This window comes from Nicotiana attenuata, chromosome 2 (assembly GCF_001879085.1).
Source record: "Nicotiana attenuata strain UT chromosome 2, NIATTr2, whole genome shotgun sequence".
Classification (NCBI taxonomy): Eukaryota; Viridiplantae; Streptophyta; class Magnoliopsida; order Solanales; family Solanaceae; genus Nicotiana; species Nicotiana attenuata.
Window position 1 is genome coordinate 24,161,719 of NC_031990.1, and position 64,183 is coordinate 24,225,901.

A 64,183-nucleotide genomic window follows, 5' to 3' on the forward strand; every position below is an offset into this window, starting at 1 on the left:
CTCATTTTCTTCACTCCTCAACATCTTCTAACATGATTTCAACTTCAAATCAAAGATTTTCATAGGGAAATTGGGTGTTTTGGGTAGAACCTAGGTTTTTCAAAAACTGGGGATTTGGACCTCAATTTCAGGTCCGATTTCAAAACAAATTACATATTTGGGTTCGTGGGGGAATGGGTAATCGGGTTTTGGTTTGAACCTCAGGTTTTAACCACGTGGGCCCGGGGGCATTTTTGACCTTTTTGGGTAAAACTTGGGAAACTCATTTTTATGCATTAGGCTTGATTCATTTAGCATGTATTAATATAATTAAGTAACTTGTGACTAGATTCGAGCGGATTGGTGGTGGAATCGAGGGGTAATGCCATAATTGAGACTTGAGTTGAATTCAAAGCATCGAGGTAAGTGTTTGGTTTAACCCTAGCTTGAGGGACTATGAGTTGAGTCTTAATTGCTAATTGCTTCTTGTCGAGTACGACGTATAGGCATGGTGACGAGTATCTATACGTTGGTGTCTAGCATGACCGTGAGTCTTTAATTTGCGAATATCTTGATTTCGTGGTATTTCTCTTGCCTTGGTAATGAATTCCTATTTGTTGTGAAAAGCTTGTGAAGGGAAATTGTGACCTATGAGTAATGAGGAGCATTGGCTCAAGTTATAATTCAATTGTGAACGTATATGAAATGGTCGAACCCTTTGGAGCATTGGCTCAAGTGGTAAAGTGAGATATGAAACAAAAGTGAAAGGAAGAGGAAGATTATTTAAATTGTTCCCTTGCCGGGACATTGTTGTTTATTGATTATTTTCCCTTGCCGGGACGTTGAGATTATTGATGTTGTACCCTTGCCGGGATGTAACTGTTTAATTGTGTTCCCTTGCCGGGATCTATTTTATTATTTCTTTATTCCCTTACCCCTTGTTTGTGATTGTTGTTTGGGGAGGAAGAGTGTTAAAGCACGAAGGGTGATGTCGTGCATTCTTTGTTTATTGTGAGGAAAGAGAGTAAAGCACGAAGGGTGATGTCGTGCATTGTTTGCTTATTGTGAGGAAAGAGAGTAAAGCACGAAGGGTGATGCCGTGCCGCACGATGTACCATTCCGTGCCGATTCTATTGATTATATGTGAGGAAAGAGAGTAAAAGCACGAAGGGTGATGCCGTGCACACTTTATTATGTCATTGCTTGGTGAGGATGAGAGTAAAAGCATGAAGGGTGATGCCGTGCACTTGTTGCTTTCTGTTTCTTTATTAATGTCTGAGTTGTGTTATTTCCTTCGTTACTGGACGACTTTTACTTGAAATTGTTATTTCCCCATAGCATGATCCCCCTCCCATATTGATTACTTGTCCCTGTATTTCGATCCCGCCGTATATGTATATATAACTGCACAGGTTTGTGTGGTAGTCCGGTCTAGCCTCGTCACTACTTCGCCGGGGTTAGGCTAGGCAATTACCAGCACATGGGGTCGGTTGTGCTGATGCTACACTCGGTGCTATTTTGCACAGATCCAGGTTTCAGAAAACAGCAGCAGTAGTGTGGGAGCAGGCCTTCAGTCCAGCGAGACATCGAGGTAGCCCTGCAGGCGTCCGCAGGCCCGACCTCTCCTCTATCTTTTATTTTAGTCTGTTATCTCATTGTATTCGAGACAAACAGTTTATGCCACACAATCCCATTTCATGATATATAAGTGGTCGGCGTGCCACACGATCCCATTTCATAATATATAAGTGGTCGGCGTGCCACACGATCCCATTTCATAATATATAAGTGGTCGGCGTGCCACACGATCCCATTTCATAATATATAAGTGGTCGGCGTGCCACACGATCCCATTTCATATTATATATAATGATTTCTCGGCAAGGGAACAAGTATCAATTCAACCATCCCGGCAAGGGAGAATACAAATAAACAGTTAATTCCCGGCAAGGGAGCAACAACAATAACTTACACGTCCCGGCAAGGGAGTAATTACATCTCTTCCTCTTTCGTTCATTTCTTACGTCCTAATCATGTCATAATTCGAGCCAACGCTCCAAGGAGTTCACAAATCATATTTTCTCTTCATATTGTTCACATTATATCGAATCCATCAATTAAACAAGGAAGAGTCACTACAGAATCCCAAATAAGCACAAGTAAGGACTCACGGTCATGCTAGACACCGGTGTATAGATACTCGTCACCATGCCTATACACCGTACTCAACATTTAGCAATTAGCAAATATTACTCTAATCCTATTCCCTCAAGCCAAAGTTAGATCAAACACTTACCTCAAATGCTCCAAAAATCAACTCAAGCCTCTAGTGTAGCTTTACCCCTCGAAATCGGCTCCAACTCAGTCAAATCTATGAAATAATGACTTTACAATATTAATAATAGCTAAACAAACTAAACCTAATGCCTAAATATGAATTTCCAGCTTTCTTCCCAAAAATTCCAAAATCGACCCCGGGCCTGCTTGGTCAAAACACGAGGTTCGAACCAATTCCATGTCACCCATTCCCCCACGAGCCCGGATATACAATTTGTTTTCAAATTCGACCCCAAAACGAGGTCTAAATCAAAGAAAATTGAAAAGCCCTAATTCTACCCTTTTCCCCAATTCTTACCATGAACTACATGATTTAGGTTTAGGAATTTGATAAATGATGATAGAAAATGAAGAAAACGAGTTAGATAATACTTACCCAAGAAGCTTTGGTGAAGGATAGCTCTAAAAATCGCCTATGTGCTGTGGAGAAGATGAACTCGTGTGTTTTGGGTGAAAAATCCCGTTACTGGTCTGTTTTTAGGCTTTAAAAATAACTGGGCGAATTTTGCCCTACGCGATCGCGGAAATAGGGATGCGATCGCGAAAGGTCCCACTGACTGGTCATCGCGATCGCGTGGATGGTAACGCGAACGCGTAGAAGAAATACTGGGGGTCCAAAAGTTTGGTCTATGCGAACGCGAGTCTACTGGTGCGAACGCATTGAAGGAAATGCCGAAGCTATGCGATCGCGTGACCGAGTACGCGAACGCGGAAGAGGAAAAAGCCAAAGGAACGCGAACGCGGGCTGAAGATTGCGATCGCGAAGGAGGGAACAACTGTGCAAAAATTGCAGATTTTCTGCAACTTTCTCTAAGGCCAAAAACATCCCGAACCACCTCCGAATCACTCCCGAGCCCTCGGGGCTCCTAACCAAACACACACACTAACTCAACAACCTCATACGAACTTAACCGAGCGATCAAATCGCCAAAACAACATCAAAATCAATGAATCAACCCTCAAAATCATCATTTTTCATTCTAACTTCATAAACTTCAAATTTTAGATATTTAGGTCCGAAACACGTCAAATGACGTCCGATTTCGACCAAATTTCACAGAAAGCGCTTAAACCATATATAAGACTTGTACCGGGCGTCGGAACCAAAATACGAGCCCGATACCACAGTCTTTTAATCAATTTTCATTTCCATTTTCCTTAATAATTTCAGAAAAACAATTTCACAGAAAAATTCTTTTCTCGGGCTCTAGACCTCGGAATTCGACTCCGGGCATATGCCCGAGTCCCATATTTTTCTACGGACCCTCCGGGACCGTCAAATCACGGGTCCGGGTCCGTTTACCAAAAATGTTGACCAAAGTCAACTTTAATCATTTTAAAGCCACATTTTGAAATTTTTCACAGAATTTAACATATAATCTTTCCGGCTACGCGCCCGGACTGCGCACGCAAATCGAGGCAAGTAAAAATGAGGTTTTCAAGGCCTCGGAAGCACGGAATGAAAGAGAAAACAGGTGATGACCCTTTGGGTCGTCACATCCTCCACCTCTAAAACAACCGTTCGTCCTCGAACGGACAAAAGAAAGAAGTACCTGAGTCGGGAAATAGATGAGGATAACGGCTCCGCATATCAGACTCGGACTCCCAGGTCGATGCCTCAGGAGGCTGACCTCTCCACTGGACACGCACTGAAGGAAAACTCTTCGACCTCAACTGTCGAACCTGCCGGTCTAGAATAGCTACCGGCTCCTCCTCGTAAGACAGATCCTTGTCCAACTGGACAGTGCTGAAATCTAACACGTGGGCTGGATCGCCGTGATACCTCCGAAGCATGGACACATGAAACACTGGATGCACGGCTGACAAGCTGGGCGGCAAGGCAAGTCTGTAAGCCACCTCTCCCACACGATCGAGAATCTCAAATGGGCCAATGAACCTAGGGCTAAGCTTGCCCTTCTTCCCAAATCTCATCACGCCCTTCATAGGCGACACTCGGAGCAAGACCCGCTCACCAACCATGAAAGCTACATCTCGAACCTTACGATCCGCATAACTCTTTTGCCGCGACTGAGCCGAACGAAGCCTGTCCTGAATGATCTTGACCTTATCCAAGGCCTCCTGAACTAAATCTGTACCCAATAACCGAGCCTCTCCCGGCTCAAACCATCCGACTGGAGACCGACATCGCCTACCATACAACGCCTCATATGGAGCCATCCGAATGCTGGACTGGTAGCTGTTGTTGTAGGCGAACTCTGCTAAAGGCAAAAACTCGTCCCACGAGCCTCCAAAATCAATGTCACAGGCTCGGAGCATATCCTCCAATATCTGAATAGTCCTCTTGGACTGGCCGTTCGTCTGAGGATGGAACGCTGTGCTCAACTCAACCCGTGTGCCCAACTCTCGCTGAACTGCACCCCAGAAACGCGAGGTAAACTGCGTACCCCGATCCGAAATGATAGATGCCGGCACACCATGAAGGCGAACAATCTCCCGGATATAAATCTCAGCTAACCTCTCGGATGAATAGGAGACTGCTATAGGAATGAAATACGCTGACTTGGTCAGCGTATCAACAATAACCCATATCGAGTCGAACTTCTTCTGAGTCAACGGAAGTCCAGTATCCACTCGGGAAGCTCAATCCTCTGAAACAAACCATCAGGCCTCTGATGCTCATACTTAACCTGCTGACAGTTCAAACATCGAGCCACATATGCAACAATATATTTCTTCATCCTACGCCACCAATAATGCTGCCGCAAGTCCTGATACATCTTCGTGGCGCCCGGGTGAATAGAATACCGAGAACTATGGGCCTCCGCTAAGATCAACTCTCGAATACCATCGACATTGGGCACACAAACTCACCCCTGCAATCTCAAAACACCATCATCATCTAAGGTCACCTTCGTGGCACCTCCACGTTACACCGTGTCTCTCAGGACACACAAATGGGGATCATCAAACTGCCGATCACGGATACGCTCCAATAATGAAGAACGAGCGACCGTGCAAGCTAACACCCTGCTAGGCTCAGAAATGTCCAACCTCACAAACCGATTGGCCAAGGCCTGAATATCCAAAGCAAAGCGGTCTCTGGCTGACCGGAACATAAGCAAGACTACCCATGCTGGCGGACTTCTTACTCAATGCATCGGCCACCATATTGGCTCTCCCCGGGTGGTACAAAATGGTAACATCATAATCCTTCAATAGCTCCAACCACCTCCTCTGCCTCAAGTTCAACTCCTTTTGCTTGAACAAGTACTGCAGACTCTTATGATCAGTGTACACCTCACACGTCACACCATATAGGTAATGCCTCCAAATCTTCAAAGCATTAACAATGGCTGCCAACTCTAGATCATGAACCGGATAATTCTTCTCGTGGATCTTTAACTGCCTCGAAGCATAAGCAGTGACTCTGTCATCCTGCATCAATACTGTACCAAGCCCAATACGGGAAGCATCACAATAGACTATATAAGGCCCTAAGCCTGTGGGCAAAACCAATATCGGTGCCGTAGTCAGAGCTGTCTTGAGCTTCTGAAAGCTCGCCTCACACTCATCTGACCATCTGAACCGGGCACCCTTCTGGGTCAATCTGGTCATCGGGGCTGCAATAGATGAAAATCCCGCCACGAATCGACGGTAATAACCTGCTAACCCCAAGAAACTCCGTATCTCAGTAGTTGATGCTGGTCGAGGCCAGTTCTTGACTGCCTCAATCTTCTTCGGGTCCACCTGGATACCCTCTGATGATACGACGTGACCCAGAAATGCAACCAAACTCAACCAGAACTCACACTTCGAGAACTTAGCATATAACTGACTATCCTTCAGAGTCTGAAGAACCACTCTGAGGTGCTGCTCGTGCTCCTCCTGGCTGCGGGAGTACACCAGAATATCATCAATAAAGACTATCACGAATAGGTCCAAGTATGGCCTGAACACTCGGTTCATCAACTCCATGAATGCTGCTGGGGCATTGGTCAACCCAAACGACATGACCAGGAACTCATAATGCCCGTACCGAGTGCGGAATGCTGTCTTAGGGACATCGGATGCCCTAATCCTCAACTGATGGTAGCCAGATCTCAAGTCTATCTTTGAAAACACCTTCGCACCCTGAAGCTGGTTGAACAAATCGTCAATCCTCGGCAGTGGATACTTGTTCTTTATCGTCACTTTGTTCAATTGCCGGTAATCAATGCACATCCCCATCGAACCATCTTTTTTCTTCACAAATAACACCGGTGTGCCCCAAGGAGAAACACTAGGTCTAATGAAACCCTTCTCAAGCAAATCCTGCAACTGATCCTTTAACTCTTTCAACTCTGGCGGGGCCATGCGATACGGCGAAATGGAAATGGGATGAGTGCCCGGAGCCAGACCAATACAGAAATCAATATCCCTGTCGGGCGGCATGCCCGGCAGGTCTGAAGGGAAAACCTCGGGGAACTCCCGAACAATAGGAACAGAATCAATAGAAGGAACCTCTGTGCTAGAATCGCGAACATACGCTAGATAAGCTAAACACCCCTTCTCGACCATGTCGAGCCTTCACATATGAGATAACACTGCGAGTGGCATGACCTGGGGTCCCTTGCCACTCCAAACGGGGCAAATCTGGTAAAGCCAAGGTCACAGTCTTGGCATGACAATCCAAGATAGCATGATACGGGGACAACCAATCCATCCCTAATATAACATCGAAATCCACCATGTCTAAGAGCAATAAATCAACACGGGTCTCAAGACCCTCAAACACTACCTCACAGGAACGATGAACTCGGTCGACCACAATAGAATCACCCACTGGTGTAGATATATATACAGGAACACCCAAGGCATCACTAGGCATAACCAAGTAGGGTGCAAAATAGGACGACACATATGAATACGTAGACCCAGGGTCAAATAGCACTGAAGCATCCCTATCACAGACCAAAATAGTACCTATAATGACTGCATCTGAAGACTCAGCCTCTGGCCTGGCTGGAAGAGCATAACACCGGGGCTGGGCCCCACCTCCCTGAACCATATCTCTGGGACGATCGGCTGCTGGCTGGCCTCTACCTCTGGCGGTCCGAGCTCCACCTCTATGGTCCCTACCTCCACCTCTATGGCCTCTACCCCTGCCTCTAGCTGGCTGGGCAGCCTGCGGATCACCTGATGTCTGAATCATAGGGCGAGGACCCTGCTGTTGAGAGCTGTCCGAAGCTCGAGGGCAAAACCTAGCAATGTGCCTCGTGCTGCCACATGTGTAACAAGCCCTCGGCTGCTGAGAATAGCAGAGTGGTGGTACGCTAATGGGTGCTGATGGCGAACTGAAAAGGTGCTGATCAGAAGACTGCGGCTGAGAGCCACGACCACCTGAAGTACCATGTGAGACCTGTAGGGCTGACTGAAAGGGCCTCGGAGGATGGCCTCTACCATAAGAATCCCCACCTCCCGACGAGGTACCACTGAATCTACCTGCATGACGGGGTCTCTTGTCTGACCCATGACCACCTCCCCGTGCAAGTGCCATCTCAACTCTGCGGGCCGCATTGGCCGCCTCTTGAAAAGAAATCTCACTACCGGCTCCCATAGCCATCTGGAGACGGATCGGCTGGATCAACCCATCAATAAACCTCCGCACCCTCTCTCGCTCTGTAGGGAGTATAACAATAGCATGGCATGCCAGATCAATGAACCGAGTCTCATACTGCGTGACTGTCAAAGAGCCCTGCTGGAGGCGCTCGAACTGCCTGCGAAGTGCCTCTCGCTGAGTAACTGGGAGAAACTTCTCCAAAAACAACTCTGCAAACTGGTCCCAAGTCAATGATGGCGACCCTGCTGGCCTGGATAAAAATTAGTCCCTCCACCAAGTCTTGGCAGATCCTGCTAGTCGAAAGGTGGCGAAGTCGACCCCATTGGTCTCCACAATACCCATAGTCCGAAGGATCTCATGACATCTAAATAAGAAATCCTGTGGATCCTCTGAAGAAGTACCGGTGAAGGTGGTGGTGAAAAGCTTGGAGAACCTATCAAGCCTCCACAAAGCCTCTGAGGACATAGCCGCTCCATCGCCGGCCTGAGTCACAATACCTGGCTGAACCGCCACAGCTGGCTGAACCACTGGAACCTGAGCCTGGGGAGCTACCTGCTCCGGAGTACGTGTAGCAGGAGTCTGAACTCCTCCTCCAGCCTGAGAAATGGCTGGTTCTACTGGAAGCAAACCCGCTCTAGTGACGCTCTCCACAAAGCCTACCTATCTGACCAGAGCGTCCTGAAGAACTGGGGTGGCTATGAACCCCTCTAGGACCTGAGCTGGGCCCACCGGAGCTGCTGGGGCTGGAACCTCATCATCATAATCAACATGAGGCTCCACCTCTGGGACTGGTGCCCGGGGTTGAGCTCTGCCCCGGCCTCGGCCTCTGGCACGGCCTCGGCCTCGCCTCTGCCCCTCGTAGGAGCTGCTGCTGGGGGCTCCGGCTGCTGCGCGGTAGAAGAGGAAGCACGTGTTCTCGCCATCTGCGAAAGAACAGAGTAGAACGACAATCAGTATTTGAGAAACAGAATCGCACGACAAGAAAGAACAAAAGTGAAGTTTTCCTAACTCCGTAGCCTCTAGGAGATAAATACAGACATCTCCATACCGTTCCCTCAGACTCTACTAAGTTTGTCCGTGAGTAGCGAGACCTATGTAACCTAGAGCTTTGATACCAACTTGTCACGACCCGGATTTTCCAGCCTCGGGAGTCGTGATGGCGCCTACTAATAGGAGCTAGGCAAGCCAATTAATTTAATACTTCTCTCAACATCATTAACAGTATAAAGAAGAAAGAGGCAATTAATATAAAAGCGGAAGTCTCGAAACATAAATAACTGAAACCAAGTGCGAAAATTCAAATACACCTCTACCCAGATCTGGTGTCACTAACTCATGAACTTCTACTGAATGCTAAATACAAAGTCTGAATAAGAATACAGTACTGTCTGATCCGATACTGTGACGACCCGACCCGTCGTCACATGTGTTACCGCCCCGTTTTCCCCATTTTCTATTTCTTTATGTTTCAGTATCAGTATTAGATGTGTTGGAGTTGATTTGGATTGGGTTTGATAAGAAAGGAGACATTTAGTCTCTTTAAGGAAGGCTTGTAATGGAAAAGTCAACTGGATGTTGACTATTGAGTTAGAAGGCTCGGATGTGAATTCCAGTGATTCGGTTAGCTTCGGGGGATGATTTGTGATTTAGGAGTGTAATCAAAAGTGATTTTGGAGGTCCGGAGTAGAATTAGGCTTGATTTGGCAAAGTTAGGATTTTGGCGAATTCCGGTCGATAGGTGAGATTTTGATCCGGGGTTTGGAATGGAATTCCGAGAGTTGCAGTAGCTTTGTTAGGTGATTTGGGATGTGTGTGCAAAATTTCAGGCCATTCGGAGGTGTTTTGGTTGGGTTTTGATCGAATGCGTGTTTCGGAAGTTTTTGAAGAACTTAGGCTTGAATTCGATGAGAAACGATGGTTTTAGTATTGTTTGAGGTATTTTGATGATTGGAGCAAGTTTGAATAAGGTATTGGATCATGTTTGTATTTTTGGTTGAGGTCCCGGGGGCCTCGGGGTGATTTCGGATGGCTAACGGGATGAAAATTGAAGTTGGAGATTGCAGGTTCATATCTGGTATTTGGTATTTTCGCTTCTGCGGAAATGGACTGCAGAAGCGGTCACGCGGAGGCGAAGGGAGGATCGCAGAAGTGACTTTTGGGCCTGGTGTTGTTTTCGTGGAAGCGGTTAGGGGAGCCGCATCTGCGAAGCCGCAGATGCGGAGAGACCGCAAAAGCGTTTTTTTGAATTTTTAGAAGATTCCGCAGAAGCGGAAAAATGACCGCAGATGCGGTGGTCGCAGAAGCGACAAAGGACCGCAGAAGCGGAAATAACTGATCAGAAGTGGGTTTTAATCCCTTCGCGAAATTTTTCAGAAACATATTTTTTAACTTCGGACTTGGGGTGTTCTGGAGCGATTTTGAAGAGAAAATTCAAGGACTTCGATCAGGTAAGCATTCTTGGACTTAGAACACAATTTTATCATGCAAATACATGAAATTACACTGAAAACTCAAGGAATTAAGGTCAAAAATGGTGGTTTAGGGCTTGAAACCTAAGAGAACAAAAATGGGAACTTGAGGGGTCATTTGGACTCCGATTTTTGTATTCTTTATATGTATAGACTCGTGGAGAGATAAGGAATCTGGTGATGTGAATTTTATAATTTTTCGAGAAGTGGGACCGGGGCTCGGGTTTTGCCAACTTCGTGATTTTCGATGTTTTTCGAGTCTTTTCGATTGGGTTATATTCCCTTAGTATATTGTGACGTATTCGTTGTGGTTTTGGTCAGATTCGATGCACGAAGAGGTGAATTCGAAAGGCAAGGGCATAGCAAGCTAGGACTTTGGCCGGCTTGAGGTTAGTAATAAATGTAAATGCTGTGTTGAGGGTTTGAAACCCCAAATTTGCACAACGTAGTGCTATGTGAGGTGACTTGCACGCCGGATAACAGGCGTGGGGTAGAGCACCGTCGGGGATTGTGACTTGGTCTGTCCCGTTAATAAAATTACTACCTAGCTGATTGTAGTTTTTGAGTGATATCCTTATAAAAATGGATTAAATTGTTATCATTGGGCCTTGTGCCAACTACTTGAATCCTTCAGGGATTTTTTAAATGGTTTCTTACCATATTTATAAATATTAAACTCAGTCCTGGTATTTAATACTGCGTTGGAAACTCAGCCATTTTTCTTAAGTTAGAAATTAAGCTAATATTTTTAAATGAAGTTTGGACTGAATATTTTTATACTGTTGTGTGATTTTTGGACTGAGTATGGGATCGGGCTGCGCGCCGCAGTGGTTTAATAATGATATTGATATGAGGCCAAGGGCCTGTTTGATGCCACGAGATGGCTTATTATTGCGCTTGGGCCGTAAGGGGCCCCTCCCGGAGTCTGCACACCCCCAGTGAGCGCCGTTGACGTTAAATAAATGGAGCGGGCCGCACGGCCGCAGCGGGGTACTGGAGAATACCGGTTTATGTGTTGCATTGCATATTTTAATTGTCATTTATTATTTATCTGTGTTGGTATTATTATAATTGTCCTCGCTGTTTTACTGTATTTATAGCTTTACCTTACATTTATTTGGGATTTATTATCCTCAGACATTATTTATATTTATTACTTTCTGGGTTAGAAGTACTCACAATACTCCCTGCACCTTGTGTGCAGATTCAGGTACACCACAGGGTGAGTGAGGACTTGTTGGCTGAGCAGCGTTTATCCGGGAGTATCGAGGTAGCTGCATGGCGTTCGCAGCCTTGATCTCTCCCATCTATCTTTATCCTTTTAATCGTATTTTCTTTCCTAGACAGACTTGTGATTAGGTGAATATTTTATATTAGAGGCTCATATTCGTGACACCAGATTCTGTGGGCTGATTAGTATTTTGTTTTTAATTTTGGGGTTTTCGAATGTTAGAGATTATTTCAGAAGTTCCGTATTAAATTGGTATTTTAGTAGTGAATATTTATTTATCTATCTAGATTAATTGGCTAAGGTTGTGGAAATGATCGGGCTTGCCTAGCAATGTGTTGGGCGCCATCACGACCGGGGTTTGGGTCGTGACAGATACAAGGGAAATCAAACGAAAAATAGAGATAAGAGAGACTCCGGGCCATGCGGACGCCAGCAAGGCTACCTCGGGAATCTCCGGACTGAAGTAAGCTCCCAACGCTCCTACTGCTGTCCGAAAGCTCCTGCTCCGGTACTATGATCTGTGCAAAAAGATGCACAGAGTGTAGCATCAGCACAACCGACCCCATGTGTTGGTAAGTGCCTGGCCTAACCCCGGCGAAGTACTGACGAGGCTAGACAGGACTACCAATCAACCTGTGCAGATATTTATATACAAGTACTACAAAAAAAAAATAACAGCGAAAAGTAATAATTAAGACTGGGAGGGGAACATACTTTTGGGGATAACAGATAAAATAGAACGGTAGGAACAAATAAGGAAAACTAGAACCAATCTCTTCTAACACAGAACACGTGGTCGGCGTGCCACATGATCCCATTTCATGATATATAAGTGGTCGGCGTGCCACACGATCCAATTTCATAATATATAAGTGGTCGGCGTGCCACACGATCCAATTTCATAATATATAAGTGGTCAGCGTGCCACACGATCCCATTTCATAATATATAAGTGGTCGGCGTGCCACACGATCCCATTTCATAATATATAAGTGGTCGGCGTGCCACACGATCCCATTTCATAATATACATAATGATTTCCCGGCAAGGGAACAAGTATCAATTCAACCATCCCGGTAAGGGAGAATACAAATAAACAGTTAATTCCCGGCAAGGGAGCAACAACAATAACTTACACGTCCCGGCAAGGGAGTAATTACATCTCTTCCTCTTTCGCTCATTTCTTACGTCCTAATCATGTCATAATTCGAGCCAACGCTCCAAGGAGTTCACAAATCATATTTTCTCTTCATATTGTTCACATTATATCGAATCCATCAATTAAACAAGGAAGAGTCACTACAGAATCCCAAATAAGCACAAGTAAGGACTCACGGTCATGCTAGACACCGGTGTATAGATACTCGTCACCATGCCTATACACCGTACTCAACATTTAGCGATTAGCAAATATTACTCTAATCCTATTCCCTCAAGCCAAATTTAGATCAAACACTTACCTCAAATGCTCCAAAAATGAACTCAAGCCTTTAGTGTAGCTTTACCCCTCGAAATCGGCTCCAACTCAGTCAAATCTATGAAATAATGACTTTACAATATTAATAATAGCTAAATAAACTAAACCCAATGCCTAAATATGAATTTTCAAGCTTTCTTCCAAAAATTCCAAAATCGACCCCGGGCCCGCTTGGTCAAAACACGAGGTTCGAACCAATTCCATGTCACTCATTCCCCCACGAGCCCGGATATACAATTTGTTTTCAAATTCGACCCCAAAACGAGGTCTAAATCAAAGAAAATTGAAAATCCCTAATTCTACCCTTTTCCCCAATTCTTACCATGAACTACATGATTTAGGTCTAGGAATTTGATAAACGATGATAGAAAATGAAGAAAACGAGTTAGATAATACTTACCCAAGAAGTTTTGGTGAAGGATAGCTCTAAAAATCGCCTATGTGCTGTAGAGAAGATGAACTCGTGTGTTTTGGGTGAAAAATCCCGTTACTGGTCTGTTTTTAGGCTTTAAAAAATAACTGGGCGAATTTGCCCTACGCGATCGCGGAAACAGGGATGCGATCGCGAAAGGTCCCACTGACTGGTCACCGCGATCGCGTGGATGGTAACGCGAACGCGTAGAAGAAATACTGGGGGTGGTCCAAAAGTTTGGTCTATGCGAACGCGAGTCTACTGGTGCGAACGCATTGAAGGAAATGCTGAAGCTATGCGATCGCGTGACCGAGTACGCGAACGCGGAAGAGGAAAAAGCCAAAGGAACGCGAACGCGGGCTGAAGATTGCGATCGCGAAGGAGGGAACAACTGAGCAAAAATTGCAGATTTTCTGCAACTTTCTCTAAGGCCAAAAATATCCCGAACCACCTCCGAATCACTCTCGAGCCCTCGGGGCTCCTAACCAAACACACACACTAACTCCACAACCTCATACGAACTTAACCGAGCGATCAAATCGCCAATACAACATCAAAATTAATGAATCAACCCTCAAAATCATCATTTTTCATTCTAACTTCATAAACTTCAAATTTTAGATATTTAGGTCCGAAACACGTCAAATGACGTTCGATTTCGACCAAATTTCACAGGAAGCGCTTAAACATATATAAGACTTGTACCGAGCGTCGGAACCAAAATACGAGCCCGATACCACAGCCTTTTAATCAATTTTTATTTCCATTTTCCTTAACAATTTCAGAAAAACAATTTCACAGAAAAATTCATTTCTCGGGAGTCCCATATTTTTGTACGGACCCTCCGGGACCGTCAAATCACGGGTCCGGGTCCGTTTACCAAAAATATTGACCAAAGTCAACTTTAATCATTTTAAAGCCACATTTTGCAATTTTTCATAGAATTTAACATATAATCTTTTCGGCTACGCGCCCGGACTGTGCACGCAAATCGAGACAAGAAAAAATGAGGTTTTGAAGGCCTCGAAAGCACGGAATGAAAGAGAAAACAGGTGATGACCCTTTGGGTCGTCACAGTGTTATTAGAATAAACTGGGTACATCTTAAGGAGCTTGACTCTCAGTTTTTGGGATGATTTGGTGGAGTTTTGAGGTGGTTTGAATTGAAAATTTGAAGTAGAATATGAACATGAGAAAAATAATATGTGTATCACGCTGTGTATCATTTGTGTATCACATATGTATCATATTTGTATCAAATATATATCACATGTATATCCATGTATACCTGTGCGTGAGATACATGCATGATACATATTTGATACATGTATCGCAGAAGAATTTTTTGAAAACTCAATTCTAACTATGAATTTTGATACAAAATCAGTTCAAATCACCTCCAATCTTCCTCAAATTTTGTATTGACTCATCTATATGTTTTCAATGAACTTCAATCCATACCCATTGAAAAAAGTCCCTTTGCTTAGATTTTTGGAATAATACACACACACACACACACAAATGAAATTTTGGTTGCATTTCATCATATTATTTGCTACCTCATCCATGAAATTTCTGTCCCGTCATACATTTAATATTGCTAATCACGCTTAAAAATATGCAAGGAGATCTTTGCGTGTGATGCTTGGAGAGCAAGAACCTTATTTATTTGGATATTTAATTTGTATATGTGCTTGGCTAGTTTTAGTAAGTCTATGATTAATGGTCGGAAGTTGATAAGTTGGGACTTATTTAGGACATTTCTGTAAGATTCCCTATTTAAATTTTGACTATGTTACCATATAAAAAAATCTGATCGCCCAATCCAAATTTTTAGTCAATCGATAGAGCAACCCGAAAAAGATCCTTACACAACCAATGAGGGCCAAAGTGTACATAACAAGAACTTACTAATCTATTATTATTATTTATTATTATAAAAACATGAATACAATGTTGGTTTACCAAAATAACCTTATAATATTAAACATAATAACTCATAATAAAAGGACATAACCGAAATTCTAAATATTAGCATTATAATCATATTAATTTTAGGACATAATACTATATGTTAGGAATCCTACATGATTACTTTTAGGAATCCTATTAGTATTTTCGGGTTGTCTAATTCATATAAAATTGAATAAGTAAATATCTTTAGTCATGTAATGCTATTACTTTTAGGATATACTTAAAATTTCTATTACTAATTTAATTTGAAAACGTATTATAATGTCCTATTTTTAATTTAATTTGAGAATGTATTATATTGTCCAAATTCATTTAGAAAAAGGAGGGCTTATATCATTATAAAAGCATAAATACAATATTAATATACCAAAATAATCCTAGAATATTAAACGGTAGAGCTTATAGGGAAAGACATAACTGTAATAACCTATTTTTTGGACTACAATATTTCTATGGTAATTTTTAATATTTAAAATTAATAGATTTTTATCTATTAAATTCTTATTAAAAATATGTAGGAAGGATTAATAAAATTAGTTTCATAAGAGTCTTGTATTGGCAAAATATTACCACTCCATAATGTCCAATACCAGGAAAAGATAAAAGTAATATTAAATAGACTGCATAAAAAGTTGAAATTGAGAAAAAAAAATACCCCCCACATTAATTTTTATATTATATTCGAACTATTTTCCTACTCAAATAATAATTTTTTAATCAATTTTTCGTGTAGTATCGAAAACTACCCAATTATTAAACAACAACTAAGAAAATATTTAAGAATATAATTGTGTGAGAAAAAGAAAAAAATGGTTGGTAAGAGTCAATACCACTAATGATTCTACAAACATAACGATCTAAAAGTCAGATGTCATATCAATCTTTTACTCTTTGAAAATAAAATTTATGGCAGATAAAATTGTAATTAAGATTAAATATTCAAAATAAGAGATAAACTAATAATAGGATCTGAATCAACATAAAATAAATTATTTTTTATGCTAAAATCAAATAATTAAATCTTTTAATTAATTATTTAGCAAGAGAATCCAATTCAATTATTTTTTAAATTCATCATATGAGTAAAATTCTTATTCAAGTTAACAAAAATCTTAGAGCCTGTTTGGCCAAGCTTCTGGGAGGCCAAAAGTACTTTTTCCTCCCAAAAAAGTACTTTAAAAAAAATTTAAGCTGTTTGGCCAAGGCAGAGAAGTATTTTTGGCAAGTAGCATAAGCAGTTTTTCTGCTTTTGGGAAGAAGCAGAAAATTTTAGCTTCTCCCAAGAAGCAGAAGCAAAAGCAGAAAATTAATTTATTCAAGAAAAAACTATCCTCACTATAAATTTATATTTTCCAATTATCCCTTATTGATTTAAGGATTTTTTTCATTTTTATTTTTAGTTTTTACCATTCTTTTAAAATTTAAATATATCATATACATAATCATATTGTAACTTTTCAAATTCTTTATTGACTTTTCTTGTTTTTTACTTTTTCTTTGTATAATGTCTTGTAACTTTCTAAATCTTCTTCTTCTTCTTTTTCCACACTTAAGTAAATTTATCTACATCCTTCTTTGGATTATCAATTATCTTCTTACAGGTAATCATTTATAATTTCTTCTCTTATAGGCTATTCNGGGACTAAGTGTCCCAAAACTCTACGAAACTCCAATTAAATCCTCCCGGCAACTCACAATAGCAGAAACAAACACGGGGAATGCAATTAATAAGGGATAGAGGCGTTAATTCTTAAAACGACCAGCCGGATCGTTACACTTTTCTTGTTTTTTATATTTTCTTTGTATAATGTCTCATAACTTTCCAAATCTTCTTCTTCTTCTTTTTCCACACTAAAGTAAATTTTATCTACATACTTCTTTGGATTATCAATTATCTTCTTATAGGTTATCATTTATAATTTCTTCTCTTATAGGCTATTAATTCCCGAATTTTTCAAACAGTTATCAAATCTAATTTGTGAAAATTACCTACAAATAGGTAATAAATTTATAATTGCATCGCATAATATATATATTATTAAAAGAAGAAGAAAAAGCCTCCACATTAAGCCAAGTGGAAACCTCAGAATAAGCCATTTGGCAATTTAGGAAAAAGTTAGTTTCGTTAAGTAATAATTATTATTTTTTGAATTTAAATTATGCATTATTTGTTGTTAATAATTAGTTACTCTTTTTGAATTTGAATTTAAACATACTTAATTAATTTTTTATGAAAAAAATAATTTTGTATATATTTAAAATTATTTCTATTTTATTCTCAATGCCATCTTTCAAGTTTGACACTTAGAATCATCTTGTTACAAAATTTCACCCGACGATATTCTTCTACCGATAAGGAATTCAACTATTATGCTATTAAAGACACTACTGCAGAGATTGAGGAAGGAGATGGATCTTCTGGTATTCCTTTAGAAATGCAAGGCAAGTCTTCTGCCAATATGGAGGCGTTGTGTGATAGAATAAGAGAAGAATTATTGAGAAATGCTATCATGTGTTAGCGACTTTGCTTATTATTTCATGGTGGATTACCAATATATAGTAATTGGTGGAATATACTTCTAATTCATACTGAATGATGTATTTTGATTATTCAAATCATCATGTAAACAATAAGTAATTATACTAGATAATATTATATGATTTGGTATAACTATATATGTTATATTGATTTAAATTTTTAATATGTATGTTTACTTTATATTTTATTTTTTAATTAAATAACACAAAAAATAATAAAAGTCTCTTACGGTAAATATTAAGTTTATTTTTCTCTATAAAATAATTATAAGACTTTGGTACTATCCTTTTTGGTAATTTGACACTTAAAAGTACTTTTAGAAAGACTGGCCAAACACAATTTATTTACCAAATATTGCAAAAAGTACTTCTTAAATGAATTGACCAAACACAAACTGTTTTTTACCAAAAGTACTTTTGGATAAAGTACTTCTAGAAAAAAGTACTTTTCAAAATAAGCAGTTTTTGGCAGTTTGGCCAAACGGGCTCTTACAGTACATAAATTAATTCCATAAAAAGAGCGTTAGAACACAAAGTAAAAAGATAGTATATTATTAAGAATCAAAATGCTATACAAGTGTATGAGGAAGCACAATTAAAGCTATATCCTAATCAAGAACAAGCTTTTAATACAATATTATAAAGAGTCGACTCTGGTATAACGGGATTATTCTTTGTAGATGCCTTCGGCAGAATCGAAATAATATTTCTATGTCATACGTTACTTGCAAATATCATATTAAGATGCATGACACTGTTAGCAATAATAGCAAGTGGTGTACCAACAAAAATTTTATTGTGAGGTCGCCCACTTTAGATTTGATATACCTTATCAAACAACTTAAATAACCATCATAAATATATCAAAGCAGAGTGATGGTGCTAATTATAAGGAAAGCAAAATTGATAATATGGGATGAAGAACTTATGGCTAAGTGTCAAACAACCGAAATAATTGCCCCGAGTTCTAGAGATATATTGGATATTAATAAACCGTTTGGTGGAAAATTAATAGTTTGGAAGGTGATTTCTATCAAGTACTACCAGTAGTTCCAAAATCGACAAAAGCAGAGACTGTAAAAGCTAGCTTGCCAAATTTATACTTCTGGCCTAAAATGAAAAAGATTCAACTGACAAGAAATATAAAGTAAGAACATATCCAATATTCAGTGTCTTCTTGCTTCGTGTTGAAAATGAAGAAGAGCACCCAATAAAAGATGATGTAGTTCTTCCTGAACACTTGGTTATCAATCCGAATGGTAATAGTAGTGTAGTTAATAAGAGAAATATTTCTATCATTAGATTAAAACGTAATTTGTGCAAATCACATGATAGAATTAAAAAGATATCTTAGCTAGCAGAAATAAATATATTGATCAACTAAATAAAAGGTTGATTGCAAAATTTTATACTAAAAAAAATTGCTTTTCAGCTTTTGACTCAGTAGAAAATGATACCAATAAACTACCAAGAAGAATACTTAAATACTTTAATGCTAAATGGCCTTCTACCATACTTGTTTGTTGTCAAGTTTATTATTTCTTATGTATGTTAGTGTCACCATATATATAGTAGACTAAGTTAAAATCGATCTTCCATTATATATATAGGTTTTTCGATAAAAAATGTGTCCATCATACTACTGAAAAGCTTAGATACGCCGAATATCTTATGTAATAGCACTCAGATGGTATATAGAAGTTTTGACAATAACGTCATACATGCAAAAATTATGATACTAGTCAATGTGCTTCTAAGTATATTCTTACCCCTGAATTCAACTTTCGTCTTCTGAAACTAAGGAATATCCTTTTAAATTTGTGTGAAAATAATTTTTAGTATGTTTGTGTTTTGCAAATATAATAAATAAAGCACAAGGATAAACATCCTAAATATTTGACTATATTTACCGCAATATATTTTTTTGCAAGAATAATTGTATGTTGCACTTTCAAGAGGGATATAAAGATCGACAACAAGAGTTCTGGTTAAGGCAGAACAACCAAAGCATTAGGAGGAAGTATACATAAAAAATTATCCACAAGAAGTGCTCGTTAAGATATCTCATTAAATACTTTTGAACTATAATACATAATTATCTAACTAACATGACTAAATTGATCATTTGTGTAAGTTTTGATGATGTTCTTTTATTTTAAATTCTTGTATTATGCTAATGTAATAATATTTTTCGGCATTTAGATAATTATTGTATTATCAAATAAAAAATTTCTCTCATTAATTAAATTTTATTGTTCCTTCATATAAATAAATATTTAATTCATCACGTGCCATTATTAACGTGTAAAACATGTTCATAGATACTAGTATAAGAAAACATATATGAGCTACACTCAATGATAATAATTTACCAACAAGGGGTTGTGGTGGAGTGGTAAGTACTCCTTCATCCTTAATCAGAGGTCTCGGGTTTGAGTCCCTGGTATGGTATTGCCTTTGTTAGGGAGCGCTTTACCCCCCAATGTGGGACTTCCCGACGCGAATCTGGATTTAGTCGGGCCCCAATGTGGGTACCGGACATCGGGTGGAAAACTGGAAAAAAAATGACAACAGTTTCAGTTTTAAGATATTTGTATCTTTCTATGTTTGTTCATACAATAGACAAATTCAATATGATATGATATTTTCTAAACAAATCATGTCAATTGGATTTTATTTAAGTAAATTTAGAAGAGGAGATAAAGCTAATTTTCTACAATTTTTGGAATTCAATCTTTTTACAATTTAAATCTTTTAATATTTTAATTCGCTTTAATTAGCTTGTATCTTATTCTAGTTTCCCTCATTTATCTTTCCTTAGTTTCCAAGCAAAGAGATTTGGCTGTGAAACAGAAGCTTTGGTCCATTCCCTACCAGCCTTTCCAAGAACAATTATGAAATACCCTCCACTTTATTCATTATCACAATCATTTGAGTTCTGATTACTTGTAGGTTTGGTGGCTTTTAATTTTTCGAATATATAATCAAAAGCAAAAGATGTAAAAAAAAAAAAAAGAACTTATATATAAAAGAAGTTTTGTCGGTGTGAGCTAAGAGGCAGTTGACAAAGAATTATATTTTAAGAAAAATGAAACATGCATGACGAACTTTATGGTGTAACGAAGATGTAAGAAATATTGCTGGTCAACTAGCAAGGGTGTTTGTGTTGGGAGTGATAAGATTAGGGGTGTTCATAAAAACCCGGAAAATCGAACCAAACCGAAACCTAAACCAAACCGACCAAAAATCGATACTTTTTGTTTGGTTTGGTTTTGGTTTTGAATTTTAAAAACTGATCAAATTTGGTTTGGTTTTGGTTTTAATCAGAAAAAAACCAAAAAAAAAAAAACCGAGTCGAACCGACTATAGGAGTAGCTATTTAAAATTTATTATTACACCTATGTATATGTATATTTTTATACCAAGTTTCAAAAATTTTATGGTAAATGTTAACAGTTTGCACTTTTAGTATAGTTCATTACCTTTACATTCTAGTTTGATTGGTAGTTTTCTTTTGTTAAGTGTAAGAACCCATTTCGTGTTAAAAATAATATATTTTTAATTGAGTCCTTAAATTATTCATCACTATTTGATTCAATTATCATCAATATATCTTGGTAAATAATAGATTTCTCAAAGGGCAATTGATTTGATAGTGTTACGTTGAAAATGTGATCGCCGGAATATGTGTTTGGTAGTGTATATCTTATATTTAAGAAAGAACCGACAAATAACCGAAAAAACCGAAAAACCGACAAAACCCGACATAAACCGAATCGAGAAAAAACCGACTTAATTGGTTTGGTTTGGTTCTAATATTTGAAAAATCGACTTACTTGGTTTGGTTTCTTTTCTGGGAAAAACCGATCCAAACCGAACCATGAACACCCCTAGATAAGATCATTTCATTTTTAATTAAAGGTTTTGGGTTCGAGATCGAAAATAATAAATATCCTGATACGAAGCTTTCCCCTTTAAGTCTTACACGTATTTTGGAATCTGACTTAGTTGAAGTCCCGATGCGAGTCGCCCCTCTCACAGTAGTGTTCCTGCTGAGTTCCATCTACAAATGAATAAGATCTCAGTCTGGTCTATAAGAAGTTAGGAAACATTCAGGCCATCTCCAATCTTACCCCCATTTCCTATTATGGAGCAATTTTGGGGGTAATTTAGCTCCAACCTTCCCTTATTTTTGTCCCCAAAATGGGGTTGAATAGTGTTCCTCAAATATGGGGTACACTATTAATCTCCCCCATTACTATTTATTACTTTTTTATTATTATTTTATTATTTAATTTTTTAATTTATCTCTTTATATATACCTAATTATGTTTATGTAATGTCTTTATAATATTAACTTTACATCTTAACTTTGGTGTATAATTTTGATAAACTAATTTTTGTGCATTTGTTATTTTTATGTAAAATTGTAAGTTAATTTTATTATAAGTTATAATTGTACAAAAAATATATAATTATCTTAAAAAATGAATGGTGCAAATATAAAATATTAGATGTTGCTAAAATTGAAAGGTTGAATATAAAATATTAGATGGTGCTAAAATTGAAAAGTGAAGATTGAAAATACATTAAATGAATTTGATCGTTCTGTAATATGTATTTAAATAATCTTGTATCGCAATAATTTCACTTTTATTTGAATTATTAGTTAATCTATAATAATTGCTTACAAATTATATTATTTAAAATTTTATGGAATTGTTTTAATGGAAATTACAAATTAATAAAAATAAAAGATGGAATTGTTTAATGAAAATTAAAAAATAAAATTGAAATGAAAGATAACAATATAATATAGAAGAGAGAAGAATATAAAAAAGTTTGGAGGAAGAAATGGGGGAATAGTTGGAGTAAGTTGTCCCCAAAATGGGAAAATCCCCAATTTGGGGACCAAAAATGGGGTAAAGGTTGGAGATGCTCTGAAGCTTCTCTGATTTGGTCACTAAGGCCACCACCCCAGGGTCCAGTGGACGCTAAAATCTGCAGTTTATTTTTCTGACAGGACAATCTTTAATAAAAATCCCATAACTTTCTATAGGAANATGAATTGTTAATGAGATTAAAAATGAAATTGAAATGAAAGATAATAATATAATATAGAAGAGAGAGAAGAATATAAAAAAGTTTGGGGAATGGTTGGAGTATGTTGTCCCCAAAATGGGAAAATCCCCATTTTGGGGACCAAAAATGGGGTAAAGGTTGGAGATGCCTGCAGAGAGTCAAGATTAGCCTAGTCGGATCTGTGCCAGATAATTGCCTTTCATGCCCGATTTCGTGGGCTCGAGGATCACTTCGAGAACAAGATCGAAATAGACCAGGCGCGAGTCCGATGACAAAGTACGAGATTCGAAGATCGAGATAATACCGATATGGTTTCATAACAGAAAGAGCGAGATTCCCGCAGTGGCCCTAAGACCACGGCGTAAATTCCGGAACGGATTTGTACTAGGCGGTTAGACAGCTGTATAATAAGATTCTTTACTACAATTGAAAGTGTACCTTATTTAGGATTCCCCCTACTATACCTCGAGGTCGCCTCAGCCCGAGGTCGAGACTAGCTCACACACTGGTACGGATGTACATGGACCGGGTTGGTTCGGGTTTTTCAATTACCAAACCAAACCAATTGTCTCGGATTTCTAAATCTATAAACCAAACCAAAACAACAAAAGTCGTGTTTTTCAATCTCGGGTTTTTCGGGTTTTTTTCAACAAAATCTTCATAGCATAAAATTTTAATTTGTGCTCTAATATTTCTTAGGTCCTAGTAGGATAAAACTATATAAGATGTTACCCAATAAAATAATGCAAAATAATGTGAGATGAGTCATGATTATACTAAAATGGCCAACAAATCGCATAAAATAAATATTGCTTATTAATAAGCTATAATAAAAATAAATATAATCTAAAAGTACTAAATCATGTTAAAATAAGTACGACTAATAAGTACTAAGTATTAAATACATGACTAAATAATATTAAAAGTAAGTTATGTATTTTCACTATCTAAAGTAATGAAAACTAAGAAAATAAATATCCAATATTATTGTCATTCCTAGTATTGAATTGAATTTTTTTGTTAACATTTTTATTGATTTGATTTTGCTTTGGAATTTATTTGAGTCACTAACTTTTATGGGCTACAAAACATATTTGACCATTCAAAAGTTCTAAATCAAAGCTGATAATACATTAAAAGAGAACTATGGAAAAGGTTAAAAAATATTTATAAATTACATTACAATAATTATTTTTATGTATAAAATATTTTAAAACTTGTATACATATAATGTCGGGTTGGTTTGGTTTCGGTTTGGCTTCTTTTAGTTAAAACCAAACCAAACCAATTATGGCCGGATTTTTTTTTTCTAACACCAAACCAAATCAAACCAAACCTTAGTCGGATTTTTTTTCTCGGTTTGACTCGAATTATCGGTTCGGTGCGGTTTTTCGATTTCCTTTGTACACCCCTACACACTGGTTTGATATACCTTATTCTTTAATTTATACACTTGATTCCTTGTTTATCAGTTAGTATTGGATTGAATCCATATCTTTAAAATCACAAAACAAATTTAATTGTTACTCGGATTTTAGGGTAAACATATATATATATATATGTATGTATGTATGTATGTGTCAATTGTGTATTTTGCCTATTAAGTGCTGTAAAATTTTAGATGCAGATGCACCGACAAGAAAGGGAAATGAGTGATATGGTGACAATCTGAAAAAACTGTATAAGCTACTATATTCAATGATGCCAACTCTCTCTATTATTTCTTTTATTCATAATTTGTATTTTTCAAGGGTTACACAGGGAAGTTAGACTGGAAGAAAAGAACCCTATAAAAATCTTCAGTTTTATATTGACAATTTTTTATTTAAAATCTATAATTAAAATAGCTTTTGTAATGATTAATGAATCAGAAAACTAAATTTCCGACAAAAGAGACGAATTTGACACCAAATTTGAAGTCCCACCAAAAAGGGTGGAAAAGATTCGGACAACTTGTTAATTTACCATATTTTATGTGAGTATTTTCTTTATAAAAAAATCACTTAAATTTGTTGGCTCGTTGTCCTTTCAAGAATCTTTGACATAAGATTTATTTGATTATGTGGCACTTTCCATCTCCTGTGATTTATATTAAAACTTAAAGTAGTTATTAACTAGTTTAGTTTGAATACGATATTTTTCCTCTTACGTAAGTTGTTTAATTCATGCATTTTCAGTTCTGTCGTACTTGAAAGACGTCTTTTGATTATATACCTTAGGTGTGATAATATATTAGAAGTTTATCTTTTTGCAGAGGCGGAGCTAAGATTTCACGTTTATTGGATCAGTATTCTATGCATTTCAAGTTACTAGGTTCCAAACTAATAATTTATATGTAATCAATGATTTTTTCAAGATAAATATAAGGTTTGAACCAAAGCTATTGGGTTCGCGAACCCGTATCCAGAACACTGGCTCCGCCCCTGCCTTTTTGATAATTATAGTGTCCGGAGACCAGCTTGCGCGCACTTCAACTAATTTCACGGGACTTTTACCATCTCCTACCAGCAACAATCAACAAGTACTAGATAACTCTGTTTATCAAGACTTGGGCAAATAAAAAAAGGGACAAACTTGTATGTATGTATATATATATATATATATATATATATATATATATATATATATATATATATATATATATGAAGTTTTATTTTGTTGATCTTCAACTACTGAAATAGGAACATTTGATTGAAAAAGAGGTTAGTGCACTAAGATGCAGTTAACCACCATGTTATACGAGTGACCTTTAATAACGTATAAACGTTTTGCCATCTTTCTTTAGCAATAAGATAAGTATGCCTAAAACAAATTAAGTACGATTGATTAGGACTTCTTTGCTTTTATTTTGATTTAAATTTATACAAATTGGTGGTGTAAAAGATGTTAGTAGACTGTATTTGTAAAATAATTCTGGAAATATAAATGAACATAAACAGAAATGAACATAAACAGAAAACCAATTCGAGCCCACTGAATTCACAGTGTTTTCTTAAGGAATCTAATCCCCTCCTAGTACCCAAGGTTATGGATTATTTCCTCCCAGGATAGAACGAATTACACACTGGTGTAGTGGTATTTCAAACCCCAGTGTTTCAGTGAACACAAAGTTTGGTAGCAAATCACACTTATTGTTGCTTTGTTTGATGCTAAAAGTATGCAGAAGAAGGAGAAGAAACTCAACAAATCGTAGTAAAATTCTGAGCACGATAGTGTTGTATTTATAGCCAAAGTTGGGCTGAAATCTGAAGAGGTGTAACTCTTCAGAATGGTTGTTTATGCAAAATGGCCACAGCATAAATGTCATTACATAAATGGCCATTTACTCAACCATAAAGAGGAAAAATAAAGAGGAAAAATTGAAGAGGGTAGTTACTTTTCTGTTACCAAAACAGAAAAACGGATTGGATTTAATATTAATATTTAATATTAATATTCTGTTATTAAAACAAATAACATTTCTGTTAATATTTTACTATTAACAAATAAATTTGGTCCAAAAAGTTAATCAATCTATCGATCATTTGACTCCGAATTCGAATCCGAAGCCGAAGCCGTAGCCGAAGCCGAAGCCGAAGCCGAGCCGAGCGAGCGACAACGACGACGGCGCGAGGCTTGCCTTCTTCTCAACTCTTTAAGAGCTAGAAGAAGAGCAATTGCTTATATACCCATAAAAAACCTCTTCCTTTTCCAATATGGGACAATGTCCATTTGCCAAGGGGGGAAACTTAAAATTTCATTCAAAAATTTCATTTCCCTCCATTTCCCATTCACCCTCTTTTAAGTACTTAATATATTAATTAAATACATAAAAAACCCAACAATCCCCCACATGAATGGGGAATGGCTATATCACGGAAGTATGCATGAAAAACTGTGTGATTCGCAAGCAAGAATTAATTGCATCTGGATAAGTAGGTTTCCCTTTGAACTTTTCGTAGTGAACTTATGTCGGATATACTCGATCAATCGGTAGATTTGATATCTTTGAACCGTCGAACTTTGGTGTATACCTAGACAACCACAAGTCACACAACCAACCCTTAACCGTCTTTGGTTCTCATTGTTGTGTTCGTTTCAGCCATGAACACCGCCTGGTTTCATAAGTGCGTAGAGAACTGGCCTTATAAAGTTCTCCTTGAAGCGGCTAACACTTCACACTTACATAGGTGATTCCTAAATGTGTCATCCCGTAGATACACTATTTGATATACCCCGTATCAAATTTAGAAATCATTAAAAAGCCTTAATGCTTTATCCTTAGTACTGAACATTGTCTCATCGCGGGAATGGACCAAAAGTTTAGTTGACAATGTTGAACCGTCATTAATGACTTTGTTTGATCTCCTTGAACCTAGATCTTGGGATCTCCAGTCTTCTAGGTAGAGTTACCGCCACTATGACTTGTTCTCGGCCACAGTCTCGTTCCCCTTGATGACTTCTCAACTACCTCTCTAGTTAGGCCTTTTATAAGTGGATCCGACACATTATCACTTGACTTTACATAGTCAATCGTGATAATTCCTCTAGAGAGTAATTGTCTAACGGTTTTATGTCTTCGTCGTATATGGCGAGATATACCGTTATACATAACGCTCCCAGCCCTTCCAATTGCCACTTGACTATCGCAATGTATGCATATTGGTGCCAACGGTTTGGGCCAAAATGGAATATCTTCCAAGAAATTCCGGAGCCATTCAGCTTCTTCACCGGCTTTATCCAAGGCTATGAACTCAGCCTCCATTGTAGAGCGGGCAATATAAGTTTGTTTGGACGACTTCCAAGATACCGCTCCTCCACCAATGGTGAATACATATCCACTGTGGACTTGAAATCAGTTGATCCTGTGATCCAATTTGCATCACAGTATCCCTTAATGACCGCAGGATATTTACTGTAGTGCAAAGCAAAGTCCTGGGTATGTACTAAATACCCCAAAACTCGTTTCATGGCCATCCAATGAGATTGACCTGGATTACTCGTATATCGACTCAATTTACTTATAGCACAAGCTATATCTGGTCGTGTACAATTCATGATGTACATTAAGCAACCCAACACACGAGCATACTCTAATTGTGATATGCTTTGGCCTTTGTTCTTTGCTAATGCAAGATTCACGTCAATTGGAGTCTTTGCAACTTTAAAACCCAAGTGCTTGAATTTTTCATGTACTATCTTAATATAAATGATATTGTGACAATGCCAGACCTTGAGAAGTCTTATGGATCTTAATTTCCAGAATTAAATCAGCAACTCCCAAGTCTTTCATATCAAACTTGCTAGCTAGCATACGCTTAGTAGCATTTATGTTGGCAATGTCATTACTCATTATGAGCATATCATCCACATATAAGCAAAAACAATGACTATGTGATTTGAAACTTTTTAATGTGCACACATTTATCACATTCATTTATCTTAAATCCATTTGACAACATTGTTTGGTCAAATTTAGCATGCCATTATTTGGGTGCTTGTTTTAATCCGTAAAGGGACTTAACAAGTCTACAGACCTTCTTTTCTTTACCTGGAATCACAAACCCTTCAGGTTGTTCCATATATATTTCTTCCTCCAAATCTCCATTTAAAAAGGCCGTCTTAACATTCATTTGATGAATTTCAAGACCATAAACTGCAGCTAACGCTACTAACGTTCGTATGGACGTAATTCTTGTAACTGGAGAGTATGTATCAAAATATTCAATACCTTCTCGTTGTCTATACCCTTTGACCACAAGTCTTGCCTTATATTTTTCAATAGTGCCATCATCTTTTATTTTCCTCTTAAAGATCCACTTAGAACCCAACGGTTTATTTCCAGGAGGAAGATCAACCAATTCCCATGTATGGTTGTTCAATATGGATTCTATTTCACTATTGACTGCCTCTTTCCATAACAATGATTCCGAAGAAGACATAGCTTCTTTAAATGTTTGAGGCTCATTTTCCAATAAGAAAGTCACAAAATCTGGTCCAAATGAAGTAGACGTTCTTTGACGTTTACTACGTCTTGGATCCTCCTGGTTAAGTGTACTTTCTTTTGTTTCTTCCCGAGGTCGTTTAGATCCTTCACCAATCGACTCACATTCCTTTTTATACGGATATATATTTTCAAAGAACTCAGCATTATCTGATTCTATAACCGTATTATTATGCATGTCGGGATTTTCTGATTTATGAACCAGAAATCGATATGCTTTACTATTAGTCGCATATCCTATGAAAACACAATCAACGGTTTTCGGTCCTATTTTTACCCTTTTAGGTTTAGGAACTTGCACTTTTGCCAGACACCTCCACACTTTAAAATAATTCAAGTTGGGCTTCCTTCCTTTCCATTTTTCATATGGAATGGATTGTGTTTTGCTATGGGGTACTCGATTTAGTATTCGGCTAGCCGTAAAAACGGCTTCCTCCCACAAGTTCTGTGGCAAACCAGAACTTATCAATAATGCGTTCATCATCTCCTTTAATGAACGATTCTTTCTTTCTGCAATCCCATTGGATTGGGGCGTGTAAGGGGCTGTTGTTTGATGAATAATTCCATATTCTAAACATATTTGTTCAAAAAGAGATTCATATTCACCACCCCTATCACTTCTTATCATTTTGATTTTCTTGTTAAGTTGCGTTTCAACTTTATTTTTGTATTGCTTGAATGCGTCTATTGCTTCATCTTTACTATTAAGTAAGTAAACATAGCAATATCTAGTACTATCGTCAATAAAAATTATGAAATACTTCTTTCCACCGCGAGATGGTATTGACTTCATATCACAAATATCTGTGTGAATTAAGTCTAAAGGATTTGAATTCCTTTCAACTGACTTATAAGGATGTTTAAAATACTTAGATTCCACACATACTTGACATTTTGATTTTTCACATTCAAACTTAGGCAATACTTCCAAATTAATCATTTTCCGCAAGGTTTAATAATTGACATGACCCAAACGTATATGCCATAATTCATTTGACTCAAGTAAGTAAGACGAAGCTGAAATTTTATTATTATTTTCAACAACCATTACATTCAGCTTGAAAAGGCCCTCAGTGAGGTAACCTTTTCCTACAAACATTTCATTCTTACTTATTACAACATTATTGGAAAAAAAAACACATTTAAAATCATTCTTAACAAGAAGTCCAGTAGAGACAAAATTCTTCATAATCTCGGGAACATGAAGGACGTTGTTCAAAGTCACCACTTTGCCGGAAGTCATTTTGAGAAATATCTTCCCACATCCTTCAATCTTGGCCTTCGAAGCATTTCCCGTAGAAATCGTCTCATCGGGTCCAACAGGAGCATAAGTAGCAAAAGCTTCTCTAACAGCACAAACATGGCGAGTGGCTCCAGAATCAATCCATCACTCTTTAGGATTGCCCATCAAGTTGCATTCGGAAAGCATGGCACATAAGTCATCAATATCATCATGCTTTTCAACCATGTTTGCTCGACCCTTCTTCTTGTCTTTCTTCGGAGCACGACACTCCGTAGATTTGTGTCCGGTTTTCCACAGTTGTAGCAGTTTCTACTGAACCGCTTCGTGCTTTGGTTGTATTTCGGTCCAGAAGCCTTCTTCCTCTTTTTGTTTTCTTCAACAATATTTGCTCCCATTATTGTTGAGTTCCCACGGCCTCTCTTTTCAGCAGCTTTGTTGTGCTCTTCGATTCTCAACCGAACGATGAGATCTTCAAGGGACATCTCCTTGCGTTTGTGTTTCAAGTAGTTTTTGAAGTCCTTCCACAAAGGAGGCAACTTCTCAATCATCGCTGCTACTTGGAATGCTTCATTGATGACAAGACCTTCAATGAAATTTTTGTTAGTAAAAATACTAAGATTACTACTTTTAACATCAATATTAATTTGATTTATATCTTCAGCAAGGAGATCGTGAATAATCACTTGCGATTCCTGGATTTGGGTAATAACAGACTTGTTATCTACCATTTTGTAGTCCAAAAACTTTGCAGCAACAAACTTTTTCAACTCGGCATCTTCGGTTTTGTATTTCTTTCAAGCGCAATACACAATGCTTTTGACGTTTCCACGCCACTTTAGACGTTATACAAAGCATCCTCCAGCCCGCTTAGAATATAATTCTTGCACAAAAAATCTGAATGCTTCCAAGCCTCAATCACGAGAAAGCGTTCAGTTTTTGGAGTTTCATCGGGCAGCACAGGAACATCTTCCTTGATGAACTTCTGGAGACTTAGAGTAGTCAAATAGAAGAACATCTTTTGCTGCCAGTGCTTGAAATCAATCCTGGAAAATTTTCTAGGTTTCTCCGTCGGTGCCAATGCTGCCGGTATTGTTCGGCTTGTTGAGGCATTGGCAATCACCATTGGATCAGCTTGGTTCACATTATCATTAGTCATTTCTGTAAAAGAATGACACAAACGTTAAAATCACGTAGATTTTAATCTCCAATAGAGTACAAAGCCACAAAGGTTTTACTTTCCAAAAACAGTAAGTACAAATACAGAATATATATTAAATTCTTTAAGCTTGTTAGTAGACTGTATTTGTAAAATAATTCTGGAAATATAAATGAACATAAACAGAAATGAACATAAACAGAAAACCAATTCGAGCCCATTGGATTCACAATGTTTCCTAAAGGAATTTAATCCCCTCCTAGTACCCAAGGTTATGGATTATTTCCTCCCAGGATAGAATGAACACACTGGCGTAGTGGTACTTCAAACCCCAGTGTTTCAGCGAACACAAAGTTCGGTAGCAAATCACACTTACTGTTGCTTTGTTTGATGCTAAAAGTATGCAGAAGAAGGAGAAGAAACTCATAAAATCATAGTGAAATTCTGAGCAGAATAGTGTTGTATTTATAGCCAAAGTTGGGCTGAAATCTAAAGAGGTGCAACTCTTCAGAATGGCTGTTTATGCAAAACGGCCACAGCATAAATGTCATTACATAAATGGTCATTTACTCAACAATAAAGAGGGAAAATTAAAGAGGGTAGTTACTTTTCTGTTACCAAAACAGAAAAACGGATTTGATTTTATATTAAGCCGAAGCCGAAGCCGAGCGAGCGACAACGACGACGGCGTGGGGCTTGCCTTCTTCTCAACTCTTTAAGAGCTAGAAGAAGAGCGATTGTTTATATACCCATAAAAAACCTCTTCCTCTTCCAATATGGGACAATGTCCATTTGCCAAGAGGGGAAACTTAAAATTTCACTCAAAATTTCATTTTCCCTCCATTTCCCATTCACCCTCTTTTAAGTATTTAATATATTAATTAAATACATAAAAAAAAACCAACAAAAGAAACATAATTAAATTCACAATGATTTTATTTGAATTGCATTATATATAGCAGTTAATAATATTCTCTAGGAGTTTTTTCGCCCTAGCATCGTGTTTATGCCAGTTCTAGTACTTTTTATTTGGCTTAATATTCGTATGAGACGAATATTATTGGATTTTATGGTCAGTGAGTATAGCTGACTCAGAGGGTGTTTGGCTAAGCTTATAAGCTGGTCAAACTGGCTTATAAGCACTTTTTGACTTATCTACGCGTTTGGTAAAATTAAAAGTGCTTATAAGTTAAGTGCTTATAAGCCAAAAATAAGCCAAAAGTCATAAGTTGGTCTCCCCCCACTTATCAAATTTTAGCTTATAAGTAGTTTAAGTTTGACCAAAATATTTACTATTCTATCCCTAAAATACTTCTTTTTAAAACATAACTCTTCGTATACCCAGTTCTTCAGCTGCATATTATTAATTTGAGCACTTTTATCCAAACACGTAACTGCTTATTTTCTAAATCAGCTTCAACACTTAAAAGTGCTTTTCAGCACCTAATGCTTATCAGCTACTCTAAATCAGCTAAGCCAAACGGGCTCTCAAATTTGAGACTAAAGTGTTATTTTATCGTTGCGTTATAACAGATCATTAATTAATATTATCTAGGTTACCAAATTTCAATTGCTATAATTTATTTGTTGTTGTAAGACTTTTTAACGTGATACAATAGAAAAATTATACTTCCTCCGGTCACTTTAATTGATTTTTTGGTTTTTTTTTTGTAGTCCATAATGTTTAATTTTTCAGATATTAAGAAGGAATTAACTTCTTTTTTTTAAAGTTGTCCTTGAAGTAAAGATTCCAGGAATATTTGTTATATTTTCAATAAACAAATCAAGGTTAATGTGGTCAATTTTATTGTTAACTAATATTAAAATGTGAATTTCCTAATATATATAAAAATAGCCAAAAAGTTAATTAAATTGAATCGGAAAAAATATCTCAATGCACAAAAGTTAAATTCTTTTTATTTAAAGCGCATTGCCCATCCCTACCGACGTTAAAGTATTTAATGACCAAATACTAGCATTTTGAATCATGTAGGGGCCTGTACGTGGACGGTACATGGGCGAAGCTACATGTTGTAAAGAATGGTCAACTCTTCATCAGAAAATTACACTGCGTATACAGGTAAAATATTAGATTTTAAAGGTATATAACATAAACTGAACACTCTTTCTCGGAGATTTTTTCACTTCTTTCAAGTTTAAACACCCTTGAGTAAATTCCTAGCTTCGCCACTGGGACGGTGGATGTTCCAAGTCTTTGCATACTACCCCATATGTTTCATTTGTGTATATACTAACTAGACAAAATTACTTGGATTTCTTGCAAGTTTCATCTATGTAGATACTCTTTCAAGTACTTGTGGAAATCTCAAAGATTTAATTCTACCCAAAGTGTTACCTTCGTGGTCCTTAAGGGATGATCCCAAATACTAGTATCGTTCCTGTTCGTCGATCCGGATTTTGTGACTTCGAGTATCGAGATATTTATTCAGGACAACTACGCCACGCATCACTTTCCTCGCCTGCCACGTGTCATGATCGTAGTTCACCAATACAATATCCGTGTTAACAGGGTTCGGGTACATAGACACCAGGCTCTCTATAACTCAGAATTACAGCAACAAACATGGCTGCGAGAGGCCTATTGTGTTAAAAATTTTTGGAGAAATTAAGCCACGACCATTGACCATTTGCCTAACAATCTCATTGCACTCCACTATAAAAGTATAAATCCTATCATCACACAAGCAGCAAGCAACAAGCAGAAATATGGATAACCGTGTTTAGCATAAACACCATCTAGAATCGTGCACTTATGAGATAAAAAAGCACAAATAATGAAAGAAAATATATATTTTTTCTATCATGGTTCTTTGGTAGTGTTTCACTGAAAACTGAGAGCACGTGAGAAAGAAGGGACAGAATGAGACTAACAAAAGTGAGAGGAGAACAGGGTGGCTCAGTAAAATTAGTGGCCTAAAGCCAAATTTTAATAAATTTTTTTTTTATATATTAGAATCGTATATGTATACGCAAACATATGCAAATATGTTAGTGTTATTATTATTTTTTTGTACTTATTGTTTATGATATAATATTCTTAAATAACATAAATTCTTTAATTTCATATAGTAATATTTATATTTGTAAAGGATAATTTTAAATAAATAAGATATTAGGCATATATTTACAATATATTTTCTTTGATATTATTGTAAAAAATTATATTTACTGATATAAAAATTTAAATAGTTTAATTCGAAGGTCTAAAATATTTTTTCTATTAATATTTAGGATCATACGTATTAGAAGTCTAATAAACAAACAAATATTATAACATATTTAAGACCGTACGTATCAAAAATCTAATAAACAAACAAATATTATAACAATTTTCATGCATAATTTTAAAATCGTTTTTTTAAACTCCGTATCGTGTGATACTAGAGCTCATAAATTAGAGATAGGATAGAGTGGCATTTTGTATGAGATGGAAAGACGTAGGCCCCAAACGTCATAATCAATCTAGGGTGATCATATGGAAGAAAAGTCCAACAACTAAAACTCTAATGGCTCGTTTGGTATAAGGGTGTTAAACAGGTGGACCGGGCCGGCCGGGCCGAGTTGGAAAAATTGAAACCGGCCGGGTTTCAATCCGGATCGGTTACAGGTTAGGGCTTACCGGGCTTATCGAGTTCGGGTCCATCCGGGTAGAAAATGAACCGTAAGGTTTACGAATCCAAGGAGCCTGGCCGGGCCGGGTTAGTGTTATTCTTTTTTTTGTATTTTGTATTTTGTATAACTGTTATAATTTATATTAATATAAAGTAAAAATATAAAGAATACAATGAAGATGGAAAAAATTGCACTTATAATTTGCAAGTGCTTTTTTTATTTCAAACTTACAAATTGAAGTTTGCATTTAACAAGTAAATTAACAAAAAAGAAGTAAAACTAGATTTTCATTGCATAATAATACTTCAAAGTTCAAATTAATCTAACAGACTAAAATATTAAGCATAAATACGTCTAATAATTTTAAAATAACATAAATTGTCTCAAATCAACTTAAATACAAATTTCTAGAGGACGATCAAGACAACTCTTCATATGCCTCCTTAAACAGCCTGTGCCCACCCACTTTAGACGAAGATTTAAAACTAGACCATAGTTCTTGCACTTTACTTTGTGAACTTCTTCATTTTTCTCTACCACCTCAAAGTGTTCCCAAACATATGAGCGCACTCTAGAAGTACGGGGCATGATTTGACTTGAATTGAGAATATGAGTTTGAGAAATGAGATACGAGTTAAGAAATGAAGAAGAGGAGGGGGGAGTGTATTTATAGTTTTTCAAAGGGCTGAACTAGTAACTACAAAAAGTGTTATTTTATAGAAAAAATTGCCCAAAAAGGGCTATTTGTGCAATAATAACGTTGGGCAACGGCCATAAGGCAGCTGACCGTTGTGGGAGGGTGAAATAACTAATCCTGAGATAACTTATTTTTCAACCATTTGATACGCGGGAAAAGGTGGAATAAGTTGGGATAAAATGTGATACTAAATTTATATTGTCAACCCAACGAAGTGTAAACTTTGTCTCAAATTTAATCTTGGATATCCCACCTTATCTCAATTTATCCTATCAAAGTTGATATTATTTTATCGCAGCTCCCAAGTAAAATAAATTAGTCTAGAAATTATAATAATTCAGAGATAATTTAATCAACGTACCAACCCCTAAGGTCACAACCCAGTTTAAAGTTTAGACCAATAAAAACCACTGGTAGATTCTTGGTACCGTTCAAGGAAGGAGAAAAGAATGAAACTAATAGCCCGTGTGGTCAAAAAAATATTTTTTTTGGTCAAAAAAATATTTTTTTTAAAGTTAAGGTGTTTGGCCAAACTTTTAGAAGGAAAAAAAAAATAGTTTTAAGTAAAAGAAAAAATAACTTTTGAGAAGTAGAAAAAATAGTTTCTCTAGAAAAATACTTTTTTTAAAACAAAAAAAAAAACTTCTGATTAAAACACACTTAGAAGTATTTGTTAAAAGTATAGCTAGACATTAATTGCTGCTCAAAAATAATTTTTAAATTAATTAGCCAAATACGAGTTGCTTCTTGCCAAAAGCACTTCTAAAAATATAATTCCATATAAGTTGATTTTAGAAGTTTGGCCAAACAGACATTTTACCGAATAGTTTGTGGCCAAACAGATATGCATCAATTTTTCTAATACAAGTGTCAAATCCATTTTTAGCCGACCTTAAACAGAAGTTTATTCTAATTTAGCATAAAATTTCTCATCACATGAGGATGCTTTAGATATACTAAGGGGTAAACTGTTTCATGTATAATTTGATTTTATTAGGTAGTTTGAATTTTCGAGAATGGTAGATTTTGAGAAGTTAGGACGGCAACTCTTCAACATGTTTTTGCTGCTACTTCAAATTAAAGAAAAGAAAATTGAAAATTGTTACTAAAAAGTTTATGATTAGTACATAATATAGTATCCAAAAATTGCAAAGTAAAAGAAACTAGCGAACAAATTAGCTGTTAGAACAAATTAGGGGTTAAGCATACCTGCCATGTGGGGTACATCTTCCATTATTGCACTAACCAAACTAAACCACTCCTTACTCTATTCTTTATTATTTTTTGTAGTACTATACAATCACTAGTAATCATCAATACCAATTAATTTTTGAGAATTAATTTTTTTTTTAATAGAGCGTTTTATTCTTTTTTTTTTTTAAGTCTATTCGATGTGGATTTAAATTAATTGATTAATGGGCCCGTAGTGGACATGATACTGAATACAGGGATTGAGATAATTCGGACATGTGAAGAGGAGGTGCCCAGATGCTTCAATGAGAAGGTGTGAGAGGTTGGCCATGGTAGGTTTGAAGAGAAGTAGAGGTAGGCCAAAGAAGTATCGGGAGAGGTCATAAGGCAAGACATGACACATGTGCAACTTACGGAGGACATGACCCTTGCTAAGAGAGTATGAAGGTCGAGAATTAGGGTAGGATGTTAGTAGGTAGTCGATCTTTTCCTTTTAATACCTATAGTAGATTTTCTTACACTTAGAACTTTATTACCACCGACAGTCTCTTTTGTTTCAGTTATCTTATTATCATGTTCTTGCTACTGTTTTTTCTTTTAATGACTTTTCCTTTACTGTATTTCTTTTACTGTGATGTGATGATGCTTTTCCTGAGCCGAGAATCTATCAAAACCCTCTCTACCTCCACAAGGTAGGTGTAACGTCTATGCACACATTATCTTTCTCATACTTTACTTGTGAGATTATACTGAATTTATTGTTACCGTTGTACAGTCATGCCTCTCTATAACAACATCCATATATGACAGTCATTCACTATAATAGCCAAGTTTTTTTTTGGAACTGAGTTTTATGTATGTTATAATATATATTTTTTTATAACAACACTTTACTATAGAAACTAAAAAGTATCAAAATAAATGAAACTGTAATAGAGAGGTTTGACTGTAATGAACTTTAAGTATCACATGATTAAACTAAGAAAATACACATCACTAGTATTCCTACTATTAATAAATTATTTTTGGTTAGAAAGAAAATGGAAAGGTGAGGTGTAACAATCAAATCCAGCACATGCAAACGAGAGTATATAGTCAGCAATCGTAGGCCGCCCCACACACAACTATTCAACTCCTAGAAGCTGCCAATCAATCAATTGATGATATCATGAATTTCAACAAATTCCTTCTCCTTTCCTAACTTACTTACCTCTTTCCTAAGTCATTTCTCCTTATCATTCTTTCATACTATTAATATCACACCCTTTTTCTCCTCCTCATTTTTTTCTGTGAATTCAGATCTATCTTCTCATTTCCCTGGTCTACACTTTCTAAGTCTGAACCATGGGTGGTGACAACACTGAGAAGGTAATGCTAGTCTCTTTTATCATATATTTTTTCTTAGCCTGTTTTAACTTGTTTGGGACTGAGGAACCGTCTGTAGCCGCATGCGCGGACTTAGGAGGGTGGAAGGGGTTTCGTGAAAATTTATACCGTATATATAAGGCAATTTTTTTAACCTCCACATATTATGTTTTGAATCCCCTGACACAACTCAAAAGCATAGTTTAGTGGTCAAAACCTTTGTAAGGTTTGTTCAATTCTCGCTGGCTATAATTTCTTACCGAGTACACGACTCTTGATAGGAGAGTATGAAGTTGTGCATCTGTGCGCAAAGTCTGTTTTCTACCTGTAGATATTATGTTTTGATCCTCTTGACACAACCCAAAAGCGTAGTTTAATGGTCAAAGGGGTTCAAAACCTTTGAGAGGTCATTTTCTCATTGGCTACAATTTCTTTAATTTTTTAACTTTCTTTTTAACCCCTTAGGGGAAATCCTACCTCCGCCACTATTTGTAGGTGGCTTTTTGAGTCTGCCGTCAAAAACCAGGGCTCGTAATTGTTGTTGTGTTTTCTTTTTTCTTATAATACAAAAAAAAAAAAAAGGGGATCATTATTACATGTTCAATAGCTGATTAGCATTTGGATCCACTTTTGAAGTCTCTAGCGTTGATTTTCATATTTTCCTTAATGAATAACACAGTGATTTATGTTTTATTTTTTATTTTTGGTTTCTTAACAGACCACTATAATGGTGCTCAAGGTTGATCTTCAGTGCCCTTGCTGCTACAAGAAGGCCAAGAAAGTTCTCTGCAAAATGCCCCGTGAGTCTCTTTTCGGACTTGAATTTAACTTATATACATTAATTGTGTAAAAAGAATTATTGTCAGCTTACTTATACTTACATATAACCTATGTTATTTTCAAGATTATACATCTCATTTTGTATGAAGTGTTACTACAAATATCTTTTGTTTAATAACCTTTGATGTTAAAATGGTTTAAATTGCAGAAGTTAGAGATCAAGTGTATGATGAGAAGGCCAATACTGTCACCATTACAGTAGTGTGCTGCAGTCCTGAAAAAATTCGTGACAAATTGTGTTGTAAAGGAGGAAAAGCAATCAAGAGTATTGAGATCAAAGAGCCTGGGAAGCCCAAGCCTCCTGAAAAGCCCAAGGAGCTCGAGAAACCCAAAGGGCCTGAAAAGCCCAAAGACAAGCCGAAGGAGCCTGAGAAAGGTAAGACTGTCACCTTTGAAAAGCCCAAGGAGCCCGAGAAGCCCAAGGACAAAACAAAAGAGCCCGAAAAGCCCAAGGACAAAGCAAAAGATACCGAAAAGCCGAAGGACAAAGTAAACGATACCGAGAAGCCAAAAGGACAAGAAAAGCCGACAATAATCGACAAACCTAAACAAAAAGAGCCCGAAAAGCCCAAGGACGGTCCTATAGCTGCCATGGTGGCAACGCCGTGGGTATCGGAGCCGGTGATGATGATGCCGGTCCAAGGATACCCACAAGCAACAGCACATGGATGTGGTTGTGGGCAATGTTACTATACTGGGGGCCCATGTTATCAGTATTACGGAACGCCGGTACCACAAGCCCCGGCCCCATATTACGGTAACTACTCGTATGGATATGGGCCTGGCCCTGGCCCATTTAGCTACGGAAAGGGACCTTATGTTAACGGTGAATACTTTAGTGAAGAAAATGCTACAGGTTGCACAATTATGTAATGTGACCCAATCATTGTGGGCCTACTTTGTACTTTCTTTATTGGGCTTCTAAATGTGTCCAAAACAAAGTTTTGGGTCCATGTGAATGCTTATTATTGTATTCATTAATTTCACATACGATGTACAAGGTATAGTTTTCTTTTAAAGTAAAAAGTGCAGAAAGAGAATAATAAGTAGGTGACCAAACGGCTTAACTGTCTAGTTATATAAATCTTCTATTATTGCCCTACTTTAAATATTAGTACTTTGTGATAGTATAATAAATCTTCTATAATTAATTTCTTTATTTTCCACTTTTGTTTGTTCTCTATGAATGTATTTGTGTTGTTTCTATTGTTGGAGGTGATGAGCAAATATAGGCTTATGCGCCACAAATAAGGAACATAGGCGCAATTTCACTTCCATATCTCATTAAGTAAACTCTTTATTAATGAACATAATGGCCCTTCTACTGTTTCAATGGAGAGAAGAACCTATAATTAGTTTTTCCGGAAATTTCCAAATAAACAATTTCACCACCAAAATGAGGCAAGTAGCTATCTTGCCCAAGGGTGCCAATTGAGTTCCCTTGAAAATGGCCCTTCTGTAATGAGTAAATAAGGGGAGGATTAGCCTAGTCATGAGCGGGAGCGGAGCCAGAGACCAAGTTGCGGATTCGGCCAGTAACTTTGTATTTGTCTTAACAAATTCATTCAATTTGTAAGGTTGAAAAGCAGAACGACTAAAATCTTGAACCCATGGGGAGAGGTTTCCAAGGTAGAGTTTACCTCCCTCATCTTTGGCACCGATGTTGAGTTGACATTGTGGGACTATTGCGTTCTCATTAGGTAAAACATACAGAAAATGATATATATATATATACTGTATTTGGTAAAAGTCAACCTAAAAGAGTTCCTTAAAATAGCTCAAGAGCTTCTTGATTAGTTCTTTATTCCATATAATATCACCCTTTCTTCTTCTTGAAATTAAAATATGCATGGTTGCGCAATTTTAAATAACTAAACGTCGCTTTTGCTAGAAATAAAAGGTCTTAAAGGTGGCCTGCACGTTTTTCTTTGTCTTGAACGTGGTATCTATATTGTTATAGAAGCCCGTGGCGGAGGCATGATTTCAACTTTATGGGTTCTGGTTTTTAGAACGACGATTTCAAGTGTTAGTGATTGGGTTCTAAATTTAATATTTGTACATTTTAATGAATTCTTAACACCAAATACACTGTTTGAGCAAAAACTACTGGGTTAGACCGAACGCGTATTTCGACTTGCACCTCCGATCCGCACCTGATAGCAGCACTATAAATAGAGATGGTTTTGGTCATAAATCATAACTTTTCGTTGCAATTAATCATGGGGAATTGTATTGATACACTATTTTCTTCATCTCTAAATCAAGAAAATGAAGATGTCAGAGATTTAGCCAATGACCAAAAGCTAAGATCTGATGAAGAGATGTATTATGTTATTCAACATTTCAACCAGCAATGCCATTCACCTAGATGTCTATCTAATGACATGAGTGATAATAGTTGCAAGAACCAGAGGATCAAGATTGTCCTGACAAAACAACAGTTAGAGCTGCTTGTGAATAATGTAAAAGAGATCCAATGTGGGCAAATCCCAATCCAATCTTTAAGAGTAAGAGATGATTGTAAAAGGTGGAAGCCTTCTTTAGCTACTATTCCAGAGTTATAGAGTTTTTTTTCCAACCATCTGGTATCCGAAATCTACTAGCCCGACTAATTTAAGGAGAAAGTTCTCTTTACGAGGAATTTTCTATTCCAGCGCTTGAACTCGAGACCACTAGTTAAGGGTGGAAGGATCATGTCGATCCCACCACATCCCTGACTAGTGGAGTTATAGAGTTTTTTTTGTCAACCATCTGACATTCGGAATCTACTAGCCCGACTAATTTAAGGGGAAAGTTCTCTTTACAAGGACTTTTCTATTCCAGAGCTTGAAATCGAGACCTCTGGTTAAGGATGGAAGGATCATGTCGACCACATCACATCTCTGACTAGTGGAGTTATAGAGTCTTTTTTGTCAACCATCTGGCATCCAGAATCTACTAGCTCGACTAATTTAAGTGGAAAGTTCTCTTTACCAGGAATTTTCTATTCCAGGGCTAGAACTCGAGACCACTGGTTAAGGGTGGAAGGATCATGTCGATCCTACCACATCCCTACTAGTAGGTTATAGAGTTGTTATAACAAGAAGATGAGAGCTGCTTCTTTTTTTCCTTTTATTATAGGTGCAAAGTTGACAACTTCTGTTTCTTGATTTCTCCACATTATTTTGGAAAGGGAGAAGTCCGAAATGGAGATCATTTTTAATATGATGACATAATTGTATAGTTATTGGAGAAAACCTGTATTGCACGGACTCTCCAAAATGCTGCCCCACCCGTATCCGATCCTCTAAATATACACTACTTTTGGATGATCCGATACACACCAGAAGACATTTTTGGAGAGTCCGAGCAACATAACAGAAAACAAGAAGCACTCTGCTGTAGGTGTTGTGAATACTAACAAAAAGGATCAAACTTCCAATTATTATTACTCATCTGAATCTAAAGCTGAAAATAACTGTACAAGGACATGGACAATGGGGGAAAAGTAAGAAACTAAAACAAAAGAATTACCATCCAGTTGTGACAGAGTTAGTCACTCACTTTACAAATTACAAATGAAATTTGGATCTTTATTCCTGTGATTACTATTCACCTCTTTGTATATACAATAAATGCAAGAGTCAAAGACTGATGAATCAAGATCACCTTTTCTGCCTTTTTACATGAATCTTCAAGATGTTCTCACTGACCTTGTTGCTTAACTTTTCGTTTTCTTGCTTCAACTTCTATGGCTTTAGACAGCGTCTCGATCTTCTTCGTTAGCATCTGAAAACACCAAACAGATTGATAAATGATAAAAGGAAGAAGATAAAGTGTCTGCATGGATTTTAAGATGAATAAGAGCAATAGAGTTTTGTTTTGTGGTAATATTTTACCTTAATTTCTTCATCTTTAGTATTCAAAGCAGATTCCTTTGTCTCACAAAACTTCCTCAAACTGATAACCTCTTTCTGTAGCCTGTCATACAAAAAACCTGATACTATATCATCGCTATCGCTCTCCATGCTTCGACTAGTTTTGTTTTCTTCTTCATCATCTCCTGGATTCTTTACTTTCTGTGATTGTGTGATTTCCTTGCTATTCATTTCTGTATTTTCTTTTCCAACACTGTCAATGTTCTTATCTCGAGAATCCCATAAAGTCTTCTTTTTCAGACTAATGACTTGCTTCATTTCTCCAGAAGCATCATCGCTTCTTTGATCCGTATTTTCCTGCTTGGTGATTCGGCTAATGGTGGATACCCTCGGTTGTGATGTCGATCTCTTCTTTACTCCGGTATTGTTCGACAGAACACCAAAAAAGTGTTTGGTCTTTTGAATTTTTGTGGATCCATGGTTTCTATTGGGATTGACAGAGACGTTGAACGCTTGCTTCAAGCCTTCTTCGAGTGTCTTGAGTCTCAGTTTCAGCTTATCCTATAGCAAAACATTGACAGAATGAGGATAAAACACATCAGGTTAATTTCAAATGAATAATCTCACCTTTAGTTGTGCTTCTGCCTTGGCTGTTCTCTCTGATATGCTTAATTTGTCTTTCAGTCGTTGCATCTCAGCCTGCAATGCCAAGGCGAAAACTATTTCAAGAAATGTAATAGATGAGTTTGAAATGTTATTCATTTGCATTTGGATGTTATGGTTTAATGACCTGCAACAGCCTTCTCTCTTCTAGCCACTGTTTTACAGGCATAACTTTGTCATTCTCATCTTTCCACTCGTTTGCCACGACAGTTGCTACTCGGTTCGCTGAAACCTTAACTCTTGCTAGTTCCCTTTCCAATGTCCTCTTCTCTTCCTACAAGATTGAGAAAAGCTCAGGTCTTATGACCTATAAAAGTGTCGACGAGTAGTATTAAAAAATATGTGTCTGCATGGTTTTTACTTGTAATTCAGAAATTTGTCGTTTGTAGTCACGAAGTCTATTAGCCGCTGCTCCTCCAGCAAGAATTGCCTCCTCGAGTTCTACAATGGTTTGGCTAAGTTTTTCCACCTCAAGAATCTTTTGACGATTCGTCTTATCAAGTATTTTGGTTTCCTCCTGCATTGAGAGAAATTCATGTTAGTCCATACGCTAATCTGCTATTTATAGAATGGAGTTGGTTGAAACCTATGTTGCTCGGACTCTCTGAAAATATCACTGGGTGCGTGTCGGATCTTCCAAAAGTGGTGCATATTTGGAGGATCCGACACGGCTGCGGACTGCGGCAGCATTTTGGAGAGTCTGTGCAGCATAGGTTGAAATTCCTACCTGAAAGATTTCAATCTGTCTTCTAAGTTCAAAGTTCTGATTTTGAATCTCCTCTACTATTAATGCCCTTTCTAAAGCACTTTTTAGTATCATTTCTGCTTGAAGCAAAGCTGCTTCTTTTGACTTAGTGTGTCGATCCAAAGCCCTTTTATCCTCCTGTAATGCTGCAATCTAGAAAAGCGACAGAGAAAAGAAGTTAATGCCACCAAATATTGTAGAAAATGAAGCACCTGGAAATGTGGCGGAGCCAGGAATTTCAGTAAAGGAGGTTCAAAATATAAAGAAATAAATATACAAAGAAGTCAAAGGGATTCAACATTTACTGTATATAAATAAAAATCTATTTTGACAAAGTATATTTATAATGTAATTTTCAGGCGAAGGGGGTTCAGCTCTGGCTACGCCCATGCCTGGAATGAGTTTATCATTGTAAAGTACCTCATTCTTATACATCTTAATCTCTGCCTCGAGAGGAGCAATAATGGACTCGAGGGGAGGAGAATCATCGTCCTTCTGATCTGCATATACTCTTCTAAGTGTTGCTTCAGCAGCATATTGTGCAGCCAGTGCTTCTTTCTTCTCATTAGCGAGTCGTTTGATATCAAGATTCTGCATTTGCACTCATAGCCAATTATTTATATGCCCTTAATGGTAAAGAAATGGTTGCTCTTGAATAGCACGTGATTACAAAAAAGATTGAATGGCATACCTTTTGTTCAACAAGTGTTTCGCTGATTTTCAGCTTTCCCTCCAATCTCTGAAATTCATTCCCGAGCTGTGGAAAATAGGAATTGGATTATCAATACGATAGTAATAGCTCAAGTATAACAAGCACATGTGCAGTTTCTGGTTATAGATCCAAATAGAGGTTTGATAGATTATTGCGAATTGAGAGTACCTCTTCAAGAGCTTTGTCTTTGAGGACTTCCGTTGCTTTCAGAGCCTTAATTTCACTTTGAGCTGCTCCAAGTTCTCGATCCTTCTCTGATTAAATTCACAGCAAGAATTGAAATTCAATAGCTAAATATATGCAGTGTGTTCAGAAAAGGCAGTTACCAAAATAAGAACACTAGTATACTACAGCTGAAATCAGATGATTATATGAAAGTGGATCATCATTGATTCATTTCAACCTGGATTTTATCATCATTGCAGTACAAACAAATACTGTGGATATTAGAGGTTTAAGACAACAACTTATCATGTGCAGCTAAAGCATGGACAGGAGCCTTGGCACAACTGTAAAACTTGCAGCCGTGTGACCAAGAGGTCACGAGTTCAAGCCAGCAGCCGAAATGCAAGCTAATACATAAGACTCACTGCGTACGCCAGCTAGCATCATAATCAAGAAACACAGAAAGTGAAAACTAAAAGTAGTTTTTAACCTTTGAGTTGGTTCTGCAAATTATTGATTTCCAAAATAACAGGATCAGGATGAGCAAGAAAATATTCTTCAATCCCAAGTTCATATATTCCTGACATTTCTTTCCTTTTGTCTTCTGTTGCTATAACTTCTAACTATAGTACAACACTTGAAACTAATGGTACTAAGAAAGATTAAGTAGTAAATCATAGACTTTGTAATTGTAGCTATTTAAAGAGTCAATTACTTATAAGGAAATTGAGAGGATGGACTTCCCTTCTTTTGAAGCAAACCTCAGAAAATAACAAATCAAAACCAGCTTAATTAGCTGTTTTTAATTCCCTCTATTTTTATTATTAATATCTTATATTTTTTTAGTGAAAGGATACTTTATAATTTTTCCATTTATTTGAAACTTTAATGTAATTCCACATTCTTTTTCCTAGTTTAATTACTCAACTTTAAAAAAGATAGTAATGATTATATGGAACAAAATCTTTATATGCTTCACACTCTTCATTTGTGCTTACTAGTTTGTATGGTTTAGCTGTAACATATTCTTGAAGTTTGTTTTTAGTGGAACACAATTATAAAGAAATAACTAAAAAAATGTGAGTACAAGAAATATTATTATTAAAAATAAGTGAAATTAGACTAAACAAGACAAATTCTAGGGAATAAAGGCTAAGTTGTCCTACACTTATCTGGACTTTGCTTTTTGAAGCTTTCCTTAAGCAGAAAAGAGGTGGTAGGTAATCAAGTTTCATTTCTAAAATAGAGCTCTTTTCTTTTTTCTATTTTGTCCCTATTTCCTTTTAGGGAAAGAGAATTTTTTTGTTTAACCATCTAGTATGCGGAATCTATCGGTCTGAATAATTCAGATTTGTGCTGCATAGTGTCATTTAAGGGGGAAACGCTTCCTATCAAAAAAATTTTATTTTCAAGACTCGAATATGAAGCGTCTGTACAAGGGTGGAAGGATACCATTCATCCCATCATTTCGCTACATAGCAGCAGGGGTGTATCTATGTTAAGGAATATGGGTCCACGTGGAAGTGTGCTCCTCTCCCTAAACCTTATACAATAATATTATATTTCTTCAAAATTACTTAAATATATATATGCGTGCACCCATACTCAAAATCTTCTATGGTGCTATGATTATTGAGTGCGCCTCTACAAGTGAAATTAGCGATTCAAATCCCATTCTGGATGGTCTTATTTTCGGCGTGGAGTATTGATATATATGTGAAAATCACTAGAATATCAAAAATAATATAATTTTGAACCTATAATTTTAAAAGTGTAATGGCTTCGTGGTAAGAGACTAATTCTAGATCCACCTTTTTATAATAGTGCACCCATCTGCTTCAAATCCGACTCTGCGTAGTAGGGGAAATATTGATGTGACATTTTCCAAACATATCTCTAAATATTGATGGAAAGCACTTCCTACTTGAGAAGTAAATAAATTGCTTGAGCGTTAAACACTCCTTAAAATCATGGAATCATTGATAAATACAAAGAGAATGAGGTGTTGATAACAAATAATTGAAAAGGGGTTTAAACTGAGTTTGCTTTAAAGTACATAAACAAACTGAGTTGCTTTTAAGTATGAATGATTAGAATATAATTGAAGATAAGAGCAATTGGGCAAAGAAAAAACACCATATACTGATACTTCCCTTGTAGATATATTATATAAAGCTTCTCATAGTTGGATGACACTTGGCAAATGGCAATATTCAAGCTGTACATGATCAATGTTTTTGTGAGGCAAAAGAAAACACGCCTTTAGAATAAAGAGTCTCACTACAGTTTTTTTTTTTTTTTTTTTTTTTTTTTTTTTTGTAATTTATAATGGTGGTGTTCGGGCCAGCTTACATGCACATCGACTAATTTCACGGGATATCTGTTACCTTCACTAGTAATAGGTATTAGGTAATTCTGTCCACCAAATCTTGAAAAAAAATAGGTAGAAATCACCTAGTAATATTTTTGCCTCTACTGGAATTTGAACTAATTATCTTTACACCAAATTAGTATATTTTACCATAATTAAGTAATAAATAAGGTGACACTACACATTAATTAACCATACTTAGGTGATAAAATTAAAGAGCATTTACAAGATACAAAACTTATTTTCATTTTTTACACCAAATTAATAGATAAATGACATGTATCTGTATATATATTTCTATCATTTAATCATTGTTAATTAATATATATTTTCATCGCATCAAATAATCAGGTGCGAATAAGTTTTTACAAAAAATAAATAGTGTGATCCCAATTTCAAAGCAGCTATTGATTCAAATGTTTAAAATGAAAAAGGCAATCAGATTAGAAATATTCAAACATGTCTTGATTAGCAATTGAGGTTTCTTTTCTACATTAATTACTTAATGAAAATCACAATTTATAATTCTAAAAGTGACCTCATCAAATTAGTGGGGCTTCCTTTCTATATTTATGTAATAAAATTTCTAGTTTATAGTTCTGAAAGTGACCTCAAGGGAATTTCAAGCTAAGTTGTAAAGGTTCTATAATTTCTATTTAATAATATCTTTTGATAATTAGCTTTAAGTAGGTAAATTGTGATAAGAAATCGGTTCTACCTTGAATTCTTAATAATTTCTTCCTTCTTTTCCTTCCCCTCCTTTTTTTTTTCTCTTTTTTTGTTTTTATTATATTACGTATGTATTAATCCATCATTGATGCCTTATATACTTTTTTTCTTGTTAATTAGGATCACTTTCTTACTTAACCTCCGTTGGCATATAAATTAAACCTCTAATAAATGAGAGATTTAATATGTCATAAGATTTGTGTGACTATAAAACTTTTGTAACTTGTGATCTTTAATCTGCATGTTATAACATACACTATATAACTATAAAACTTATCATTTAAGGGCAAAATGAGAAGTTTATTAAGTTAAAATATTTCTAAATTAAGAAAGGGATTTTTTTCGGGAACAAATTAAAAAGAAAAGAGGATTACATAAAGTAGAAAAGGAGTAAATCCTAATTATGTCATGATATTTGTGTAGTGAAATCTAAAATTTTCAGTTGTCTAGAAAATAATCATTTTGTGGTTTAATTTACTAATGATACATATGGCTTATTACAAGCACTAACAGCAGTGGTATTGGATTATTAATGTAATGGTGCTTTAGTTTATAATTAATGTAATTGAATATATGCACTAATAACATTGTGTCAAAGGGTCAAATCTTTATAAATGGACTAACACAATTAACATCAAGGGTAGTGTCTTTGTAGTAGGTATTGATGTGTATATATCCTTAAAATATCTCACCAAAAACCTCCAAATTAAGACTTATCTTTTTAGAGCTAGCTATCACTTTCTTTCTTCATTATCATAGAATTTTATTTTAATTTCTCCCTATTTTTTTCCTTTATTCTCTACTTTTCTTTTTCTCATCCAATAATAAATTTTGGTAGGGAGAAAAAAAATTGAATGAGTACAAATACACCATTTTTTGGGCTTTGAATGCAAAAATCTCATGGAACTTACTTGTTATGAGGTTAGAATTCTGTCAAAAAACACCATTGTAAACTTTTGTTTTTCGCATCATATATTAATATTATTGACAAATTACTAATTAATGCTTATCAAATTATTTACGTGTAATTATCTGTTAAGTGATTTGATTGCATGGCTAAGAACTTAAAATTGGGGCTAGTGCATAGATAGCCATCCTGCTATTTAGAGATTAACCAATATTTATTTTGATCTGAAATTTTAAACTAAAAATCTTAACTTCAGGACAATTTAGAACATTTTTGTCTTAACATTCCTTAATCATATTACTTAAAGACCAAGTTGAGAGGTTTCCCCTTAAAATGGACAGCCTGGTGCACAAAGCATTTCGTATTCACACAAGATCCGGGAAAGGGCGCACTCATATGGATATGATGTAGATAACCTGCCCTAATGTTGGTTACAACTATGGCTCGAACTCGTGACCTATAAGTCACACAGACAGAGGCGGGGCCATAATTTCTAGTTTATGGATTCGGGATCCTAATCCTTTTAAGTTAATGAGTTCTAAATTAATAATTTGTATATATTTAATGAAAATTTTAAGACATAAATAATTTGAACCAAAGTTAATGAGTTTGGCCAAACCCGTAGTCGATACTGTAGCTCCGCCTCTGCACACAGAGACAACTTTACCGTTGCTCCAAGATTCCTCTTCGTAGGATTCCCCTTGTCAAAAAAATTTTAATCTTAGCATATACCTCAACTAAGGCAATTAGACACACAAAGCCATTAAGATAAAACTGAATGTAAAGGTATCAAAGATTAGGATTGCTTTGGAAACAATTTGGAGCCAAAACAAAGTCTTGTCACTTTGAACAAAGAATCTTAACAAAGACAAAAACCTCTGCTTCTCTCCCTCCTTTTCATTCAGAAAGTCCATTTTGTGTTTGATTGAAACTCTAAATAAATTAAACCCCATGGAAATCTTTGCCAAGATTTTTCAGTTCAAGAATCATATTGTCACATTATTTGCTGCATCATTTGTTCTTACTTTCTTCTTTGTTTTGGCACCTAACTTCGCTAACATTCTGTCTTATTTCTGGCCTCTTGTCCTGTCCACAACTCTACTTTTGATCACAATACTTGCCTTCAACAATATACAACCATTAGCTGTTGACTTCTCCAATCCAAAAGAGGGTGAAGGACTAATGAATTTTCTTGCAGGGCACCAGCAGCAGCAACTGGAAGACTTCTGATATTCGACTGGCGATTTTAATCACACTATGTCTGAATGTTTGGTTTCTGGTGGCCATGGGTTCACGTGCCCCATAATTTAAGCTATAAATCTGCCCCTGATGGTGGCCAGTTTATAGTTGATGATTGATAATGTACATTCTTGTCCAGTTTAAAGAACTACTAAGATGACATTGGAAATGTAACACTTGTCTCAATCTAGTTCAAATTTAACATGCCTTAACTTATATTCTCCAATAGTATATCTATGATCCTTTTCCAAACATCAAGTGCAACAACAACAACAACGAACCTAGTGTAATTCCACAAATAGGGTCTGAGAAGGGTAATGTGTACGCAGACGTAACCCCCACCTTAAAAGGTAGAGAGGTTGTTTCTGATAGACCCTCCGCTCACAAAAGACTCAAACATCAAGTGCATAGGATTGAAAAATGCAAAATTTTCAAATTGGTTCTCCATTAATACACAATTTCATACACGCAATTTAAGGTACTATGTACCACGAGTACGAATCATAATAAAAAAAAATTACTAACTTATTAATTGCAAGGCGACCTTGTTTTGTTCCTAGATTGAAAAGAAATGTCTTTAGCAATCGAAGAAGCACTTTGATAAACAGATTTGATCTTGATCGAGCTAAACTATAAGGAGTAGAAAATTGCGGCGGTTAAGTCAAATAATGATCAATCCATAAGTATACCATGAAGTTACAAAGGTTGTACCTGTGAACCAACCTTCTAAAGTGAAATAGCTACAAGGAAAGAGCAATAGACCGGGGTACCTTGTAGGACCTCAGCCTGCCTACTCGATTCTTGTATGAATATGCAGGAAGGGTGCATGCTCCTAGGTGTGTGTAAGGATTGTGTTTGTTCACGACGAAGAAAAAGGGGATGTTTTGTTAATAGGAACAAAATAATGTTTATAGTCGTGATGATATAAACAATAATACTCATCTGAGCCATAGGAACATGTACATATGACTCTTCAAAATAAAGGCTTCAGTCATCGTTAGAATCTTTTTAAGATCTATGAACAAAACTTAATCAGACCAGAGGTAGAGGCAGACCGAAAAAGTATTGGGGAGAGGTAATTAGGAAAGATATGGCGTTGCTCCACATGACTGAGGACATGACCATGGATAGGAGGATACAAGGGTTATCAGCTTTTGGATCTTGACGAGTGTAATAATGCAATATCCTTTTCAGTCAATGTGCCTGAATGATCAACATCAAGCATTTTAAAGCTCTCCATTACTACACAGACATCTTCCTCAGTTATCTTCCCCAACTCTTTAAGTTTATAGACAATAAACTCTGCAGCACTGAATAAAGAAAATGAAAGTGATTAGGATATAGCCCAAAAAATCTTGAACGCCAAATAACAACAACATACCCAAGCGAGTTGGGGTCAGCTATAAACATATTATAGGGCTAAAAGACTAAGCATAGGAAGGTAAATGTATTAACATGACTAAAGCATATACTCAACTTATTGCTATCGACCATACAGATCTTTTTATTTTATTGTGCTCTATCTTTCGTTAAGTCTGTTGAACGCGAAATATAAAATTAAGTAACAACTTACCTTACTTCACTGTCATGATCAAGATCTGCTGCCTGCAGGTCTGAATTCGTCAACTCCCGAGTTAGAACCCATCTGGTCATAGATTTTCGCCTTTGTTCTGTGTATAATTCAGCAAGTGAGTAAAACAACTGACCCAAACAAATCGTGCTCAACAATATCCAAAACGAAGCAAATAAACGCCCCCATTTTGTCGAAAAGCTCTTATCTCCATATCCCAGAGTAGTAATAGTAGCACAGACACAATAAAAAGCATCAAACAAACTCAGATCCTCAACTTGGTTTAAAAAAATTGTTCCAAGTATAGTAAACATCACAAGAAGTGCCAATGCACTTAAAAACTTGTACTTTTCGATATTCGTTTCAACCTCTTTCAACACCTCATTTGAACTGCTATAATTTTTCCTCATTTTTATGGCTTTGAGAAACAGGATTTGCTGCCTCTCAAGAAAACTATCTGCTGCTTTACTTAGAACAAATCCAACAAGAGCCATGCCCGTGAAGACGAAAATACACGCGAGTAGCTTAGCTAAGATGCTTTTAGGAACAAGATCACCATATCCAACAGTAGTCATTGTAACAATACACAAGTATATTGCATCAAGAATTCCATTAGTCTTTTTTCCTTCGATTTGATCCCTGATTATGAAGAAGCAAATCGCTCCAACGCCTATATAGACAGCCAAAAATAAGAGCACAGACCTGAGTCTAAATCTCTCTGTTGCAATGGACTCAGAGGAATGAAACAGTTCCTCATTATTTGTCTGAGGTATATGACTGATATTACCAGTACTGCTGCTCGATTGTGTTCGCCTTCGCTTGAAAGAGTTTATATCACTAAATCGAATCGAAGAATTTACATGGCTTCGTAGTAGAGGTTGTTCAACATCACCTTTATCCATGACAATCAGAGGTGGAACCAAGATTTTAACGCGATCGGGGCACAATATTTTGTACAATCAATGCCGCCGAGAGGCTTTTAGCACTGAGGGTGCCAAGTAATTCAAATTAACCATGTTCAAGGTATACACACATATACAAGATTTCTGCCGAAGTTTACGAGGTCCGGTGACCCCTCAACATAACACGTAAGTCCGCCTCTGATGACAGCAAAAGGACATGCTTCCAATTATGTGTCGAATCAAACTGCAGTTAGGAGAATGTACATTAAAAATCAACTAACATTTCTTGCAAAACACGAGGCAAGCAACAACAACAACAATATACCTAGTGTAATCTCATATAGTGGAGTCTGGGGAGGGTAGTGTGTACGCAGACCTTAACTGTAGCATATGAAGGTAGAGAGACTGTTCCCAATAAACCCTCGGCATTTCTAGCATAATACGAGGAAAAAACATAAATTCATACATTTGAAACTCAGAGGCATAAATAGAATCGTTCTTTTGTGTGACTAACTTTGATATCAATCTCAATTATTAAACCTAAAACCTAAATTTCAAGACCTTGTATTGTTCATAACACCCATAATTGATCCATGTTAAGTTGTGCTCCTCGTAACATGGGCTTCATCCACAAAAGTTAATAAATGGGACTTCCATAGGCCCTGAGGCCCAGCAACATACGATTCGAAACTTAATGGATAATGAGCCCGTTTTTCTGCCCTCCCCACTTAAATATCAGGTTTTTGTTTGCAGCAAAGTTAGAACTCATATTTGCCTAATAACCCACATATAACGTGTTATGTGGGTGATTGAGGGCTTAAAATCCTATAACAAATGTAAATTTTCTTTCACATTCGCAAACCACGATTTTTTTTTTTTTTACCTACCTTAGAATATCTGAAGATCTATATTGCTGAAGGCTAATACAAAATTGCTCTAATTATATCATATTCATTAATGAGAGATTTTCAAACCCATAAAAGTAAAAAAAAATTAACAATAGAGAAGGCAAAATTTAATTTCAGATCAGAGAAATCGAATGTTTAAGGAATCTAACAAATTGGAGTTATTTTAAATCTAACTTCAGAACAAGAAACAAATGGAGAAGGTCATATTACCTTAGGTTAAGACTATCATATTCATAAAATAGATTCTTTTCAAATCCATGCATGCAATTATATTGTTCTGTTTGGATGAACAGAAGGCAAGAAAGCAAAGTCTGTAATTTTTCACAAGGGAAAAAAAATAACGGGGATGGAAAAAACAAAAGGATTATTTTAATTATGGCTACAAAATTTGGATCAAAATAACATGTAATAGAATCGACTAGTTAAATTAAAGGCACCAAAGACAAACAGAATCACGGGAAACAATATGCATGTCTTAAATTAATCTTACACCTACTATTTATTGGACGCTTTGCAATTGATTCTAATTTCTCAACAATATATGGTTAATCTTTCTTAACCCATATGTGGTTTACCTTCCCATATTTATTCTTTAATGACACTTAATATTGAAGATTTTGGCATAATTCTACTTTTCTTCTCTCTTCTAAAAAACGTGTTACTCTTCTGATCTCAGTCGTTTTGATAAAGAGAATTTATTTAAATATTTGACGTTTTAAAAAAATAGAAAGTGTTATAAAATAATAAAAGAACAAGAGCAATATTGCAGAGAAAGAGAGAGAGGAAATTCTTATTGAATTTGGGATGAATTACAATGGAATAGAATCCTCTATTTATAGGGAGAGGTTGACTTAGCCACCAAGTAATAAACCCTAGATTCTCTCTAAATATGGACATTCACCATAAATAGAATTCTATTTATAACACTCCCCCTGAATGTCTATTCAACAGATAATGTGCCTCGTTAAAACCTTAACTAAAAGAAAACCCAATGGGAAAAAATTCTAGAAAAGGAAAAAGAGTACACATGTTTAGAAATGCGCATATTGGTTGCCTCGTTAAAAACCTTGCAAGGAAAACCCAGTGGGACAAAACCTTGTAAGGGAAAAAGAGTGCAACGCGCATTAACTCTCCCTGATGAGAGCATCAATTCACATCCTTGAGCCTTCGCATCCCGATCTTGTACACTAGCTTCTTGAAGGTTGACGTTGGTAGAGATTTTGTGAACAAATCAGCCATATTATCACTTGAACGAATCTATTGCACATTAATATCACCATTCTTTTGAAGATCATGTGTGAAAAATAACTTTGGTGAAATATGCTTTGTCCTATCTCCTTTTATGAATCCTCCCTTCAATTGAGCTATGCATGCTGCATTATCTTCATACAAAATTGTGGGTAGTTTGTCACATTTCACACCACATTTGTCTCGAATAAGATGTATTATAGACCTCAACCACACACATTCTCGACTTGCTTCATGAATAGCAATTATCTCAGCATGATTAAATGAAGTAGCCACAATTAATTGCTTAGTCGATCGCCAAGATATGGCAGTGCCTCCACAGGTAAACACATAACCTGTTTGAGACCGAGCCTTGTGTGGGTCAGATAAATATCCAGCATCGGCATAACCAACAAGATCAGGACTGCAATTATTGCCATAAAAAAAGCTCATATCGGTAGTCCCTTTTAGATACCGCAATATGTGTTTGATCCCATTCCAATGTCTCCTTATGGGAGCAGAGCTATATCTTGCTAAGACATTAACTGAAAAGTTATGTCGGGCCTTGTAGTATTGGCAAGATACATTAGTGCACCAATTGCACTAAGATATGGTACTTCAGGACCAAGTAGCTCTTCATTCTCTTCTTGAGGTCGGAATGGATCATTGTTCACATCAAGTGATCGAACAACCATCGGAGTATTTAATGGATGTGCTCCATCCATGTAAAACCGTTTCAATACCTTTTCTAAGTAGGCAGATTGATGAACAAAAATTCCGTTTGCCAAATGTTCAATTTGCAAACCAAGACATAATTTTGTCTTTCCGAGATCTTTCATCTCGAATTCCTTTTTTAAATAATCAATTGCCTTTTGGAGTTCTATAGGAGTTCCAATAAGGTTTATGTCATCAACATATACGGCAAGTACAACAAATTCCGATGTTGTTTTCTTTATAAAAACACATGGGCAAATGGCATCATTTATATAGCCTTCCTTTAATAAATACTCACTAAGACGATTATACCACATTCGTCCTGATTGCTTTAGACCATACAAAGATCTTTGCAATTTGATTGAAAACATTTCCCAGGATTTTGAATTATTTGCGTTAGGCATTTTGAATCCCTCGGGAATTTTCATGTATATCTCATTATCAAGTGAGCCATAAAGGTAGGCGGTAAGCACATCCATTAAATGCATGTCAAGCTTTTCATGGACAGCAAAACTAATGAGATAACGGAACGTTATAGCATCCATAACGGGTGAATATGTCTCTTCATAATCGACACCAGGCCTTTGTGAAAATCCTTGTGCAACAAAGCGTGCCTTATATCTTTGTACCACATTTTTCTCATTTCTCTTGCGTACAAAGACCCATTTATAACCAACAGGCTTAACACCATTAGATGTTTGGACTACAGGCCCAAAAACTTCACGTTTTGCAAGTGAGTTCAACTCTGATTGGATTGCTTCTTGCCATTTTGGCCAATCAAGTCTTTGTCGACATTCTCCAACAGATTGAGGTTCAAGATCCTCACTTTCTTGCATAATGCTAGATGCAACATTATATGCAAAGACATAATCCACCACTATATCCACTCGATTCAAATTTGTCTCAATATCGATTGGATTTATTGATAGTTCCTTATTTTCTTGAGTCTCGGGCTCAGTGGATTCCTGATGAATCTCAGAATTTATTAAATCGTGGATTTCTTCATGAGGTTCTTTCGTAGTGTCATTTTGATCATTTGTTTTTCTTTTTCTAGGATTTCGATCTTTGGAACCTAATGGTCTGCCACGTTTAAGGCGTGTTTTTGACTCATTAGCTGTGACACTAGAAGATTGTCCAATAGGGACATCAATACGGATTGGAACATTCTCCGCAGGGATATGTGATTTTGTTATCCTTTTCATATCCGTAAATGCATCTGGCATTTGATTTGCTATTCTCTGCAAATGAATAATCTTTTGCACCTCTTTTTCACAAATAGAGGCACGTGGATCAAGATGAGATAATGATGGATTTTTCCACAAAATTTCCCGTTTGGTTTCACCAATTTCTCCCCCTAATTTTGGGAAAAGTGTCTCATCGAATCGATAGTCTGCAAATCGTGCAGTAAACAAATCCCCCGTCAATGGTTCGAGGTAGCGAATAATTGAGGGCGATTCAAACCCAATATATATTCCTAACCTTCTTTGCGGACCCATTTTGGTGCGATATGGCGGTGCTACAGGCACATATACTGCTCAACCAAAAATTCTTAAATGGGATATATTAGGTTCATGACCCAAAACTAATTGCAACGGGGAATATTTATGATAATTTGTCGGTCTGAGACGAACTAGCATTGATGCGTGCAAAATGGCGTGACCCCAAACAGAAGTGGGCAGCCTCGTTTTCATGAGTAACGGTCTTGCTATCAATTGCAGACGTTTAATTAAAGACTCTGCAAGACCATTTTGAGTGTGAACATGAGCTATAGGATGTTCCACTTTTATCCCAATTGATAAGCAATAATCATTAAATGCTTGGGATGAAAACTCAGCAGCATTATCAAGTCTAATAGACTTAATTGGATTATCAGAAAATTGTGCCCGTAATCGAATTATTTGTGTCATTAATTTTGCAAACGCGAGGTTGCGAGATGACAATAGGCACACATGGGACCATCTAGAAGATGCGTCTATTAAGACCATAAAATATCTAAACGACCCACTAGGTGGGTGAATAGGTCTACAAATGTCCCCTTGTATACATTCCAAAAACACAGGAGACTCATTCCAACCTTTGTTGGTGATGGTCTAATAATTAACTTGCCTTGATAACAAGAAGTGCAAGAAAATTCATTATTTAAAAGAATATTTAAATTTTTTAATGGATGCCCATTTGAGTTTTCTATAATCCGTCTCATCATAATTGATCCAGGGTGTCCCAATCGATCATGCCATAGTACAAAAGTATTGGAATTAGTAACCTTTTGGTTTACAATAGAATGTGCCTCAATTGCACTAATTCTTGTCCAATACAGGCCACAAGACAAAGATGAGAACTTCTCAATAGCCCTTTTCTGGCCAGGGATATTTTTGGTAATGATGAGATATTCAAGATTATTCTCATCTATTGTCTCAATATGATATCCATTTCGGCGGATATCTTTAAAACTCAACAAGTTCCTCTTGGACTTGGAGGAGAACATTGCATTCTCTATGATAAGTATTGCTCCCTTAGGCAGAGTTATAGTAGCTCTTCCAGAGCCTTCAATTAATTTACTACTACCAGAAATTGTAGTAACATCTGCCTTACACATACTTAAATGAGAGAAATAATTTTTCTCTTTGAATATTGTATGTGTTGTACATGAATCAATTAAACAAATATTTTTACAATTGTACTTTGATCCAAGTTTGCTTTGAGAGATATCCATATTTGCTTCACATGGTTTGACATACAAAAGAAATATACAAATAAACATTAGTATTTTTAGAGAAAATGGAAAGAAAACAAAGTTAACCCAGTGATTCAACAATAATCTTTTAATGCAATTTCGAGCAAACTCTCGTTATGATACAAATAATTACGATGCTATATAATATTGTAATTAATTGGATGAATTTAAATGGACATGAGAGTGTAAAAAAAAAAAAAATTGACCGTAGCTAATATATTGTTAAATTCAATGTAAATCGTAATACTATCATCACAAAAGATTTCGCACCCGATGACTACTGTTAGAACGAACAAAATAATATACCTATCATATAGCATTTATATGAGATGCTACTGTTTGTTGTTCAAAAAGGAATAGAAAAGAAAGTACGTAACTTATTTCCAAATTTTTTGTCCATAGGTAGTCTTTACAATAAGTAAAATGAATGTAGTACACATTGACTATAAACTATTAATACTTAGCTGTTGGCACAAGATTAATATAAATGGAGGAATATGTTCGATGATAGCCCAATTTATAATTCAAGTATAAATACTGCATTATGATGAAATAATAAATTTAATCAAAACGAACTAATATTATTTTATAAAAATAAATAATACGAATAGATACTAATGACTACTACTCATGTAAAGAACTATCATTACATGATGTTTATTCACTAATTAATACAAATAAGCAAAATAAAATTAAAATCAAACTACTCAATCTTCTTTAACCACAGATCCATCACCGATCAAGTGGTCTATTTTTCCATCAGGGCGCTCAAAGAAGTCTGCCACATCCAAGTGGGTGATGTCAAAATCATTGTCAGAGACAAAATTGGCTTCAGGGCCTTTATTCTTTAGAGATGCTTGATAAAGCTCAACCAAATGTCTTGGTACATGACAAATATTTGCCCAATGCCCTTTTCCACCGCAACGATAGCATTCAGTTTCTGAACCATTTGCTTTTGGCTTCTCATCTTTCCCTTTCCACTTTTTGGTGGTTATTTCTCTTTGGGGGATGATTAACACTAGGAAAATTTCTTCCTTGTCTACGGCCACGGCTACGACCATGAGCACGACCATGACTACGAATAGAGTCAATGCCTTTTCCACGCTTAGCGTAATGGGAATACACCTCATCCACTTCAGGCAATGGTGTAGATCCAGTGGGTCGATTCTTGTGATTTCTCATGAGCAAGTCATTGTTTCACTCAGCTACAAGGAGAAGAGAAATCAGTTCAGAGTACTTCTTGAAACCTTTCTCTCTGTACTGCTGTTGCAAGACCATATTGGAGGCATGAAACGTTGTGAACGTTTTTTCAAGCATATCATAATCAGTGATAGTATCTCCACAGAGTTTCAATTTAGAAGTAATTCTGAACATCGCAGAATTATATTCAGAAACAGACTTAAAGTCTTGGAGCCTCAGATGAGCCCAATCATATCGTGCTTGTGGAAGGGTGACCAACTTTAAGTTGTCATATCTTTCCTTTAAGCCATTCCACAAAACAAGTGGGTCTTTGACTGTGAGATATTCTATTTTCAACCCTTCATCAAGGTGATGGCGCAAGAAAATCAAGGCCTTAGCACAGTCTTGGGTGGATGCTTTCGTTTTGTCTTTAATGGCGTCTCCAAGACCCATTGCATCTAAATGGATTTCGGCATCCAACACCCATGTCATATAGTTCTTGCCCGAAATTTCAAGGGCAACGAACTTTCTTTTCATAATGTCAGTCATAATTAAAAAAAAGGAGAAAAATTACCTTAATCTTCTCAAAGAGCTTCTTGAGACGGTAGAGTCTCGTGCTGATAACGTGTTATAAAATAATAAAAGAACAAGAGCAATATTGCAGAGAAAGAGAGAGAGGAAATTCTTATTGAATTTCGGATGAATTACAATGGAATAGAACCCTCTATTTATAGGGAGAGGTTGACTTAGCCACCAAGTAATAAACCCTAGAATCTCTCTAAATATGGACATTCACCATAAATAGAATTCTATTTATAACAGAAAGCCATTTATTATTATTTTTCTAAAACTACCCTTACTATTCCAAATAGTAGAGCATTGATTAGGTATTTAAGATATTTAAAAAGAGAAGGGTAGTGGAGATAATAAATTTGTGTCGAGATATTGCAACAATCGTAGTATTTGATTTCAGATAATTTGAGTGCTACAATCTCTATGAATCCTCTGATTCTACTTTTCCAATATAAAACAAGTGCTTTTGAGCTTGATCTTGAATTTGGATTTGATTTATCCGTCGCGAACGCTTTGATTGTTGCCACGAATTTTATCACGAACAAGTGACCTTGATCTTAACGCCTTGTATTTGATTTGACTTTGTTCTTGATCTTGAATACTTGAAATTTGTGTTGAAGTGCTTGAATGCTTGAACACTTTGCAGTTTGCAGAGAATTGTGGCTTTCGATTCATGAGCTCCCTTGTGTCTTCTTGTTATAAAGAGAATTGTGGCTTTCGATCCACGAGCTCCCTTGTGTCTTCTTGTTATAACTCTTGGTCCTTTTTTGAGTTATGAAGACCCCTATTTATAGTTGTGAGCGGGAAGAGTTGTGATGAGAACAAACTCTTTCCGAGGAATCAGATTGAAGCGTGACAATGTCATATTTGATTGGCCCGAACATGCCACGTGTCGCGGTTTCATTGACCTTTTAATGTGACTTGGCATGCCTTGTTATTTTGGCACATGCATGATCCCAGGGGCGAAGCTGTGCTCTTCTAAGGGTGGTCAACTGACCACCCTTCGTCAAAAAATTACACTGTATATATAGGTAAAATATTAATCGTCAAAAAATTACACTGTATATATAGGTAAAATATTAAATTTTAGAGGCATATAACATATATTGAACACCCTTTCTCGGAGAATTTTTTTTCTTCTTTCAAGTTTGAACACCCTTGGAGCAATTTCTGGCTTCGCCACTGCATGATCCTAATGGCTTTTCTCTTTGACTTGGCGTGCCACATCATTTGACACGTGGCACCAAAACTGGACCTCAAAGAAGAGGGGGAAGTGCACGGTTGGCCACTAATAACACATGTATTTACTTTTAAGCCACCGTTTAAAATGTCTTTAATCTTTAGCCACCGCTTTAATAAACTTTAACTGCCCGGACGAAAATACCCTTCTGCTCATGTCCTTAACTTTTGTGCTTAACTTCAGGACTTCAGGACTACATGTCCTTAACTTTTGAACTTAGAACTCTAGGTTCAGGACTTCAGGACTACATGTCCTTAACTTTTGAACTTGTAACTCTAAGTTCAGGACTTCAGGGCTACATGTCCTTAACTTTTGAACTTGGAACTCAAACTTCAGGACCAAGCGTCCTTAACTTTTGAACTTGTAAGTCAAAGTTAAGGAACTATTGTCCTTAACTTTTGAACTTGTAACTGTAAGTTAAGGACTGCTTGTCCTTAACTTCTGAACGTGTAACTGTAAGTTAAGGACTGTCTGTCCTTAACTTTTGAACTTGGAAATCAAAGTTAAGGACCTATTGTCCTTAAATTTTGAACTTGTAACTGTAAGTTAAGGACTGCATGTCCTTAACTTTTGAACTTGTAACTATAAGTTAAGGACTGCCTGCCCTTAACTTTAGAACTTGTAACTGTAAGTTAAGGACTGCCTTTTATCTAAGTGAAATTTTTATACAGGAAAAAGTTTCACATCTCGAATATAATAACTTAATTCTGTTCAAAGTTTGGCTTTCCATAGTCAGTAGTATGCAATTCATTTTTAAATATAAATTAGTACTCTTTATCAATTACTGGTTCTTTCAACTACACCTCCTTTAAAGTTAGTATATATCTTCCAACACTGCAGTTGGAGCGATTATGATCCCATGTAACTTAATATGTCTTGCTGACTGGAAACTGGATAAGAATGAATTTATCACATGGGAGGCGTGCATGCTTGAGTAGTCCTCTAACTCGACGCAGTAACCTAACTCGACACATGAAAGAGATAGAATAAAGGGTAATACAGTCTTTTCATATTAATTTTAATAGACTAGTGGCTACTATTGCTAAGCATTAAAAATACTGGATAAAAAGTAAATACCACTTTAAAAAGTGGCTACCCCACACAATTTTTATAGGATTATTCGCCATGATTTGGCCCCATAGAGTTTAGCCAGAAGGTTGGCCCGAAAGGAAGTGATATTGGACCGGCCCAAATTAGGTTCGCATATCATTCAATTCAAAGGAAAAATGGCAGGGTATGACAACACATAAGGAGAATTGACAATTTTTTAGTCTTATATTAGGTTGGCAATAGAAGCCCAGAAAAATTGGCACCCAATAACCAAAGTTATTTTCCTTAAAAATAGCAAAAATAATATTTAGAAACCGCGCTCTCTCTCTCTTCTCTCCAATTCTTCGTTGTGCATCATGTAAACAAGGCAATTGTTTTCCGTCTTCTGCATTCTGTTTCTTCGTCCGTAAATGGTGCCTTATTCTCTTTAGTTTTCTTTATTAAAGAATCTCTCTATCTCTTCTCAATTCTCTCTTCTCTCTTCTCGCTTCTAATTGGTTGCAACCATCTTCCTAAAAATTTGGTTTTATTTCATTTCAAAAGTATCTGAAAATTTTCAAAATCTCTTTATTTCCCTTTTCTAATTTTTTTATTTTCCATTGTAGCAATATATATATAAGTTTAGAGCAAGTTGTAAGACACAAAAATAATAAATATAATTGTGGGAGTAAATAAATTTTTGATATACAAAGATGGAAAATAAGTTTTTAATATACACAAAGAAGGAAAGCAAATTTAAGATATTTATATTGGTATAAATATTATTTGATATGTTATACACTATGATATATAAATATTATAATTATTTATATTATGATATACATTGATATAGAGACAACAATAAATTTTGAATAACTATATTTATAAATTCATAGTTTGGATATACAAAAAAGGAAAATAAAATTTTGATATTCATTTTGATATAAACAAAGAACGAAAGTAAAATTGTGATATACATTTCCCAAATAATCACCAATACGTGTCTTGGCTGGTATATATCAGTGTATATATCACGCAAGATTTTTATTGATATACATACACATGTATATCACATTGCATGTCAGTGTATATCACACAATATTTTCATTGATATACATAGACATGTATATAAATATGTATGATAGACATGAAATAAACAGATATACAGGGTGATATATAAGTCGATATACACTGAGATGTGTATTCACCCAAATTCGAAAGTTAAAAAAACTTGGAATATGTATAGTTACCTAAATTCATTCCTCTTTCGATTTATAACAGAGTATTTCTTTTCTGGACAAAATTTTTGTATAAATTTATAGAAAGTTGCTTGATTTCATCCATCAATGCTAAGTGAGAATGAAAAAAACTTAGTGTCAACTTCGAAAACGGGCCACGAGAATTCAGTTTCATGGTTGATCCATTTCTTTGGGCCTTTATTTATGCCAATTGCACTAAAATTTTCTGGTGTGAAGTGAGAGAATGAGGAGATATGGAGAGAGAGAGAGAGAGAGAGAGAGAGAGAGAGAGAGAGAGAGAGAGAGAGAGAGAGAG

At 36.3% G+C, this 64,183-nt stretch overlaps 4 protein-coding genes across 5 annotated transcripts; 1 reads left to right on the forward strand and 3 right to left on the reverse strand.

The window, feature by feature from the left end:
* Positions 6,079 to 6,498, reverse strand: LOC109222873 (RNA-directed DNA polymerase homolog; the record flags this gene model as incomplete). Its single annotated transcript, XM_019387169.1, has 1 exon — positions 6,079 to 6,498. A coding segment is annotated over exon 1 (420 nt), but the record flags the coding sequence as incomplete, so codon positions are not given.
* On the forward strand, positions 38,081 to 40,273 carry LOC109205529 (neurofilament medium polypeptide-like). Its single transcript, XM_019368241.1, has 3 exons — positions 38,081 to 38,328; positions 39,044 to 39,125; positions 39,314 to 40,273. The coding sequence occupies exons 1-3, from the start codon at positions 38,305 to 38,307 to the stop codon at positions 40,036 to 40,038; spliced, it is 831 nt and encodes a 276-aa protein (XP_019223786.1). The 5' UTR covers positions 38,081 to 38,304; the 3' UTR covers positions 40,039 to 40,273.
* On the reverse strand, positions 42,570 to 46,059 carry LOC109205537 (microtubule-associated protein 70-5-like). Its single transcript, XM_019368251.1, has 10 exons — positions 45,798 to 46,059; positions 45,311 to 45,396; positions 45,122 to 45,187; positions 44,851 to 45,021; positions 44,413 to 44,583; positions 44,047 to 44,202; positions 43,813 to 43,959; positions 43,650 to 43,721; positions 43,044 to 43,583; positions 42,570 to 42,933 (listed from the first exon to the last, which is right to left on the reverse strand). Exons 1-10 carry the CDS (start codon positions 45,892 to 45,894, stop codon positions 42,850 to 42,852), a joined length of 1,590 nt encoding a protein of 529 aa, XP_019223796.1. The 5' UTR covers positions 45,895 to 46,059; the 3' UTR covers positions 42,570 to 42,849.
* On the reverse strand, positions 51,210 to 54,284 carry LOC109205547 (two pore potassium channel a-like). 2 transcript variants are annotated; one of them, XM_019368257.1, is made up of 3 exons: positions 54,144 to 54,284; positions 52,127 to 53,269; positions 51,210 to 51,863 (listed from the first exon to the last, which is right to left on the reverse strand). In XM_019368257.1, the coding sequence occupies exons 2-3, from the start codon at positions 53,023 to 53,025 to the stop codon at positions 51,701 to 51,703; spliced, it is 1,062 nt and encodes a 353-aa protein (XP_019223802.1). In that variant the 5' UTR covers positions 53,026 to 53,269; positions 54,144 to 54,284; the 3' UTR covers positions 51,210 to 51,700. The 2 variants fall into 2 exon arrangements, with proteins under 2 accessions (XP_019223802.1, XP_019223807.1); XM_019368262.1 differs by lacking the exon at positions 54,144 to 54,284 and adding an exon at positions 53,351 to 53,606.

What these genes read in the sequence shown, in the direction of transcription:
- LOC109205529 (XM_019368241.1), top strand. Translation starts at nt 38,305, where the DNA reads ATGGGTGGTGACAACACTGAGAAG. An exon ending in GTGGTGACAACACTGAGAAG is followed by an intron (nt 38,329 to 39,043) that starts GTAATGCTAGTC and finishes GTTTCTTAACAG; the next exon opens with ACCACTATAATGGTGCTCAA. An exon ending in AGTTCTCTGCAAAATGCCCC is followed by an intron (nt 39,126 to 39,313) that starts GTGAGTCTCTTT and finishes TTTAAATTGCAG; the next exon opens with AAGTTAGAGATCAAGTGTAT.
- LOC109205537 (XM_019368251.1), bottom strand. Translation starts at nt 45,894, where the DNA reads ATGTCAGGAATATATGAACTTGGGATTGAAGAATATTTTCTTGCTCAT. An exon ending in AAGACAAAGCTCTTGAAGAG is followed by an intron (nt 45,188 to 45,310) that starts GTACTCTCAATT and finishes TATTTTCCACAG; the next exon opens with CTCGGGAATGAATTTCAGAG. An exon ending in AGGCAGAAGCACAACTAAAG is followed by an intron (nt 43,584 to 43,649) that starts GTGAGATTATTC and finishes GTTTTGCTATAG; the next exon opens with GATAAGCTGAAACTGAGACT.
- LOC109205547 (XM_019368257.1), bottom strand. Translation starts at nt 53,025, where the DNA reads ATGGATAAAGGTGATGTTGAACAACCTCTACTACGAAGCCATGTAAAT. An exon ending in GATCATGACAGTGAAGTAAG is followed by an intron (nt 51,864 to 52,126) that starts GTAAGTTGTTAC and finishes TTCTTTATTCAG; the next exon opens with TGCTGCAGAGTTTATTGTCT.